General features: G+C 39.1%; 1 protein-coding gene across 5 annotated transcripts; it reads right to left on the bottom strand.

The window, feature by feature from the left end:
• Positions 1 to 11,407: 11,407 nt before the first annotated feature.
• On the bottom strand, positions 11,408 to 52,251 carry poc1bl (POC1 centriolar protein homolog B (Chlamydomonas), like). Of its 5 annotated transcripts, none has more exons than XM_052015849.1 (12): positions 49,691 to 50,053; positions 44,483 to 44,587; positions 30,562 to 30,995; positions 29,175 to 29,344; positions 27,236 to 27,425; positions 26,523 to 26,708; positions 25,461 to 25,578; positions 22,213 to 22,389; positions 21,641 to 21,772; positions 19,903 to 20,013; positions 15,637 to 15,789; positions 11,408 to 12,174 (listed from the first exon to the last, which is right to left on the bottom strand). In XM_052015849.1, exons 3-12 carry the CDS (start codon positions 30,936 to 30,938, stop codon positions 12,046 to 12,048), a joined length of 1,743 nt encoding a protein of 580 aa, XP_051871809.1. In that variant the 5' UTR covers positions 30,939 to 30,995; positions 44,483 to 44,587; positions 49,691 to 50,053; the 3' UTR covers positions 11,408 to 12,045. The 5 variants fall into 5 exon arrangements, with proteins under 5 accessions (XP_051871809.1, XP_051871810.1, XP_051871807.1 ...); XM_052015850.1 differs by having other exon boundaries at positions 44,483 to 44,539; positions 49,691 to 49,992; XM_052015846.1 differs by lacking the exon at positions 49,691 to 50,053 and adding an exon at positions 52,175 to 52,251 and having other exon boundaries at positions 11,439 to 12,174.
• Between the last annotated feature and the right edge of the window lie 16,113 nt (positions 52,252 to 68,364).

Here is a 68,364-nt window from a genome sequence, read left to right as displayed (position 1 = left end):
CAAAGTAATTTACCAGGTTTCCTTACATAATGAGAAGAAATGGATAGAATGAACATTACAAAGCTTGGTCATAGTTTCTAATACACATATCCCATGAAAAGCAGAACTGCTAAAGTAATTCTAGCAGAGTTTGGAAGCAGTGTTAATTGGTTTATTATTGTCACACGTACCATGATGCAGTGAAAAGCTTTTTCTTGTAGCCATCCAGACAGATCATTCCATACACAGGTACAATGAGGTAGTACAAAAGGAAAAAAAAACGGAATGCAGAATATAGTGTTACAGTTACAGAGAAAGTGCAGTGCAGATAGACAAATAAAGTGCAAGGGCCATGATGATGTAGATTGGGAGATCAGTGACAGAGACAAAATAAGAGTATCTGAAAGAGGATAAGGTTACAACTTTATTTTTTAAATATTATGGTTGCCACATAATCACTCTACTATGACAGCTTTATACCATAAAAATAACTTGAAAAACATAAACATTTCAGCTTGCAATAAATTCTATCTTGGGAATATAATGATATTGTACATATCAGATTACGTATAGTTTACCTGGGTCAGTAACAGTTATAAATCTGAATCCAACATGGATACCCTTTTGTATTCAGTGGTATCTATCGAAAGCATATTTATATTCCAGAGCTCACTCGTGCACTAGCCCAATATCTACTTATTTCATAAAAGATGCCAGCATATGAAACAATGGATTCCCTTTGATAAGCAAACAATATGTGTTATTTGGTTCCACCATAATTAAAGCTTCTCCAATCCTTCTGAGCCAGAATGAAACATTAAGCTGTTTTATATTGTAGACAGCATATGAATAAATTGAGCAGTAGTCAGAATCACGCACATTTGATTTAATATAGAATATAGAACAATACAGCACAGAAACAGGCCCTTCAGCCCACGATGTCTGTACCAACCATGATGCCAATTTAAACTAATCCCATCTGCCTGTACGTGGTCTATATCCCTCCATATCCTGTCTGTTTGTGTGCCTGTCTAAAGGCTTCTTAAATCTTGCTATCATATTTGCTTCCACCACCTCCCCTGGCAGCACTTTCTGGGCACCTACCACTCTCTGTGTGGGGGGATAAAAACTTGCCTCACTCATCAGCTTTAAACTTTCCCCGTCTCACCTTGGCTCCCTAGTATTGATATTTCCGCCCTGGGAAAAAGGCTCTGACCTTCTATCCCATCTATGCCTCTCATAATTTTATGTACTTCTATCAGGTTGCTCCTCAGCTTCCAATGATCCATAGAAAAATGCAAATTTGTCCAACCTCTTCTTATAGCTAATACTGTCTAATTTAGACAATATCCTGGTGAACTTATTTTGCACCATCTCCTAAGACTCCACATCCTTCCTGTAACGCAGTGACCAGAACTGCACATAATACTCTAAGTATGGCCTAACCAAAGTTTTATGCAACTGCAACTTTTATATTCATTGTCCAAAATGATAAAGGCAAGTATGCTGTACGCCTTCTTTACCACCCTATATACTTGTGTTGTCACTTTCAGGGAACTATGGACTTGTACCCCAAGATCCCTTAGTACATCAGTGCTCCCAAAGGTCCTGCCATTTACTGGAAATGTTCTTCTTACATTTGACCTCCTGAAGTGCAACACCTCAGACTTGACCAGATTAAACTCCTTCTGCCATTTCTCCACCCATATTTCCAACTGGGCAATATCCTGCTGCATCCTTTGACAACCTTCCCCACTATCTACAACTCTACCAATTTTCATGTCATCTGCAAACTTACTAATCAGCTCACCTATATTTTTGTCCAAATCAGTTATATATATCACAAATAACAGAGGTCTCAGCACTGATCCCTGCTGAACATCACTGCTCACAGACCTCCAGTCAGAGAAACACCCCTCTACCACTGTCTTCTCTGGACACGCTGATTTTGAATCCAATCAATCAATTCTCTGTGGATCCCATGTGCCTTAATCTTGTGGATCAGCCTACCATGAGGGAGTATGTATAAAATACTTACATTACTTTATATCACTAAATAATAGTAATATAAAGTGTAGTCTGTTGTCTCATGTTAGTGGATTATCTAAATTGATTTAAACAAAACAACATCTAAATATCTTTCATCCTAAATCAAGCCTTGAAAAATGTTTCTATCTCTAGTATACCTTATCGATTTCATAACCAGAAAGTAGGACCTATTGCCACACAGCCCTTGACAAAGACTATGGATTTCTTAATATTGCAAATGTGAGGTGTTTATCAAATAAAACAAGCACATGTTTCTTTTTCAGACTTAAACAGGGGCTGATAGCTGATTGGTGGACCGAGAAGGGGTGAGGGATGATGGGCAGGTAGGGGATGGGGAGTGTGGGGTTGGGAGACAGAGGCTGGTGGGTGATAGGTGGAAGGAAACAGAAAGAAAAACAGATGGAACCAGGTGGATGAATAGGAGGGTGATAAGTAGGGATACAAAGGCTACAAGTGCTGGAGTCTGATAAGAAAGGTGATAATGGGAACCAATGAGGGAGATACAAAGGGCAGATGGAACCAGATTGGGGAGGGATCTGTTAGGTGGATGTCTCAGGGTAGTAGATGATTGGAACCAGAAGGGGTAGGTGGCCATCAATGGGTGATGGGAGGGAGGGAGAGTTAGTTAGTTAGTTAGTTAGTTAGTTATGGGACAGGGAATCCAAATTGGAGGACCTGAGGTGGATATGAGAGAGAATATGAGAGAATGAGAACTGAACACCAGAGAATAGATGGAATGGCCAGCAAATTCTCCAGTCACTTTTGGTGCATGGGGAAAATAAGATGTAGTCAGATTAATGTTTATAGGCTAAACTGTCTGGTCAGATTGAGTTACTGGTAGGCTTCATAAAAGCAGTAAGACCCCACAAGATACAAAAATAGTAAGTACTGAACTCAAAACAGGCAGAGAAAACAAGCAGTTAATAGAATCTCTTTTAAAAAAATATTTCTTGGAGTTTGATAAAGAAATTGAATGAAACAAGCAAGCTTTTCCTCATGAAACTATTCAAACATTCAAAGCTGTCATGAATTCCAATTCATCCAGAGTCCAGATCCTTTGCCAGAACAAACTAATTGAGAACTTCATAATTGTTAAACCATTTTAAGTGGTTCCAGAGGACAATGCTATCAATCATCCATGATTAAAATCTCAGTAAGTAGGGAACATTGCACAGAATGCTAAGAGTAATTTATCATCCGTCATCAAAATCGCAGGCACCTGGTGGGGTTTTGACAAGACACAATTCAATTTCCACCTAGAACTAGCTCCCTGTTGCCTGGCTCATTTCCATGAACAACCCATCTCCTTACCTCTATTTTGCAATCTAGTGAGAGATTTTCAATGTGCTATTTTAAACTAAGATAGACATTTTCCTATTGTCATTCCTTTCAGTGCCATTTAATCAATCTACAGTCTGGATGTTAAAGGACGTGCAAGATGTATGAAATATGTTGCACACCCTAATTGTGAATACTCACAAGAAAATTATGATTAAGCAATTCAGCCTCTCTTAGTTCATCTGATAATGAATATCTGAACCACATCCACCTCTTCACCCATTTCATTGTTGCACTGAATTATTTCATAAGTTTTCCAGGTGTTTTACTTACTCTACTCTGTCTGACTATTGATCCCATGGATTTGGCCCCTGTATGTGAAGCAGAGTTACACAGCACAGACATTGGCCCTTTGGCCCACCATGTACACATATACCATCAAGTATAATCCCCCATACTTGCACTTGGTCCATAGCCTATTATGCCTTAGTGATTCAAGTGCTCATCTAGATGCTCCTTAAATGTTGTAAGAGTACCTGCCTCCACATCTTCTCAGACCAATGCATCCAGATTGAAATCACCATCTGGGTGAAAAAATTCTTCGTCAGAGTCCCTCTAAACCTTTTCCTCCTCACCTTAAACCTATGCTCTCTGGTCTTAGACACTTCTGCATAGGGAAAAGATTATTATTATCTACCCCATCCTTACCTCTCATAACATTGTGTACCTCTATCAGGTTTCTCCTCAGCCTCCTCTGGTCCTAGGAAAACCAATCCAGCAGTATTTCCTGTTGCCTACTCTAATTTTACCTTTCTGAGGCAGTGTTTTGAGATTGAAGAATGCTTTGTGAGTTAAAATCCTGAGGTTTTCAGAAATATTCTCATTTCACTTTACAAAATATTCAAGCTAATCTTCAGGAATAATCTTAAAATAGCAACCCAGAGCAGGACTGGATAGGAAAGTATGCATTTCACAGCATTGATTTTGGAGAAGAACTGGAATGTATATTAGAAACATAGAAAAGTAGGAGCAGGAGTAGACTATTTGGCCATTTGAGCCTGCTCTGCCATCCAATCCAATCATAAGTGATCCTCCATCTGAGTACCATAGTCCTGCCCTCTTCCCAAAACTCTTGATGCCTATTATATCGAGAAATCGATCCTTCCCCTTCTTAAGTATTGTTAGCAACTCGGCCTCTGTAACTTCTATGATATAGATTTCAGCAGGTGCACCAAGCTCTGAGTCAGGAATTTCTCCTCATCTCAGTCTAAAAGTCTTACCTCATATCCTCTGACTGTTGCCTAGTTCTCGACCCCCTAGCCAGAGAAAATACCCTTCTTGCATCCAGGTTGTTGAACCCTATCAGAATTTTATAGATTTCAATGAGATTTTCAAACTCTATACCTCACAATCTACCTCGTTGTGACTTTGCACCTTACTGTCTACCTGCACTGCACTTTCTCTGTACTGTAGTACTTTATTCTGCACTCTGTTATTGTTTTACCTTGTCCTACCTCAATGCACTGTTGTAATGAATTGTTCTGTATGGACGGTATGCAAGTTTTTCACTGTACCTCGGTACATGTGACAATAATAAACCAATTTACCAATTTAGACAGGCCTGGTTGTCCAAATCTCTCCTCAACAGTCCTGCCATCCAAGGAACCAGACTGGTAAACTTTTGCTGCACTCCCCTCTATTATAAGTATATCCTTTCTTAGTTAAGACCAAACTACACACAATACTCCAGTTATGGTCTCATCAGGGTCCTGAAAAATCCTTTTGCAATTAAGGCCAAGTTATTTGCTTTCTTGCACCTAGGCAGCACAGTACTACAGCAGGTTGAACTGCTGCCTTACAGCTCCAGTGACACAGGTCCAATCCTGACTCCAGAGTTCTCTGTGCAGAGTTTGCACATCCACTCCCCCACCCCCACACCGTGACCATACAGGTTTCCTTGGGTGCTCCTGTTTCCTCCCGCATGCTAAAGACATGCTGGTTGATATGTCACTGGCTACTGTAAATTACCCTCAATGTACAAAAGAAAACAGGAGCGGCAGTAGGCCACCTGCCCCCTCAAGCGTACCCAGCCTTTCACTCTGATCTACCCTTGGCCCCAACTGCTCTGTAGCTGATCCCCATAGCCCTCAATCCTCTGACCTTTCAAAAATGTATCCAGTTTAGGTGAGCAACAGGAGAATCAGGAGGGAGTTCATCAGCATGTGACCAGCAGGTGAAAGAGAATAGGTTACAAGGAAGTGAAGAAATGGGATTGCTCCAAAAGCCAGCACAGATAATGGGCCAAAAGGCCTTCTATTTTGTGTGAAAATGTAGATTTGCTTTCAGTGACTGGTGTACAAGGACAACCTGATCCCTTTGTACATAAACATTTACCTATTATCATTTAATAATACCATCTTTCTGCTTTCTTATTGAAGTAGATAACTTCATATTTATCCACCGTGTACTACTTCTGCTACTTATTTACCCACTCTCAACTTGTCTGAATCGCCTTAAAGCTTCTTTGCATCCTCCTCACAATTCATAATCCTACCCAGTTTCATGTCATCAGCAAACTTAGAAATACGCCAAGGCTCCCTCATCCAAATCATTTATATACATTGTGAACATCTGTGCCTCATGCACCAGTCTCTGCAGTATCCGATACTCAGTGCCTGCCACCCCAAAAAAGACCCATTTGTTCCAACTCAGTTTCCTATATGCCGAACCAATTCTTAATCCACATCAGTATACTATGCTTAATACTGTGCTTTAATTTTATACACTAACCACTTAAGTGCAACTTTGTCAAAAGCCTTCTGAAAATCCAAATACACCATACCTACTGGTTTTCTCTTGCATATTTAGCCAGTCACAACTTCAAAACCTCCAGCTGGTTTGTTGCACACTATTTTCCTTTCATAAATCTACATTGACTTCATATAATCCTGTTGATATTTTCTAGGTATCCTGTTATCACATCCTCTATAATAAACTCTAACATTTTCCCTACTACTGTTCATGTGGGTTTAAGAACAAATCTTTATGGTCAGAGTTCAGAAACAATAGAGGTCTCATTACACCACAGGGTGTAGGTTCAGCAGAAGTTCTAAAGTTCATTGAGGAGAATGTTTATGTAACAAGTCCACTGAGGAAGTGCTGGATTTAGTTTTGGTGAAGGAGGTGCATCAGGTGAAGGAAATGTCTGTGTGGAACACTCACGGAATATCAATCATAGTTTCAAAAGTTTTACACTAGTTATAGGAAAGGCATAACGGCAATGAGTAAAAAAGAACTTCAGTGGAGAAGGGCCAGTGTCAATGCACTAAAAGTGGATTTGGCCATGGTAAATTAGATTAAAAGATTACCAGGCAAAACTGTATTTGAACAGTGGGTGGCCTTTAGAGCAGTGGTTTGACTGCAATCTGGGTACATTGACCCCAGGGAAATTAAAGCTCGAGCTCCCTACATAATTCAAGATAAATAAAATGCATTTTTTAAAAAATCTTAAATAAGAGGGAACCTTAAAGCCTGTTTTGCCATTTAACTAGTAAAAATGCACTAAAAGGATATGGCCAATTAAGAACCAAAAGGTATCTTTATCTTTTGAAAGGATTTGTGCACAGAGGCAGGAACATAATAGAGATATTATACAAGTATTTTGTATGAGTACCAAGGAAGATGGTGGAGATACTGAACAGGCTAGAATAAGGAGCTACAAGAAAAAATAACTGCAATTCAAGTAAGTAAGTCACATGGTCCAGAGAGAAGAAAAGGAAGAAAATTACAGAAAAAATACCCACAATCTTCCCGTTCTCCTTGGAAACGAGGGTGGAGCCAGAAGACTGTAGAAATGCAAACTTTACATCCTGATTTAAAACTGATACAAGGATAAATTCTACAAAGTCCCACCAGTTATTTTAAGTTGGGTGGTAATTAAACTGCTGGAAATAATAATGAGCACAAAATTAATAGTAATTTTAGACAGTGGAATACTAATGGAAGGCTGGCACAAATGTGTAAAGGAAACTTGTGCTTAACTAACTTGATTGTTTTTTTTGAAATGAGGTAACAGAGGATTGATGGATTTTCAGATGCTGAATAAATTGTGATATAATAAGCCTGTCAGCAAAATTGAAGCCCAAAGAACAATGTAGCATGGATGTGAAATTGGCTCAGGTACAGGACATAAAGTTATTTTTCACTCTGGAGGATGATATATAGTGTTCCCAAAGGTTCAGTGCTTGGATTATAGGACCTGGAGAAGGTCATTGAGCCCTCAAGCTTGTTCTAACATCAGTGACCCAAATCCATATACCTGTTTTACCCCATATTCATTTCTACTTTTGGTTATCAAAAATCTCTCAGTCATACAGTAAAATTAATAATTGATCTCTTTCAATTGCTCTTTGAAGGGAGTTCCAAATTTTCACTGCACTCTGTATTTCAGTGTTTCCTATCTTCATATTTAGGCTATGCCCTCCAGTATTAGACTGACCAACCAGCAGAAATAATTTATTTCAATCCATCCATAAGTGATCTTGAAATTTTAAATTAAAATCTCCTTTGCCCTTTTAAATTCCTAGGAATATAAGAACTTCTGGCATCTCTTCTTGGAACTTAACCATTGAGGCCTGTGACTAGTGGTGTGCCTCAGGGATCTGTGCTGGGACCATTGTTGTTTGTTGTCTAGATAACAATGATCTAGATGATAATGTGGTAAATTGGATCAGCAAGTTAGCTGATGACACTAAGATTGGAGGCGTTGTGGACAGCGAGGAAGGCTTTCAAAGCTTGCAGAGGGATCTGGACCAACTGGAAAAATGGACCAGAAAATGGCAGATGGAATTTAATGAAGGCAAGTGTGAGGTGTTGCATTTTGGAAGGACAAATCAAGGTAGGACATACACAGTAAATGGTAGGGCACTGAGGAGTGCAGAAGAACAAAGGGATCTGGGAGTTCAGATACATAATTCCCTGAAAGTGGCGTGACAGGTAGACAGGGTTGTAAAGAAGGCTTTTGACATCCTGGCAGTCATAAATCAAAGTATTGAGTATAGGAGTTGGGATGTTACGGTGAGGTTGTATAAGTCATTGGCGAGGCCAAATTTGGAGTATTCTGTGCAGTTCTGGTCACCTAACTATAGGAAGGATATCAGTAAGGTTGAAAGAGTGCAGAGAAGATTTACTAGAATGTTGCTGGGTCTTCAGGAGTTGAGTTACAGGGAAACATAAACATTGAACAGGTTAGGACTGTATTCATTGGAGCGTAGAAGAATGAGATTTGATAGAGGTTTACAAAATTATGAGGAGTATAGACAGAGTTAATGCGAGTAGGCTCTTTCCACCTAGATTAGGAGAGATAAGTACGAGAGGATATGGCTTTAGGGTGAAAGGGGAAAGGTTTAGGGGGAACATTAAGGGGATCTTCTTCACTCAGAGAGTGGTGGGAGTGTGGAATGAGCTGCCATCTGACATGGTAAATGCGGGCTCAGTCTTAAGTTTTAAGAATAAATTGGATAGATATATGGATGGGAGAGGTCTGGAGGGTTATGGACCGGGTGCAGGTCAATGGGACTAGTGGAATAAAGTTTCGGCACAGACTAGAAGGGCCAAATGGCCTGTTTTCTGTGCTGTAGTGTTCTATGGTTCTATGCCATTCTGGTATACGCTACAACACTTCAAGTTCAAATCACTTTATTGCTATTCGCCCATATGCTATAAAAACACATGGAGGAACAAAATGTCATTTCCCCAGATTCTCACAACAGAGGACATACATAAAACAGAAGACATACAATAAACGCAGACAAAAAAATTTTGCAAGTACAAATAGTGCAAAAAAACAGTATATACAGAACACAAATTTAGTGCAAAATTAGTGCAAAACTACGTTGAAGAAAATACAGAACTCAGTGTGTTGCACTAATTATATAAACATGTTCAGCAGCAGCCAAAGTTCTTATACGCCACTGTGCAAACCAGAGCTTTTGACACAGCATTTGCTGAAACTGTCCCCAGGGAATTCAGGAGCTTGACAGCCTGGGGGAAAAATACTGTTGTACGGTCTAGTAGTTCTGGCCCGGATGCCCCTGTGCCACTTGCCAGACGGCAGTGGGACAAATAGGTCGTGGGAGGGATGAGAGGGGTCACCTATGATTCTGCAGACCTTGCGTGTGCATCGTGTGTTGTGGATATCCAGGATGGAAGGAAGAGGTACTCCAATGATCTTTCCCGCTGTACTCGCAATTCTCTGCAAAGACTTACGGTCAGAGATGCAGCTGGTCAGGACACTCTCAATGGTACCCCTGGAGAATGTGGTGAGGGTGGAGGGCAGGTTTGCTCTCTTCAGCCGCCGTGAAAAGTGGAGACGCTGCTGTGCCTTCTTGGCAAGGGAGGAGATGTTGATTGACCAGGACAGGTCATCTGCTATATGTATTCCCAAGAATTTATAGCAGCTGACTCTGTGTACGATGATGCCATTGATGCACAGGGGTGAGTGGTTAGCCTGGGCCTTTCTAAAATCCACAATCATCTCCCTTGTTTTGTCCACGTTCAAGGAGAGATTGTTGACTAAGCACCAATCCGCCAGCCTCGCCACCTCCTCTCTGTAAGCTGTTTCATCGTTCCTGCTGATGAGGCCCACCACTGTTGTATCATCAGCAAGCTTGATGACATTGTTGGAGCGTGAGTTGGCAGAACAGTCATGGGTCAGCAACATGAACAGCCCCTAGGGGGCTCCAGTGCTCAGCCTGGTGATATTTGAGATGGTATACCCAATACGAACTGACTGTGGTCTTTCAGAGAGGAAGTCCAGAATCCCATTGCAGGTGGAGGTACTAAGGCCCAGCAGGTGTAGCTTCCTTATGAGGTTCTGTGGGATGATAGTATTAAAGGCAGAGCTGAAGTCTATGAAGGGCGTCCTAACGTAAGTGTCCTTTTGATCTAGGTGAGACAGGGCCAGGTGGAGGGCAGAGGACACTGCATCTTCGGTTGACCGACTGGGGCGGTATGCAAACTGAAGGGGGTCTAGTGAGGGAGGGAGAATGGATTTGATGTGTTGCAGGACTAACCCCTCAAAGCACTTCATGATGACTGATGTCAGTGCCACAGGGCGGTAGTCATTTAGGCAGGTTACAGGCGTCTTTTTAGGCACTGGTACAATGATGGTAGATTTGAAACATACGGGGACAACTGCTTGGCTCAAAGAGACGTTAGAGATGTCGGTGAATACATCTGCCAGCTGGTCTGCACAGTCCCTGAGCACATGGCCAGGTACATTATCAGGTCCTTTAAGGCCAATATATCCATCCCAAGATGTGGTAACCAGAAATGCTCACAGTACTGTGAGTGTGGTCTACCAAGGTGTTTGCTATAACTTCTATTCCTTTGTTGTCCAGTCTTTTTAATACAAAATAATCTGAAATGTTCCAAGTATATGGATCACCTAGTCTCTGAACCTTCACCACTTCCAGTTTATTACTGCTTAAAAATCTCCCATTCAATCCTCTAAACTAACATATTCAATGTGTTGGACCATTGGCAGGCCCAATCTTGCCAACATCTTAGATCCAAACATTCTCTATTCAATGGTGAAAAATAAAAAAAATAGGAACATAAACTTTCCTCTTGTTTTTTTTTCCATGAGCTTAGGGCCAGCTGTTGCACTCCTACAACCATCTAAAAGTTGTTAGATATTAGATAGCAAAATGATCAAACTTCCATTGTATTAGGGGAAAAAGGGAGGGAGATGGGGTGGGGGGGGCTGGTGGTAAGGGAGTAGGCAAAGCCTGAGAATAAGACAGTGATTACATTTGATGTGACTGCAAGCATGAATCCTACATATTAGTCACAATATGACACCAATTTAATTATTAACTATGTTCAACTGACAATAATCAGCAGATAAAAATAACGCAGATTTGTTCTAGATTCACACCCTCATCATGAAGGCTGGTGGGTCAAAAATATATCTTGATGCTATTTAGAAAACGTAGTTTTATGTAAGACCATCAAGTCTTTTGGATTTCTTGAAAAAAAACAAGGTCAGTTTCTCATTCTTTGAACTGATAATCAACACAGCAAAAGTTTGTTTTCTTTTAAAACAATGATAATTTATTCTTACACAAGAATTCTAATACAGTAGTTTATTTCATGCGTTTTTAATCTGCATTTGATATTCTGTCCCTTTGTTCCTGCATTGTAAGTGCTTATCAAACCACATAACCCTTTTTAGCATTTTCATAATTTGTACGCTAAACCACATTTTAGAAATTCAGTAGAAATTCAACCTAAAATTTCTCTTTACATTCTGAAACACTGAATTGTTTCATTAGCTCTTGATTGAAGCCTGCAATCTTTTTTCCCTTTTCAAAATAAAGCAAATCATGCCAGATTTTACAAATTACATAGCAACATAGACTCATTCATGCCCACAAAACAGTTTGATTACTCATGAGGGAAAGAGGAAAAAAAATAAAAACTCATACATTGAAGCCAAGAATCAGGCATAAAAATCAAACAGCACGCAGAATGACTAGCATTCAAAGTCAAACAATGTCTATATCCACCCAAACCTCGTCTACCACCATATCTTTCATGCACTTTAACAAAGGCACAGTGGTGATACAATTTGCATTTAGTTTGTGTGTGTTAAATATTAACTGTAGTACTAATATCACTTTGACTGGTGAAGTCAAAGCATCTTGAGTTTACTCTGTAAGATCGTAGCTAACATTTCTATTCAAAATGCCAGATTTGATTATTGTCTTGTGAATTGCAAAGTCTCATTTCAACATCCATCCGTCCTTCGGCTGTACGATAAGTACTAATGCATTTGTTAGACTTCGGGTGGAAGATCGTTCCATCCTGCAAATAAATGACACAGCTTTATTCACTACACATAAAAGCAGTAACAGTGCAAAAACAGACTCAGCATTATCTACTGAAGAATGAAGAGGAGGTTCAGTCCCCCCCCCCCCCCCCCAGTGGCTTATTGGAACACGTAGTGCTTTATCGCACAAAAAAAACATTGATAAAGAAGTGTTCACTAATTCCTTTTTATGGGATTCTATGTGAAAAGGAAGAATATATAAGTATAGAGTGATAGAGGAAAATAGCAATAGAGTGGAAGGTTTCAGTTTATGCTGACAAGTACAAATAGATTCCTTCAGCACTATAATTTCTGATTCCACACTCAAAGTTACTTTAGAAAGTCAGAAAGATACCATTTTTTAATTTAAATTTTCATTGTGGGTCAAAAGACCAAACACCATTGTCCAACAAAAAAAAGCTCAATTTTCAAAAGCCAGTTTGACCCTGAAATGCAACGTTGCCTTTCACTGTGCTTGCATTGTTGCTCAAACCATCTTTGCGAATCACCAGCTTAGAAAAAGATTACACCATACGGGTAGAATGTTTAGTTTTGGTTACATTTGTTGAGGGATATAAATACTGAGAAACCATCCCTTTTTCACTTTTAGCTACCAAATTCTCCCAGCTCAAATATAGCACAAAGTGAAGAAGAGACACAAGAGACTGCAGATGCTGGAATGTGGAGCAACAATCTGCTGGAGGAACTCAAGTGGGTTCAGCAGCATCTGTGGGGGGTGGTGGGGGAGCATAGTGAGGAATGGTTTATGTTTCGGATCAAAACTGCATCATGACTGAGAATGGTGAGGGGAGATGGCTAGTATAAAGAGGACAGGAAGTGGGTGAGACAGGAGACTGTGGTGATTGGTGGACTAAGGGGTGAAAGATGACAGGCAGGCAGTGCCAAGTAGGGGAGTGGATGGGGTGGGGGTGAAGTTGGCAGGTGAGAAATCGATGGAGGGACAAAAAGAAAAAAAAAATAAGAGGCAGATGGAGCGAGGTGGGAGGGAAGGGTGAAGGTTGAAGATTGAAGACAGCTGCTGGAGGGAGATAAGCAGGAACACAAAGAGCTACCAGTGCTGGAATCTGATAAGTAAAGGAAGAGGTGATAATGGGAACCATTAGGGGAGAGGTAAATGGCAGATAGAACCAGAACCAGGATTTGGCGGGGGGGGGGGGGGGGGGGGTGCAGGGAGCCTGTGGGTGAACTGTGTGTGGTGGGTGGATGGAACCAGGAGGTGAGGGGGGTGGATAAAAAGAGGTGGAGGGGGAGGAGAATAGGAAAGGGGTCAAAAATGGGAAGACCAGTGGAGGATCAGAAGGGGGGGGTGGGGTGGGGAGGAAAGAGCGAGGAGAAGGCTTACTCCCTTTTCCCCTATCTGGTTCTAACTGCCATTCACCTCTCCCCTTATCTCCTCTTTCACTTCTCGGATTCCAGCACTGGTAGCCCTGTGTGTTCCTGCTCATCACCCTCCAGCAGCTCCCTCCAACCTTCACCCACCCTTCCCAACTGGCTCCATCTGTGTCTCATTTTTTTTTCCTCTGCCTCCATCTATCATCCACCTGCCACTGTCCCCCAATTCAACCCCCTCCCCTACCTGGCGCAACCTGCCCATCATCTTTCATTCCTCAGTCGAATCACCTCGGGCTCCTGTCTCACCACTCCCCCTCTCTTCTTTATACCGGCCATCTCCCCTCTCCACTCTTAATCCTATGCAGGGTTTCGAACTGAAACATCAACTATTCCTTTCCTCCCACAGATGCCGCTCAACCCACTGAGTGCCTCCAGCAGATTGTTTGTTGCTTATAGCACAAAGCAAAGCTGCTTTACTGTGCCTGATTATTGCTAAAACAAATAGGAAGATGAGATGCACAAGGGTAATTAAATAAAAGTACTGCTCCATCCACGGAGGTCTGTTGACCCACTAAACCAATTAAATAACTCCCAGGTCTTGATCCATAGCCTTCTGAGGTCCAGCACATCAAACACTCATCCAGGTAATCTCTAAACACAAAATGGGTCTTTCTTTCTACCGACCTTAAAGAACATTGTTCCAAACTCCCACAACCGTTCTTTTATATTTGAGCTTGGCCACTTAAGAGTAAATTCAGGATGAGCTTTTTAAACACAAGCAGGAATGGAAATTTGAACTTGCATTCCCAAAATGCCCTGTGAATATTTGGAAAAATCGTAATTTTCAGCTCCTTTAATGATAGATTGTAATTCAGCAGGCAATGGAGTCAAGGTGGGTAAACAGAAGATACAGATTAACTGTGATGTAACTGAATAATGGAAATGGTTTGTGAGATGCAAATACCAAGAAACTTCCTATTTTTCACTTTTGGCTTCCAATCCCTGAATCAAGTTTTCGCTCTTCAAAAATAGCACAAAGTAAAACCCCTTTACTGTACCTTTTTCATGTTAGTAATCTTGTGCATCTAGTTTAAGGCCATTAGTTTCTAGTGCGAGCTTAGAAAATTGGAAAGGAGACATGGAAAGAGACATAAATGAGACATGGAAGGAGGGAAAACTGAGGACTTCAAAGCAGTAAAAAGGTTTTGACTTGATCCACACAGACCCCTCAAATTAAATAGATCAGAAGCACAACACTCCACACAATTAATTTTTCTAGTCTCCAGAGCAATATTCTGCCATCAACCTTTACTAATAACAGTTAATCATCAATTCTTTTTATTGATACTTTTAAGTTTGCATGCAGATGTGTACTGATTTTGACAAATGCATCTCTGTTTCATTTATCATCAGAAAGCTGATCTGCAATGAAAAGGCTGAAATTCAAAGAGCTCTACAATATACCATGCTAAAGTCTTATGCATTCTCCTACGACTTTCACTAATCATCATTTTGCTCAAATAACAAGCTATACACCAGTGACATGCAATTCCCCCACTAGGTTCATTTTAAAGATAAGAATCTTGACATTAAGAAGACTGAATTTGATGTAGAATCAAGAATTTCATTGATCTTATACTTTTCTGTCTGATGGACCACTCTTTCCTCTGACTCACTAAGCATACTGAGTTGGTTCAGTGTATTCACATTATATGGCAAAGTAATATATGCCACATGTGTGCTCATGCATGAAATTGACTAAGCCCAAACTCCTAGATCCATTACATTATGCTGGATCCAACTTTATTTTCAAACTCACAAAGGCAGCGACGGAACAAATCTTAAATAAACATCTACGTCTCTGTTGCGTAGACCTGTTGGAGGCCAAGTTAGGAAACAAAGGCATGGTGTTCTGTCCACATGTATGCTTCTCTGCCTAACAGTTTGGTCTACAGTGTACCATTATAGGAATACAAAATGCAAACAGTGAGAGGGGTGTACAGAGGTACAGTGAAGAGGAAAATAGTTAACTTGATTGCAGGATTCAGATTTAAATGGTAATTTTCTTCTATCTATTTTCGTTATTGTCAATCTTAATTACTTACAGGTTTAAATTCCCATATAATGGACTCTGGAACAGGGGAATCGTCAGCTGGACAATACTTCATTCCAATGGAACTTTGTCCTTCAATTACTTCCGCGCACAGTTCAGTCACAGAATTAAATCGAATTTCCTTCTTGGATGTATATTCAAAATACTGATTTTGTTAAAGAAAAATGTGTATGTGAAACATGACCTGAAAGTAGTAAAATCAACAACTCCTCTATTAAAAGAATTTGGACACATAGAACTAAAAAACACATTCTATTGAGGCTGTTTATAGTTATAATGATTTTATTTTCTGTAGTAGTTATTAATAATTAACATAACATAAAATATGCACTACTATTTCACCATTTTGTGTTGATCTCTAGAAACAACTTGATCTTTTGGAATCTAATGTACTGGAAATGAGATCCGAGGATCATCCAATGAGGTGACACTATTGTCCCTTTTACCTCCATTACACATGTAATATGATTATGTATATAATATGATTAAGTACAGCTGACAGATTCACCTACTGTGATTTGAGCATCTTAAAATCACATCAAAACAGCCCATTACTTGGCATATTTGATCACATTTCTCTTTTGACCTAAGAATATTAATAGTTTTCTAAATTTATAATAGTAATTTGATATCTAAATGAACCCATTACATCTGAGATTCAGTAAATATAATGAGAAAGATGCTGGCTCAGTCTTCCAGTAAATCCAGTGCTTGTAGATTAATCACATTTTTGGTTTGACAATTTCAAGACACATTGTTGTTTAGTTTAAGACTTTTAAAAACATGGAACCAAGCAACATCTGTAAATGGCCATAAACAAGAAAGGAGATATGTGACTTGAGTACCTTCATTTAATTATTGTGATATTTTACAAATTTATATTCTCTAAGTTTGCAGATGTAACGATAGTGTGTCAACTCAGAAACATGATCAGCATAACCCTTTTCCCTATCACGTAAAGGGTCTGCATTAAGAATACTTCTACAGAATGATAACAGTCTATGAAAATTGAAAACATTTTCATGGATTGTATCAACAGTGCCACAGTAAATTATCTGAACACATGACTGAAAACGATTATTCAGATAAAATGCAAGCATTAAAAGATGACAAAAAAAGAACTTAATAAGATATTCTACAATTTGTATTGTGTTACTTTAAAACAGATAAAGTAAAATTTGATCCAAAATTATATGTGTAGAATGGCATCTTCACTCTCTTCACGGTTCAATGGGTCTTTTTTCTCTCCTAAGTCAATCCAAAGTTTTCCCTTTCATTTCATTCTGCCGCCACTCACACCCATATTCCAGCATATCCCAGGACACTGAGTGAGATTATGGCATCCATGAGTTGTATAACAGGAATAAAGATCAGGAGAAGATCTTAGAATCCATAAGTGGTGGTCTTGTCCTTTTCAAATATTGGTAAGATCCTCAAAATAGGTGTCCAGGAAGAATTCCTGACACAGTATGTGGACAGGCTGACTAGAGCAGAGGCCATACTGGACCTGGGTCTAGGCAATGAGCCTGATCAGGTTTCAGATCTTTCAGTGGGAGAGCATTCTGGAGACAGTGACCATAACTCCTTGACCTTTACCATAGCTTTGAAAAGGGATAAGAGCAGACAATATGGTAAAGTATTTAAACGGGGGAGGGGGAATTATGATGCTATTAAGGAGGAACTTGGGAATGTAAATTGGGAACGGATGTTCTTGGGGAAATGCACAACAGAAATGTGGAGGTTGTTTAAGGAGTACTTGCGTGGGGTTCTGGATAGGTTTGTCCCATTGAGGCAGGGTAAGGATGGTAGAGTGAAGGAACCATAGTTGACAGGAGACAAAGAATATCTTGTCAAGAGGAAGAAAAAAGCTTACCTAAGGTTTAGAAAGCAAGGATCAGACAGGGCTCTGGAGAGTTACAAAGTAGCCAGGAGGGAGCTTAAGAATGGACTTAGGAGAGCTAGAAGGGGGCATGAGAAGTCCTTGGCGAGTAGGATCAAGGAAAACCTCAAGGTGTTCTACACATGCTGTATGTGAAGAATAGGAGGATGACTCAAGTGAGGGTAGGACCGATCAGAGATAAAAGAGGAAACATGTGCCTGGAGTCAGAAGAGGTAGGGGAGGTTCTTAGTGAAAACTTTGCTTCATGGGCTGAAGGGCCTGTATTGTGCTGTAATGTTAGATGTTCTAAAACACTTTTTCAAGCCTGCAATCCAATCTAATATTTCATTATGTTAGGCTCTTAAATGCATATTGTGCTGCTACTTGACATTGCCTTCACTTATGTTCAGCCCCTACATATGAATGAGTGTTTGGGAGACTGGCAGGATGGATTTCCTGGCTACTGCAGGGCTGCAGGCATCTTCTGCCATGTGGGAACTTGGTTAGTGGCAGCATTGCTGACTTGTGAACTATTCAGGTTACGAACAGTTCACAGGAACAGAACCCTGTCGTAACTTGGGGACAACCTGTATTCACTTTCTCCTCAATATGATGTATTTTGAGACTTCATCCAGAGACTTGAAATGTTAGAGAAATATCTCACAGTTGAAATTCTGATAACACATCCATAGCCAAGCAATGCTCTACCTTTAGAGTAACATATTCTCATAGAGTCATAGCGATACACAACATGGAAGCAGGCCCTTCAGCCCAACTCATCCATGCCGACCACGATATCTGTCTGAGCTAGTCACATTTGCCTTCGTTTGACCCACATCACTCCAAGAGTATTTCAGATGAACAACTCTTTTCAAATCAGAGCTTAAAAGTAAGTGTATGAGAACCAAGCTTGCCAAGTTCATAGATGACATCTCCGATTACAGCAAGCATGGTTCTTGTTGGCAAGATTCCCTCATGCTTCATAACTGATAATCAGCTACCAACCCACTTGAAAAATCATCACGATTGCCATGCTTTTAATGATGTGTAATACTTTGAATACAAAAATTCAATTAACTTTGTGGGTGGATCATTGGGAGAAACTCTCAATCAGCAGATGCAGAACAAACAAATCTTACCTGCTTTGCCTGCTGAAACCTGAGACACCACTGAAGAAAAAGTCTTAGATTATATTTCAAATCACCTCACGAAAAGCAATATACTACTCATTAAAAGCTATCAAAAAGATAATCTTCCACATTATGATCAGATGTAGACAGGATGCAGTTCTGACGAAACTAATTGATCTGAAACTCCAGTTTAATCCATTTATTTTCATGTTCCCTCTAATACTGGATTTGAGTGCAAGTGGTGATTCAGTTGGTAGCACTCTCACTCAAGTCACAAGGTTTTGGGTTCATCCCCTCTCAGATACTCAAGTACAAACATCATGGGTCACATGTCAGAGTGCCATTTTCAGTTAGGATGTTAAAACAAGGCTACATCTGCTCCCTCAGATAAAAGATCCCAAGTGACTATTTTGAAGAAAAGACAGAGTTGGGGTAGGTGTACTGGATGTAGCTATCAACAAGTCCTCTGTCCAATATTTCTCCTTCAATCAACATTAATAACAATATTCTTTGCTCATTATCATACTGCTGGCTGTGGGAGCTTGCTACATGAAAATTGTTGGTGTATTTATTACGTCACAAAAGCAGCTGCTCTTTAAATATATTACAAATATATTTAAAGATATACATTGGATGCAAAACACCTGAAACATCTTAGAGGGATGCGAAAGATGTTACATAAAATGCATATCGCTCTCTTGTCCTCTTCATGAGTGTCAAACCTTACAGAAGTATAGAAAGAATACTTGTCATAGTTTTTGAACTGAATGTGCCCATTAGGTTCAAAGCCTTACTCTGCAAAAACAGTTAAATTCATAAGTGATCAACCATCCCTGTAGAACATGTATGCAGCCATAACTACAAGAGAAATCTCAGCGAAAGTTATTACTATCTGTTCATAACACAAAACAGCAGTCCATGTTATTGATAATGAGGTTTTAAAGAGCTAACCTGAATACAGCCAACAGTTCATCAACAATTCCTCACTCCTCCTCCCCTTGTACTTTGAAACCCCATTTGTTATATTGAAGTTTTATTGGTCTTCTATACTTGGCAATATTACCTCTTAAATAACAGTTACTATATTTTCTTTTACATTGTGTATAGTGATATTTACTGGTACTACAAACCAAATTATCTTGAAAGACCACAAAGCTATGCATTTAAAATATGCAAGACTTTAAAAAAAATGTCATTACATTATGAGGAAGAACCAAAGTTTGAGTACTACAGAAGCCACAGCATCTACCTGATTACCTCCTTGACCATGGCATCCAAACAAAGACAGTTGAGCTCCTGTAGGACTATGATCCGGTGCATTGTAATCCAGGCATTCAGAACGAACCCCTTCTGAGCGGATCTGAAAGCAATGCCCCATTGTTAAAAATTATCAGGTAAAGAAATACATTGAAAGCATCCTGCACCAGATCTATTCACAAATCAGCATGATTAATATTTCCATCAGTTATCAAAGTAAATATTAAATGGTCAAATTAAGTAGCCTTTCCACATGCTAAAAATAAAACTGTTGTGGCATTTGCAGTTGTGGTTACTTGTGGTTATCAGAATGTCACTTTATGCTTAAAATCTACGCAATTGGATTGGATGCCACACAAATTGTTTTGTTTCACTGAAATTTGAGATTATGAAATTAAATAGAAGATCCATTTCTGCTCTGTGACCTTGAAGGTAGAAGAATGTTGCATTTTCATATTTCCTTATGACACAGGAGGAGACCATTTAGCCCATTGAGTCTATGTCACCTTTCAAGCAATTCCATCAACCCATTGTGTGAGAGAGAATTATATTTTGCAGCAGACACACTCTGAAAATATTTTTTTTTCCCCCAATACTTGCACCGCTCCTGAGTTACAGCCACTGAAACCTACGTCGTAGATATTGTGCCAAAAACACGTGCCAAAGTCTGGAAAACAAATTCCCTGGATTTGAACTGGTTACAAATAGGTGCAACTATAATCTTAAATATTTAGGAGTAGAAGGGCTGAATTGCTAAAGATATAAAAAGGGCTAAAGATATAAAAAGTTTAATAATTAATTTCAGGACTTAAATATTTCCAAGACCTGCACTAAGCTTAATAAAGGGGCTGTCTTGGAACAAAACTCTGAATCACTGATAAGGGTTTCTGCAGCGTATGAGTTGAGACATGGAGCGAGTTGGGCAACATTATGGAGATAGAAAGAGAAGTACTTTGTAATGGAGACAATTTGGGTCAGAACATCAGGCTGGACTCAAATAGATAGTTACTGAGCAGGTGGTGCAACTTGACATAATAGAGATGAATATTAAAAAGAGTATGGGAAGTGAATGGGAAAGTGAGATTAGACTCCGTGGCTCATGGGAGACAAACTATAGCACGAAATATGTTAGAATGCTCTGTTTCTGTGCAGCAGGTGATTTTATGATGTTGTGGCGACTCACCTTACCGGTATCGAACCGGCTCCCAAGATCACGAGCGTCGGAGGCCCCGACCCAAGATGGCACGGGGCCCTCCCTCTTCTCCATCGTTGGGCTAGGGAAGCCCACGCGCGGGAAGGTCAGGTGACCCGCGTGTGATGTCAGCGCGGGAACTGAAGTGCGGGAAGAGTTCAAGAATAAAAGGTGCACCGCGCCCCTGTCGAGCAATCGACTTCTGACTCCAAGCAACCGACTCCATGTCTTTATTTTATAGTAGTGTAGCTAGCCGCTACAATGTTTTGTTACAACTTAAAGATAAAATAACTTTCCGGGCAAAGCACACTCCTCCATGTCCCAATTATTTCACAAACCTGTGCTGCACCCTCCTTTTACAGTAGAAGAGGCTTTTCAGTTTTACATCAGTTCTCTGAATAAGTTATCCATTATGTTTAGTTCCTTGCCTTTTCCAACAGCTTTGAAAAATTATTCCACCTAAATTAGACAGGTGCTAAGCAGCTGTCTATCAAATGGTGTTAGAAATGGATTCAAGAGAAATTATAATTATGTTTACCGCTCCATGCCAGTTGGGACGATCCTCTGGTACGTGCAATTCCGGGTATATGGTCTTCAAGTACCAGCTGAAACTGTTGCACTGCAAACGATCTCGGAGTAGTTTCCTGTCAGAAATATCCCCATATTTTTCCTGCAATGAAAGAAAAACTTCTGTAGCAAACAGTTCGAAATCTCACACAGATTAACTGCTCCTGCTTCATTCTTTAGAAGTATCCAATGCTAAAGCTGGAGGAGTCGGATAATAATCAACAGACGAGAAACCAAATATAATTTAAATAGAAATTTGACCTTCATTTTGCATCCAAATTATCTGGCATTTGGTTTATATAGAACAAATCTCTGAACAGCACAGTGCTTTTGTTATTTGATTTTCACTTTTCTCGATGAATGAAATCACCTTTGTTTTGTTACACATTTTGCATGGGTCTCCATTCCCCTGTTGGTTGTACTAGTTATCATCTAACAGGCTCCATGATCCATTGAGGGAAATGATTCCACTGTGGCAGATAATGGTGTTCCACTGTAAATTAATAAGATGACCACAAAGACTGGCACCTCGCAGTTGATTACCTTTCTGGCAGGAGGATTTCGGTAGTAAAAATGTACTTTGTATTCATCCATCCACACCTCAGCTGCTCGAACGGTGTTCTGGAGGAAATTTGGTCGAGCATATGGAGCACGCTTTGGATAAACATGGCCTACATGTGAACATGGATGGATTTCCAAGGAGCCTTTACATTGCCACACCTTTGAAGCAATTTAACAAATTAACAATAAAACAATAAAGCAATAGAACAACAAAGCAATAAAACAAATTAACACAAGATTTACCATTAGCAAAGCACTCACAATCATATTATGGGATGGAATGATAAAACTGTTCTATGCGACAGAAGACCATTCAGCCCATTGTGCTTGTCAGCTCTTTCATATTATTTATAGACTTTTAACAATTATAACACCATCTTAAGACCATTTCAGAACCTTTCATCAAAATATGATTTTAAAAAGGTAGCTAGGGGCAAAGGAATGGTTCAGTAAAAATTCCCGAACTAGGTAATCAAAGGTAAAACCACTAACCAAGTGGGGATGTTCAGAGGACCAGAGAGTCAGAAAAGGTGGAGTTGAATTATGTCATGTTGTCAATACTGTGCCATTAACATTCTGCTTATGATCAAGCCTTGGTTACCAGAGTGCTACATAAAATCTAAGCAACCGATTAAGGATAGCACACAAATTGTTTGATTTCTCTGAATACTGGAATGATGAAAATAGTTACAAGATCTAATTCTCCCAGAGTCTAGAATTTCCTTGTGACTGTGACACAGTCAGAGCATGAAAGCAGGCCCTTCATCCCACCAAGTCCATGATAACCATCATGTGCCCGTTCACAGCAACCCTAAACTAATCCCACTTTTTTTATTCTCCCCTACAAAAGCAGTTAAAGAATGTATGAAAAGTATATCTGCTGTACAAGAGAATCTCTCAAAACAATTATTTTTCCAATCACTTGCACCACTCCCAAGTTACATTTGCTAAAAGCCAATTTAGTTAATTGGCACTTTGTCAAAAACCCGTGCCAAAGTGCAAAAAACAAATTCTCTGAACTTGCACTCATATAACCAGTTGATGTCTTAATATGTTCTTGCATTTTCTTCATAAGAGGCTTACATCTTAGTAACTGATTATCTTTTTGTAGTTTTACAATGGCAGCAGTCCAAGAACTTGGAGGGCACTCTTTATAAGTAGGAGATGAAGGGAACCCAAAGATGGGAAGAGGGGAAACTGAAGCATACGCAGGGAAAAACATTTGATCCCAATAACCCAATAAAACTGAACCAATAACAATAGTTGTACTGTGTCATTTATTCCCCTCAAACTGCACCACAACTCACTGATGACCTGGGTGTAGCCAGTCGTTGAACATGCAACAAATCTAAATGTATACAGAGTAAAGCCCAGATAGCAAACATTGAAAGGAAGTCAAAGGTTCACCAGATCAAAGCTGCAGAAATGTTGCAGCAAATGAAGGACCAAAGAGTAGATGTGGAATTTGTAAATGAAATTGTTCTGGGGGAAAGAACTTCTTCCAGAGGGAGATACAGAAAGAATTGGAACTATAAGTGTTAAAGGGTGCGAATGGTGAGAGATAAACAAAGAGAGATGGCCTTAGCTGTGAGTAAGGCCACAGGAGAGCTCACAGAATAAAGAAAGAGGGTGCCCATATATCTGGGTAGAATTTCAGCACTGTTGCAGCAAATGAGGCCATTAACCCCATCAAGATTATGCAAGCTCCTGGTACAGCATTCCCATAAATTGTGAGGACGAAGTACAGGAAATTCAGAAGAGAGAGAGCTCAAGCAACCAGGAAATTACTAAGGACCTGCTCAGAAACATGGGGAGCACATCCTGTTGGGACGCTGTAGGGAAAAGGAAGAAGTATGGACAGTGGGACAAAATGAGGTGTTTGCAATAGCAGAAGGCATCAGCACAGCAACAAGGTACACTATCACAGTGAAAATCAAAAAAAACTGAAGATGCTGGAAACCTAAGATAAAAAACAGAAAATGCTGAAAAATACTCAGCAAGTATGGCCTTATCTCATTGAGTCATAGAGTTATACTGCATAGATGAGATGATAAACAGGGTTAACGTTTCAGGTCGAAGACATCTTACGCTGTCACAGTGATGATTTGCACTGTGCCAGTGGTGGAAAGTACATTCGAGAAGGAAAGCTTCAGTCACCAACAACACAAAAGCAAAAGGCCAAGTTTCCGTCCTCATTGTTATTCATCCACAATAAAGCTGTGGATTACAAGGATCTTGTTCACAAGTGAACAAAAGCGAAGGTAAATGCAAATGTATGTAAATCTGCTGATAGAGGCCAATGGGTTGGCAGTAGGAGGAGTGAACAGGACACTGAAAGGTCAGCCAAAAGGGCCTGTTCCTGTGCTTTATGATTCTATGACATGAGGATAGTCACTAAGACAAGATATTGATTATCCTCATGTGTGCTATACAAATACATAGTTCCCTCAAAGTGGTGTCACAAGTAGACAGGGTGGCGAAGGAGGCATTTGGCATGCTGGCCTTCATCAGTCAGGGCACTGAGTATAGGAGTTGGGATGTTATGTTGCAGTTGTACAAGACATTGGTGAGGCTGCACTTGGAGTATTGTGTACAGTTTTGGTCACCCTGTTTATAGGAAAGATGTCATTAAGCTGGAGAGAGTGCAAAGAAGATTTACAAGAATGTTGCCAGGACTCAAGGCCCCGAGTTATTGGGCAAACTAGAACTATTACTTGCAATGTAGGAAGCTGAGGGGCGATCTTATAGAGGTGTATAAAATCATGAGGGGCATAGATTAGGCAAATACACACAGTCGTTTTCACAAGAAAAGGGAACCAAATACTAAAAGGTTTAAGGTGAGAGGGGAAAAATTTAAAAGAGATCCCTGAGGGGCACCTTCTTCATGCAGAGGGAAATATACATGGAATGAGCTGTGAAGGAAGTGGTTGAGACAGGTACAATAACAACATTTAAAAGACACTTGGACAGATATATGGAAAGATTTAGAGGGATATGGGCCAAACGCAGACAAATGGGTCTAGCTTAGGTGGGCTGAAGGGCCTGTTTCCATGCTGTATTGCTCTATGACTCTAAGAACAGCTCTCAGTCAGTTATTAGTTTGCTGCTTATAAGGAACCAACAATGCACCTTCATATGCACATCTATAGCAAAGGTAAAAACAGGCCTAGGATGTAAATGTTAGGTCAAATAAGTGCAACTTCAATTAAATTGTATGGCTTAATACTTACCCTAAAAGACAGTTCTAAATTCTCACCTCCCCATACTTCCATGCCTGTGTCATAGGTGCCCAGGTATTCAAAGTACTTTTTACTGACTGCAAACAGTCCCCCAGCCATAGTTGGAGACCTGAAAGAGATTAATTTTTAGACAGTGCATATTTATCTTTGTTTTTAAAAAATGAAGCAGCTGAGAAAGATAGAGGAAGTAAATTGCTTTTAATTATTTTGAAGTTTTAGGATTCAGGGTCACTCAATGGTTCATCTGTAGCTGCAACACAAGAGACCAAAGAGCCTCAATTGAATCGCTTGGTGTTGAGTAAGCAAGCTGATCTTAACTAGAGCAGCAACTAGGGAACCACAATTAGTTTCAAATTCACTGGGCTGAGATGAGTGGAATTAATCATTCTGCTCCTTATCTAGTAATTCTGATGGTGACGGAGATGGACTTTGGCCCAGTGACATTATTCACAGCCAAAAAGCTTGTCAACACTCATAATCTAATCTCACCCAACAGCAGTCACTTAGACAATGTAATGGAGTATGAATAATGACTATGATAAAGTAACCAATGTGTCTCAATAATAAAGACAGCACATTATATACATCCTTACATGAAATTAGGTCATAGATTTTATGCCAAGATAAAATACAAAAGGAAGTTTACTTCTTTAATATGTTCTCTCAAATTCCAATTACTTGTTCCCACTGGCTTACTTTGCATCACTGATGACAACTTCCACATGCAGCTGCTGCTGGAATGGGATACAAATAGGCTCTTTATTTCCATCCTATTTCACATGCAATATCTACAGTTTAAATTATATGTTGTTAATTACTTCATTTATTTTTCAAAATAAAAACAGATCAACAAAAATTTATAGATTTTATTCCACTTACAACTGACTTTTGTCAATGGAATGAAATCTATAAATTAGAGCTGCTTATAAAATTCAAAGCCGCTGCTTTCTAAATTCAAACAGGTTATTGCATTTCATTTGCTTCAATCCACCTTTCATTTAAAATATGTTTTAAGAATATGTTCTATTATAGTCTTGACCAAAACATATCTACCTAATTGGGTCTATTCTCGACTTTCTTCGATTCCTTTCATGTTCAGGAACACTGTGCCACTGGAAAGTAAGGCGCCAGTCAAATCCACCAATCATTGGTTCGCCCGTCTGCATGTAAAATGCAAAAGTGTTCCAATCGATGGTATCAATAACTGGGCATACAATTGCAGTCTCGTTCTCTCTAATTCTAAAAATAAAAAGAGTTCCAGAAATAAATACAGCCACAGATTTAAATCCATCAACACAATCCTGCAATGTGTGTCAAGTCGAGTTTATTATCATGTGCACAAGTACAATGAGGTGCAGGCACCATGAAAAAACTTGCATCACAGGCATGTAGGTACAGACAAAACACAGTATATGAATTATACATAAAATTAGACCATACAGTGGACAAAAAAGACCGTGCAAAAGCAAGACCTTAGTACAAACAAAAAACAAAGACATTTAAAGACAAGCCCATGGTAGTGCAAGAGGTGGTCTAAAGTGTTTCACTGCTGAAGGAGGGTTAGGGTTGTGCAGGTAGGTTCAAGAACCTAATGGTCAAGGGAAAGTTGCTGTTCCTGGACCTGGTGTGTGCATGTTTAATTGATTTGGAAAGTTAACTGACAGCATCACCAAACTATTTGCAAAAATTAGGTGCGACATGGGCCCTGATCAATAGGTAACAACCTCAGATGTATAACATTCATATACATAAATGCATAAACGTACCTCTCCAGCAGTGGTTCCAACCAGCCAGTGACACACTCGCAGTGACAATCCAGAAACGTGAGCACGTCTCCAGTAGAGAAAGTAGCACCAATCAAACGAGCACGGACCAGTCCCTCCCTCTTATTGGTTCGAATGAGACGTACTCGCTGAAGATTACTGATATACTCCTCCAGTTGGGACTTCAGATAAACTAAAATATTTGACAATGAGTGAATTTAACATGAATAAATTTTGTTCAGGTCAGTATAGTTTCATATGAGGGCGCAGCAATACAGCAATTTTCCTATATACAAGCATTAGCCTCAGAGGCATTGACGTAATGACTTCCTAGGATGTCTATGCATGAATTTATCAACTTTCAATTCAGGTTGTCACTACATCGAAGAGTAAAATCAAAGTCTATCAGTGAAACTCTGATAATCCAACATCCTTGTAACTTTGGTGATGCCGGACTGACAGGTTTTCCAGATCATTCAATGTTATTTCTATTAATGCTCCAACGTGTTTTTAAGTCACTTTTTTTTTCCCAAATATATTACCATAAAGTAATATATTTTCCAGTAAATTTAGTGAGAAATGGGGTCCTGGTGAGTTTAAAAGGGAGCATGGGAAACAGGATCCCAATGAGCCAGATGCTGAACCACACGGATTTCCAAACAATGGGATAGTGGATTATTGGAGTTTTACTGCATAAGGTAGCCATCTAAAAATCAAATACAGAATTCAGATGAAACTTATTTATCTAGGGAGTGGCAAAAATGTTAAAACTACTGCTGATTAATAACAGAGATGCATTTAAAAAGGAATAGGGAATTACGATAGTTAAATTTAGAAAGGTAACTGTAATATTCTACATAATTCATGTAAACAATGTTAATGCATTGCTACAAGCTACACTTTACATCTGAGAGGCCTACACATACATGCCCACCCACACCGATCCCCAATGCTGGAAATGCTATTTCCACAGCAGGTGAGAGCTGGGTTAGAATCAATTATCACCACCACTACATTAACATCTCTGTTTAAGCTTGCATATGAACAGCCAACCTGGGAATCACAAGGGCAGATGGGGATTTTTGCTCAGCACCAGTCATTACTTTTGGAAAAACTCATCAGGGGGCTAAACAAGGGATTTAGAACTGGAAAATTCAGACGGGAATGTACAGACAAAAAGGGGGAAATTATCAATATACTGTATGTTTTCCTATTTCTTTAACCATGTTCTCCCTCAGTTCTTAATTTTTTTAATAAAAGTAAATATTGTTTTTCCATTTACAAATATACCTCTTTGGCCCTATGCCCTCCACTACCACCCACCCACCTGACAACTCTCCTTTTTCTCTTTGTGACATAGGTCACCTTCTATTCTTCTCACCCTGAAGGGATTGACACTGAATGGTCTTCTCTACCAATCAAACCAAGGAACAAATCAGCAAACTAAACTGTTCACTCAGCTTACCTATCCTGACCAATTTATCCTCTTCAAAGCAGTGACACAAAAATCCCTGCAGTTTTAGCAAATATCAAAAACCGAAACTTAGTGAATCTAGAGCCTTGGATGTGGAGATTGTCACATTATCCTCATTTAATCAGATACTTTTGAATCATGAGTCATTGGACATCAAACAACATTCAAAACTTGGTCTGTATGGACCTAATCAAGGCTGCTCTGGCTATTGCTGCATTTACTGTAGACATTTACATCAGTACAGACCTTCCTAGCTAAAACTCTTCAGTACTGATGTATGGAGTAGAATTTTACACTGATGTATTAAGAAAACACATTTTGAAAGGGAATAGAAATGAGTTACTCAAAATGTGGAAGAGGCAATAACTTACAATTTGAGATTCAATATGTTTGTCCTTGCCATGTGATATTTCTTGGTATGAAAATATTATGAAGAATCAATAGAGAAAAAATGATCAAGTTCCTTACTTCGATCACTGTAGTCATCTACCAGTATGAGCTCTTTCAGCACAACAGCAGGAGATGTTTCCAACACACTATGAATTGTGCGGAGAAGGGTGGACCAAGCCTCATTGTAAAATGCAATAATTACAGAAGTTGTAGGAAGTTTCCTGTAGTTGTATTTTTTGGCTTTGCATCTGAAATGAAGCAGGTCATAAAGATATCAAGAGCAATATATTCTTAAAGACCTTAATACTATGTTCTTATAAAACTGAATGTTCAAATAGTTTTGGTTTTAGTTTATGGAACATACAACAGAACAAGGGTACAGTTTGCGAACTACCGTATTTTGCAAGAAGGTCAGAAAATTCCTTCTTTGTGAATGTTGATTAGCTGTACTGTAATGAAACTGTCAACGAACCCACTTTTGAACTGTCAATAGGAAGGGACTAGAGCAGAGATATCTTTCTTTGACAGCCAAAATACGGAAAGAGTGGATGAATCACGAAAGGACTGACTGATCTCTAGAACTGCCTGATCCCTCCAACCAAACTCTACAACTCTTGGAAAGAAATCAGGGTACATCATATCACTTTTCATGTTTATATTTCCACTATAAAAAGGACAACAAGTTCTTACAAAAAATGTTATTCCATTTAATCACAGAGAATTGAGATCTTATTGGCAAACTGTGTATAAAACTTCTCTATTTCCATAAACTATTTCATTAACTGCAATATCAAAGACAACTGAGAGCCAAAAAAGTCTTCCCTGTGGAAGGCCATTGTGGAAAATCGTTTGAAATGTTCTCGTTCAGGAACGAGCAATGGAAAGTATAGGGTACATATCCAAAATTCCAAAGCTCTTTACTCTTCAGGTGCTGGCTGACTTGCTGTGCATGTTATGTTTTTATTTGAAGTCTCCTGCATTTAAAGTTACACTGTTACATTTTAATGATTTGCCTTTTCATTGGCTGTACTAAATTTACAAAAGCATTCTCATAAACCTACTTTACCATTTTCTAATACATTGAACAGAGATGAATCTTCTCCTGCTAATACTTGCACACAGCTTAACGCAAGTAAGAAATGAGATTGTACCAACAGTACTGTAAACAGGCACCAAGTGACTTGAGTGCAGAATGAAGGAAAAGAACTATCAATACAGGATTGCACCCAAGGTAAACAAAGTCTGGTAAAACCCACTGGTTTCTGTATCAGTGAAGAATAGTAGTCAACAATATCATTGTATTTTTACAATTCCATCCATTTTTACAAACATGTATTCCATTCACAGTAGTAGAACAGAGAAAGCATTTAACCAGCAGTGCTATGTCTAATAGATCTAAACACAATCCCAACATTTACTTTGGCAAATTAATCATACAGCACCACAAGTTTAAAGACAAACTTACTCATGCATTCGGTCATCCTGGATATGGCGATGCAGTGATATTTTGTCACTTAAGTAAACATTAATAGCATATCTCTCAATACTCTCCTCTTCTTGTTTTTTCTCCTCTGCATTTAAATTCAGATGTGCAGCTTTACCCAACTCCCCGGGACTGTTCATATCAACAGCAGACTTTTCATACAGTGGGCGTGACAGGTCCTCACTTTCCTCATCATTAACGTAGGCTCTGTTCTTCCTTTCCTTACTATTGCTCTGTCCAGCAGAGTTAGGAAAACTGGAGACTGTCAGTTGAATGATAACATAAGTAATCCACAATAAACTGATTAGAATACAACTCTTCCCTAGCCAGGTCCATTTTAGTTTCATGGAGATCTTCATGATGCTTCAATAATGTTGTCCTTGTGGACATCTGGACATAGAATATAGCTGGAATTTCTGTAAGGGAGACATTCACAGAAATCAGATTAGTGGGCTCCTGAAATGTCATTTAAAAAAAATGGAATTGGAACTTTACAATTGAACAAAATACGTAGTGACCTAAGAATGTCCGAACACGGTAAATTCCCATAATATTTTAGTTTGTGTTTTCTGGTCAAATGAGGCAATCTATTCACTTCAAAACCATTGACATTGCTGAGCTTCATCAAGTTGAAGAACAATCTGAATAATTAAAAAGCCGATTTACCCTTCATGCCAGTGCGTGCGTATGTATATGTGTGTGCGTAATATATGTAATACACACACACACATACACACATATATGTTATGTATGTATGTATGTAATATATACACACACATATATATTATGGGATTAAACAAGGATCACCAGCCTACTAGGAAAAATGTTGTGACCACAATGTTCCATCGGTATCAGTAAACTGCCTTGAGCTTAATTAAGGTATGATAACTGGAAAACATCAAATGAGATTGATTTTTAAATTAAAGCTCAATACTGAATTTCCTTTGTTTCTGCTAAAACATTTTTATCTTGTCCACACCCAGCAATGCTTTCTACTCTGTAGTATTAACAGTTTCCATCTCCATTTCATCCTCACCTACACTTCTCTAGGCATGACTTCTCCAATGTTTCTGTCTAATCTGTCAAGCTGTTTTACTACACTCCAAATGATCTCATGTCTGCACCCTCTCACACCACATCTGATTGTCTCTGTCCTCCTTTCTGACACTTTAACCCCAATGGATTGATTTCCAAATCATTTTTCCTTACAAAATTGCTCCATCAGCTACTTCATTTTCCCCTGCGTTGTACCAGCTTGCACACTCAATACTTTTGCCTTTGATCTACTGTACCTCAATTTACTTCACATAACTTGCACATTGCCCCATCATTATTCAGCACTACACTTTGGTGGGTTTGTCCCAATCTGCCTCGTCGTACTGGTTTCTTTCAGCTAAGCTTTCATATCAGTTCTCTTCAGCTTTCATCCAGTTCCAAATCTAATTTCCTTCATTCCTGTTTGTGAAATGCTTTATGACAATTTGCTTTTGGAAAACACCATACCACCACAAATTGAGTTGTTCTACTTCATTAGGTCACAGAAATTAAAATTATGCAGCATAAACTTCAGAAGTGCAACCAGTTTCTCCACAGACATGCAGAATGGGGCTATTATAAAAATACCCAAGTAAGCACCTCATCCTCCTCATACCTCAGGTTACTCAGACAAGAAATGCAAGTGGCAACAGGGCAAAGTTAATGTGAATTGATATTCTCTTAAATTCCTCAATCCTTCAGCAACACAAGGCCACTCTGGCGAGGAAGGAAAGCAAAAGCATTCCAACAAATAGCTGCATATCCACAAGCACCAACAATTGCAGATTTGTGCAAGGTAAATCTATATATGATGATTTCAATCATAATTGTATAACAGGAGGCTTGTAAGTCTCAGACACCAGTATCTTAAAAAAAAAGCAGAATTAAACCTGGTAAGTGCAGGATAGTCAACTCACTGCAAGTGGTAGGTTTTTTTTAAAAAAAACAATAATCTAAAACTAAATTAAATGAAATTTGGAAAAGTATTGTTTATTAAATAAAAACCAGAAGAGATTTATTAAAGGCTTGTTTGACTCATGATCAAGTGTTTTCTGAAGCACCATAGGGTAGATGAGACTAGTCCAGTGGGCAGGTATCCGACAAAGTACCACTAGTTAATTAGTCAGCAAAATTAAAGGCCATGGGTTTAAAAGGGCAGCTGCAGTGGGGGGGGGGGGGGGGGGGGGGGGGGGGGGGGGGGGGGGGGGGGGGGGGGGGGGGGGGGGGGGGGGGGGGGGGGGGGGGCAGAAAGAGCAATAGTAAATGGCTGTTTGTCAGACTGTAGAGAGATGCTCCCCAAGTCTCAGTTTTACAACCCCACTTGAGCAAAGTTTCAAAGCCTGCAAATAAAAATACGTGGAAAATGTTGCAAGCAACTAGGATGACAACGTCGGACTTCAGGAGTCACTACATGCTGTAGCCATTGGAGTTACACTACACAGGAATATCAGGATAGGGAAAGATGCTAAAAGACAGGCACCAAGAGCAATGCACCACATCTTAGAGGGAGTTTGCAGTTGATCCAAATCACACAAAACACAATGAAACACCAGCTTCCTGAAGTTCTTCAGTTTGATCAGGAATTTGGTCTCAAAAACTGCATCAGAGTCGACAAGGCACAACTTGAATAGCTCCATTAATTTCAATTGACAAGAATGTCTCCAAGGTGATAGGCAAGTTTCAGGTAGCTTGCATATCTTCAATTGAATTAACTTATATTTACTAATAACTTGCTTTATCTGTTAAGTGTTTTAATATGTCAATTATTGAAATAATTTGCATAACTAACTATTCATCTTTTTAGTTAGCTGTCAAAGCATTTCTGGGGGCAAGCTTTCACATTGCAGAAATCAAGGCCATGTGCTCCACAGGGCTTTGCTGACCAGGAACCAACTTCAGGACCAAACTGTCAGTGCAGTTATTATATAGCAAAGGAAGTGGCAATGCAGCAGCTTGCCACTCACTGAGGCGGCCCAGACAGAAACATCCTGCAGGCTCTGCGTTGTACACCACTGTACCAGGGAAGTTAATTTCTGACTGTATGCAATATGGCATGGTTTAATTTAGAAATTTTGTTTGTAATATTCATTTTGGAATGGCTTTTATTTTTGTACTGTTGCCAATGGTTGCAGTGGTAGGATATCACAGTGGGAATGAAAGGTAAACTGTGGGACTATTAGTGTTATAGTCACTGGTATTGCATTCAAATTTGTTGTCCATGAAAAATTAAGCAGAAGGAACTATTTAGATGCCTCCTTTCCTCTTATAATTTCCTGCAACGTTCCTCCTCAGCTCACTGCAATATAGTTGGTGACAAGAGCTGTCTGTCATTTGATGTGCCTCTGCTGCGTGCAACAAATCACCAAAAATCTCCATGCTGATCTGTCAGATGCTGCCTAATTTCTTCCCCAGAGTAATCCAAGCAAAGGGAGGTTGCTTCAGCATACCAAAGATCTGTTCTATCTCATCTTATGTAGAGACATCCTCTTCTTGTATGAATGCAGCATATGTGCAGGCTTTGCACACCATTTTCAGCATAAAGATAAATCAAACATTGCAGATTCTGGAAATCTGAAATAAAAATAGAAAATACTGGAAGCACTCAGCAGGACAGGCAGCATCTTTGGAAAAAGAAATAGTTAATGTTTCAGGCAAAAGATCCTTTGTCAGAACATGACCCTCAACCTGAAATGTTAGCTCTGCATCTCATTCCATAATGCTGCTTGCTCTGCTGAGTGCTTCCAGCAATTCCCATTGTTTTAGTCTGCAGATAGCATGCCTTTGGTTGGTCAGATGGCACAGATAGGTACCTCAGAACAGAGTTATCACAACTAATTCTGGTATATTAGCACTGGTCTGCCAGATTCACTGTTTTTCATCACACACCTGCTGGACACTTTCAGCTCCATACACAGGAGAATTGACATGAGACACACACGAACTATTGCACATACAGTCAATGACAATCTGCACAGACCATGGAAAATCCTACAATTCTAGCAAACCCGAATGCACTCTCCACCAGTTATCTCAACAGGAAAGATTTAAATTTGGTTCTCACTCTTTGAAGAAGAGTATGTCCGTGATCACCCTTGTGCAACTGAAGGGCAATTGCAAGATGTTGCAAATTTATCCAGCCTGGAAGAAGCATCTACACAAATGTTCATTGCCACTATCACTTGGACACCCAGTGAAAGCGTTCTTTGCTCTTGTCAGTTGTTTCACTTGTGGCTGTAGCAGGAGGTATATTTCAGTAAGACACCTTTTCTAAGTGCTGTTATGTCATACATTTTCCTAACTGAGCTTCAGGTACAAGTACTGCTTCATAAACAGTTCTGATGTGGTTTCTAGCTGAGAACTTCTCCCCCTCTCTTTGGCAGTTTGCCCTGCTCTGCATGGTCTCTGTTCATTCTCAGTCATCCGAAGAGAATGCAAACAAATACACCATGTCTGGCAGCAAGTGGTTTTTGCAGAAGCCTTGAAATCAGCAGACAATTCTTCAGGACTTGCCAGACTTCTTGTAGATTTTAGCCAAGTGAAACAAGAAGCAAAGACATAGAACTGCAGCAACATGCAGTCCTATCTTCTCCTCTTCTTGGACAGCCCCAGGATCGAGGATGGTTTACTTCCACTCCAGTCCTGTCGGCTCAGAGGTGGTTGATAGGATCTGCAGACTCTGCCACAGATGGGGCAGGGTAGTGGGTAGTTTGAAATGGTGTGCTCCTTCTGCCATTAATGCTGGTCTTCTATGTTCTCCCACCAAACAGACTTGAGATTCTCAATGCCATCAGAAATGCTCCATCTCCATTGATGGTCATGGGCCAGGGATTTCCATGTGTCAGTGGAGATGTTACACTTTTTCCAAGGAGGACAGAAGGTCTTTCTATCTTTTTCTCTGTCTGCCAAGTAATCTCTTCCACAACAGGGCTCACCACCGAGTATCTGTCTTGGGAGTCTGGTGTCGGACAAGCAATCAATGTTGCCTGTCCAACAGAGCCAACTGAGTGTAATTAGAGCTTCAATGCTGGGGACGTGGCCTGGCAGAAGATGCCAACATTGGCTTGTTTATCCTGCCAGTGGATTTGGAATAGCATTGGCCATACTTCTTTGGTGCCTTCACAAGGCTAATGTAGGCATCCATATCTCTAAAGTGTACAGGAAGGCAAGGATCACTATTTCCCTGCAGACGTCAGGGAAATCTTGAGCTTTGTACTGGATTTGTAGCCTTGACCATGAAACACTTTTCTCTTAAACAGCCAAAGCTTGTGCTGGTGCTCTGCAGGAACTGGTCGGTTTCATCACTGACATCTACCTTCATTGAAAGGTGGCTCCCTGAGAAGCGAGTGGGTCCACATTTTTCAGGGTCTCATTATAGACTTTTGTCAGGGTATGGTGTTGTATAACAGGGGCAGTTGGTATTGGACCGTTATTTTGCAGATTTTAAGAAAAATGCCCATTCTCTTGTATGCTTGGCCTCTGAACATGAGTGTATGCAAGTGTCATCGCTATGCTGCAAGTTGAGGTGACCTTGATTCTGGAATAGAGATGATATAGGTTACATGGAGACACAAGAGACTGTAGGTGATATAGGTTAAACAGCTTTACATTTGTCCTGTGGATTAGTTCCCACTGTTGGGGTGAGGTACAGCACTGCAGCAGGATTGAGAAAGTCTTGACCCAAACTTGCCTGACACCAGTCTACACTGAGATTTAGTTAAAATCATGATTACATGTCCTCACACGTAGCAGACACATGATGAAGACAGATTTCTCCAGGCAGCCATACTTCAGACAGATGTTCCAGAGCAGTGGGCTCAAGTGAGCGCTGCACACCCATTGACATCACAAATTCACCTCTTCGGTAGATGTTAACGATGCCAGTATGGCTCCTGGTACTGTTAGCAAGAAAGGTATTCACATGTGGTCCACAAGTTTTGGTCCTCTAGTAATAGCCAAGCATTCATTAAGGATGACACCTCTTTACAGCCATCTTTATAAATATGGATGAAAGTTAAAGGACTGCAGATTCTGGAAATCTGAAATAAAAGCAGAAAATGCTGGAAACACTCAGCAGATAAGGCAGCATCTGTGGAAAGTGAAATAGAGTTAACATTTCAGGCTGAAGACCCTTCACCAGAACAAATGATGGAGGGTCTTCAGACTGAAACATTAACTGCTTCTCTTTCCACAGATGCTAACTGATTGCTGAGTGTTTCTAGCATTTTCTGCTTTTATTTATAAATATGGATCCTTGTGCTAGCTACCAAGTTAATCTCAGTACTTTATGGCTTGTAAATGGCTGCTAAATACTAAAGATATTACAGTACTGCTCACATCAATGTTTACACAGTACTTACTATTCAAACATTAGAATTATAAATGACAAAGTGGAGAATGTCATGTGAATAATTAATATTAATGAAACTCCCAATATTTCTGCCTCGCCTTGTATCAACCTCAAGAGAAAAACACAGAGATAGGAGTTCAAAGTTCTGTATGCAACTTGCAATGGAATCACTTCAAAACAAGTAATGCTATGTTGTATTTTCAATAAAAATCAACATGTGTACACTAATCAAGAGAATTAAAAGTATATTGTTAACTCAAAGCAGAAAGATGCACAATTATGTATGTAAAACTGCTTGATGCTTCTCCATGGATATTCAATGAAAGTGGAGTGATGAGAAAGCAGATGATATTATTTTGAGGAAGAAAACACCTTCATTTATAAAGTGGGTTATCATATCTCAGATATCACAAAGCAATTCTGAAATGTTATCAATCTCGTGATGTAGGCACAGCGTACAAGGCCTCCAGCAATGAAGCACCTCCCCAACACTGGCATGAAATCTAAACCAAGGCTGTGTTCTCAGGTCCTGAAGTTCAACTTAAATTCACAACCATCAAGTCCAGCTGACTTCAAAACAACAGGAAAGACAACTGAATTTTGTACCAACTAGTGCAAAACCTTTTAGTCTAACTACCTTAAGGTCCTAATTCAGACATTACTTTCATCTCTTCCTTCTTCAATGTCAACTGGGCATTTCTCTTCATGTCCTGCTGAAGCGTTTTCTTTGGTAATGAAAACAGATTCAGTCCCCTTATCATTTCTTCATGCATTAATTCTCCTGACTGCCTCAGAAACCTTTTCAGACACGACCAAGTAATCCAGCACTGAGTTACTCAGGGATTTTACAGACCTGCCCCAATAATTGGCCTGCTCTTCCATTGCAGAGAAACTAATTACAGCAAAATACTTGCCCAGTTTCTCTTTCTTTTTCAATCTTTTATTAGTTTTCAAATTAATACAGATTATATTCAATGTTCATACATGTAATACAAAGAGATCAGGGGAACAATCATGACATGGATAATCATAAAGAACAATGAAGTATAAAAAAAACTGTGGATCCAACAATCTGTTAGTGAATGAATATAATATAAAAGAAAAAGATTTATTATAAAATATAAAAGAAAGAAACAAAAAACCCAAAACAATAAGAAAAATTGTAAACAATATATCAAACCAAACTAAGAAAAGAAAAAAATTAAAAATAAACAGAAAAAAAAACTGGACTAAAATTTCTCAATAGAAACAGACCAATATTATGTCATCAACTCCGTTCCTCTAAATTAAAAGGTTATTATAAGGGATCTATATCATGTGAAAATATTGAATAAGTGGACTCCAAACTTCCTCAAATTTAAGCGAAGGATCAACAGTACCACTCCTAATTTTTTCCAAGTTTAAACATGATATAGTTTGAGATAACCATTGAAAAGTAGTAGGGGGTATTGGATCCTTCCACTTAAGCAAAATGGATCGTTCAGCCATTAATGTAACAAAGGCAATCATACGGTTAGCAGAGGCAGATAGATGGCCAGATTCTATCCTTGGTAAACCAAAAATTGCAGTGATAGGATGAGGTTGTAAATCAATCTTCAATACATTTGAAATAATGTTAAAAATATCTTTCCAATATTTTTCCAAAAGAGGACAGGACCAAAACATATGTGTCAAAGAAGCCACATTCGATTTACATCTGTCACATATAGGATTTATATGTTGATAAAAACGAGCTAGCTTATCTTTTGACATATGGGTCCTGTGAACTACCTTAAACTGTATCAAAGAATGTCTGGCACACATTGAAGATGTATTAACTAAATGAAGAATTTTCTTCCAAGTCTCTGTAGGTATAGATGTCTGGAGTTCACTTTCCCATTCATTCTTAATTTTGTCCAGTGGTTCTGAATGAATTTTCATAATTAAATCATAAATATTGCTATCAAGCCCTTCTGACAAGGATTAAAACCAAAAATTTTTTCCGTAGTTTCAGTTTTGTAAGGTGTGGGAAAAGAGGGTATAGTAGCTTTTAAAAAATTTCTAATTTGCAAATATCGAAAAAAGCGTGATCTAGGCAAATCGTATTTGTTAGACAATTGTTCAAAAGATGAAAAAACAGTTATCAATGAATAAATCACAAATACATACTATTCCCTTCCTTTTCCATATGGAAAAGCTGAGTCAACTCTGGATGGATGAAAAAAAAATTAGATTGAATGGGACTTGATAGATTAAATTTATTCAATCCAAAAAATTTACAATACGAATACGGTTTCAATTTCGTATGTTTAACAATTGGATTAATCATATGTTTACTTAACTTGGTAAGTGCAAAAGGGAGTGGAGCTCCTAAAATAGAAACTAATGAAAATTCAAGTACTGATTGGGACTCAAGGTGTACCCATTTGGGGCGTTGAATTACGTCTGAATCTTGTATCCAAAAAATTAAATATCTAATATGGATTGCCCAATAATATAATATAAAATTAGGCAAGGCCATACCACCATCCTTTTTTAGTTTTTGTAACTATTTCTTACTTAGCCTTGGGTTTTTATTCTGCCAAATATGAAAGAATTTTAGAATCAATAGTGTCAAAAAAGATTTCAGAACAAAAGTTGGAATCGCTTGAAATAAATATAAACATTTTGGTAAATATTCATCTTAACCGCATTAATTCGGCCTACCAATAATAGAGATAATGGGGAACCATTTAGTAAATAATTGTTTAACATGGTCAATTAAAGGCAGTAGATTAGCTTTAAATAAGTCCTTATGTCTCTTAGTAATTTTAACACCTAAATACATAAAATAGTCAGTTACCAATCTAAAAGGTAATTGGCTATAAATTGGAATTTGCATATTTAATGGAAAAAGTTCACTCTTATTAAAATTTAATCTATAGCCAGAAAAAACACTAAACTGATCTAATTGTGATAGTACTGCGGGGATAGATTCCTCCGGATTAGAAAAATAAAGTAACAGGTCGTCTGCGTAGAGAGATATCTTATGAATCTCCTGTCCGCAAGTAATGCCACATATATTTGAAGAATCCCGAAGTGCAATAGCCTAAGGTTCTAAAGCAATATCAAATAATAAAGGGCTTAACGGGCAGCCTTGTCTAGTACCTCAAAAAAGCCTAAACAAAGGAGATCCTTTGATTATTAGTAAGTATTGAAGCCATAAGTGCATCATAAATCATTTTAATCGCAGATATAAATTTAGGACTAAAATTGAATTTTTGAAGTGTAGTGAATAGATATTCCCATTCGACTCTGTCAAACGCCTTTTCAGCATCTAGTGAAACACATTCTGGAATTTGGGATGAAGGGGTATATATAATATTCATTAATCTCTTAATGTTAAAATGTAGATAACGATTCTGAATAAATCCTGTCTGGTCTTCAGAGATAATTTGTGGAAGAACCTTTTCCAATCTAAAGGCCAATATTTTGGAAAATATTTTGGAATCTACATTTAATAAAGAAATAGGTCTATAAGATGCACAATCAGTGGGATCTTTATCCTTTTTAAGAATTAAAGTAATAGTTGCTTCATAGAAAGATTGTGGTAGTTTACCCACTGATAGGGCACCTTTAAAAATTTTGGCTAACCAGGGAACAAGAATATCAGAAAAGGATTTTAAAAATTCAGCTGTGTATCCGTCAGGGCCGGGTGCTTTACACAAATTCACTGAAAATATTACTTTCTTTATTTCTTCCTCCAAAATGGAAGCATCTAATGTAGAGCATTCATTTAAAGATAATTGGGGAATCTTCAGATCTCTTAAAAATTCACGTCTTAAAGTAGGATCCTCAGGGGATTCTGATTGGTATAAAGAAGAATAAAATTCTTAAAGGATTTGTTAATTTGAACTTGATCTATCGTGTAGGTACCATCTGGTTTAAGAATTTTATTAATCTGACGTTTAGATGTAGTAGCTTTCAATTGGTTGGCCAATAATTTACCAGATTCGTCACCATGTATATAAAATTGACTTTTGTTTTTAAGTAGTAGATTTCAATTGAAGATGTTAATAATAAACTATGTTGTAGTTGCAGTTCTGTTCTCTTTTTAAGAAGCTCCAGATTAGGAGTAACAGAATATATTTTTTGATTTCTTTAATCTTGTCAGCTAATGTACGTATTTCATTATTAGGTTGGATTTTCAATCCAGCGGAATATGAAAAATTTGACCATGGATGTATGCTTTAAACGTATCCCATATTATCCCACTGGAGATTTCTTCAGTAAAATTAGTTAAAGGAAAATGAAATCTGTTCTTTAACAAATTGGACGAAATCTAAGTCTTGTAATAGCGAAGGGTTAAGTCGCCATTGTCTGACATCAAAGGATACATCTGGTAATTTAATTGATAATCTCAATGGTGCATGATCAGAAATGGCAATTGCATCATATTTGCAGTCCGTAGTAAGTGGAGCTAATCTAGCATCAATAAAAAAGTAGTCAATCCTCGAGTAATTATGGTAGACATAAGAAATGAATGAAAATTCTTTATCAAATGGGTGTAGAAATCTCCAAACATCTAAGATTCCGGATTCAACTAAAAAGGAATTAATAAAGACAGCGGATTTGTTTGAAGTGTAGGATTTGACACAGATCTATCCATTGAAGGGTTTAGACAGCAGGTAAAATCTCACCCATAGTCACAGTGTATTCATTTAAATTAGGAAATAATGCAAACAAATGTTTAAAAAATTCAGGGTTATCTACATTGGGTGTATGAACATTAACCATAACAACTTTTTTTATTATGAAGTAGACCAGTAATTAATAAAAATCTACCATTTGGGTCTAATATTGTCTCATGATGGACAAACGAAATTGAGGAGTCTATAAAAATAGAAACTCTTTTCACTTTTGCTTGTGAATTTGAATGGAACTGTTGATGCCTCCAAAATCTAAAAAAAAGTTGATTATCTTTCTTCCTGATGTGAGTCTCCTGAACAAAAATGATCTGAGCATTTAATCTATGAAAAATTTAAAGATCTTCTTGCGCTTAAGCAAATTGTTTACGCCGTTAACCTTCCATGAAATAAAATTAATAGTCTTATCCATTTTAACGGATTAAAAACATATGGTATGTAAAGGGTTAATCTTGTTATAAACGGATCTTACCAACAAGAAGAAGTAAAACCAAGTTCAAAGAGGAAACAGATATGACGACAATTTAGGAAAATTTGTAGTTTAGCCCAGAAGAAAAAACCTAGAAACAGCCCCATCCCCCTCCCCAACAGCCCGAAAACTGGCCAATAGACAGCCAGAAAGCTACCCTCCAATTGAATTAACCCCAATTCTATTGGTGGTGGTAGTCCAAATTAACAAATATATAAACCACTCATCTTTAGACTGAGAATGAACAAGATAACCCAAACAGAGATATCGAAATAACAACAAAATTATGGAATTAAAACAGAGCCAAAGGGCATTAACAGTCAACATTTAAAGAATACAGTTTAATAATTATTTCAGAAAGAAAGCAAAAGATCAGTCATTTGGTTAAATTCTTAATTATAATAAAAACATTTAAAATATTAAAAAGAAGAAAAAAAGAGGTTTAAATCTAAAAATTTTAGATAATAAAGCGAGTAAGTAGTAAATCAAAGGAAAAACACTGTATCTCTTCCACACTTCTTAGCTTTTAAAATTAAAAGCTAGTTCAAAAGAAACTGCTTGGCCTCTTGAACAGATTTAAACCATTTATGAGATTTGTCAGGTTGTGTAATTCTGAGCCTTGCTGGGAATAATAATGCAGGATGATAATTGCTTTGATAGAGACAAGCCATAATTGGTTTATAGGTCAGCCTTTCTTTCATAACTTCTGGGGCGTAATCTTCAACTATTCGAAACTTCCATTTTTTAAATTGAATCATTCCACGACGACGGGCAGTACGAATCAAGAGCTCCTTAACGCTGACAAAATGAAATCTCAAAATTACTGGCCGAGGTTTTTGATCCGGAACAGGTTTGAATCTTAATGCTCTATGAGCTCTGTCCAGAATGGGGTCAGCAGGGAACATAATCGGAGCCGAACACATCGACCAAAAGTTTAGAAAAGAATTCCGTGGGGTTACCAATCTCGGTGTCTTTTGGAAAGTTGATGATTCTTAAATTTTTCCTCCTGCTGCGTCCTTCCAGGTCGATGATCCTCTGTTGTTGCTTTTCCAGGTTTTGCTTGGTCGTAATTAAAGCTTTTTTCAAGTGAATTAAGTTTGGAATCTCTCTCTTTACCAGCTTGGTCGAGTTTAACAATTAGTTGCCTTTGTTTGGCATTCTCCTGGATAAGAGTATTTTGTTTTTCTTCAAAGTCCTGTAAAATGGACTTCAATTCAGCAAAGCTCCGGTCAAACTTTCTATCCAGATTAGAAATAGCTTCCAAAGTAGGTTGATCTCCATTACCTTTACCATTAACTGACGCTTTAGATCTGGTATTCATTTTAGCAGTTAAAAATCAAGATTAAACTTGTGCTAGTATTGTAAAAGACTTAAAGAGTGGTAAATAATAGATTGAAAAGTACTTGGATCAAAGCCAAGTTATGACTTAGTCTATCGAGCACCACCAACAGACTCCCCTGCCCAGTTTCTCTAACCCATTTTGCAAATATCAATTGCCATATTGCTAGCCTTCTGATCACCTTCACTATCTCACTACAATTAGGTAAGCAAAGTTGTGACTGCAGTTGTGAAAATAGCAACACTGTTACAACATTAGTATTCTAGTTGCTATATTGCGTCTCATAATGTCAACAATGGGCCAAAGTAAGCAACAATGTCTGTCAACCATTCATGCAATCAAAGTTCAATATGAAATATTAAACCTATCCATCCAATAAAAGCATTCACTCAACAGCACTGCAACATTGCAGTTCCTGTCTTCAGCTCAAATATTGACCCTAAATTTCAATACCACCTTCAAAGCCTTTGGCCAAGGATGGAAAAATGTGTTTGAGGATCAAGGCCTCAAACCTCTCCACCACCATGGGCACTAAATGCTGGTTTTGCTGATGAAGCCCAAATCCCTAAAGTACAAAACCCGTGGTACACAAGGCAGCAGTGATCCCTGCTTTCCTGCACACTACACTGGGCACGTCAAAGCAATGGAGAGGCAAGGCCAACACTGACTTTGCAAAATCTTCCAAATCCACTGGAAGAGTAAGCAAACCGACATTAACATCCTCTCCCAGGCCAACATCCCAAATACTGAAGCTCTAATTACACTCAATCAGCTCTGTTGGACAGGCCACATCATTCACGTGTCTGGCACTAGACTTCTGAAATGAACACTCTATTCCAATAGATTACTAGCTGAACAGAGTAAAAGATTCAAATAACATTCTCAAAAACGCTCTTAAAAAAGAACACCACTCCGATTGATGTGGTAAACACTAGCTCATGACCATTCAAAGGTGAAAAAGCATTCTGAATGGCACCAAGAACTTAAGAGTTGTGAGACACAGAAGCCTGGTGCAGAAGGTAGAAGCAGCACCCACTTTATACACTAACCTTTTGCTCCATCTGTGGTTACAGTTCCCACACTGGCTTTATTAGTCACATCGGAACCTAGACAATCAGAGCGGAAACAAGTTATCCTCAAGTCCAAGGGAGTACCTAAGAAAGGAAGACAGATTTTCTTAGTAACTGGCCTGGCTTTTAGATGGGAGACTGCATTCTCCTAGGTGGATAGAAAGCACAAGTGATGCAGAAGACATTTGTTGCCTCGCTGCATGTTCCAGTAGGTATTTTCCTGCCTGTTATTAATTTTTGTAAGCAGTTAAATCAGGATACTTTTCTAAAGAATATTTTGCATTACAGGAATAGAAATCTCACAGTAAAGTTGGATTATTTGAAAGGTATTGCACATTATATCCACTAAAGAATTAAATTTGAAGAAACAACTGGACACAACTGTGTGCAAAATTGTATTAGTAGATAGCTGTGGACATACTTGAATCATCACAACAGTATATGTACTTAATGCAAAGTTAAAAGCAAGTATACAATATCTATGATTAAATCAGCTTGACTCAGCGGTTGAACTGTTACCTCAGAGTCCAACACTATTGGTTCAAAACTTATTTCAAATCCCAACTGTATATTCTCAGCTGATGGCACAGTGCAACATTGACTAGATGTTGAACTGTCAGAGGTACCATCTTTTGGCTGAAATATTGCAAGAGGCCCCCAGCTTTTCAGATCAAAAAAAAGATCCTACAACACTATTTAAGTCAGTATTCAAGTCAGTTAGAATCCATATAATATTCATTCTTCAATTTCCAAAAAAAAATCATGCATTGGTCACAAGAAACCCTACGAAACACAAATTGGCTGCTACAGTTATTTATAATGTATCAGTGACATTGACTCAAAACATATTCATTGGCTATAATGGGCTTTGGGACATCCCGAGGACATGAAAGAGCATTATATGTATTATTTCTGCCTTTGTCCTTGAGTGCTGATCATGACTACTTCAATGGCCCAGAACTTCCTGACAGCCAGGAAACACACATGCTCACAACTGATTTATAGTCACAGAGCATCATACAACCATACAACATGGAAACAGGCCCTTTAGCCCAATCGGTCAATGCCATCCAAGATGCCCATCTCAGCTAATCCCATTTAAAATAAGATCTCTTTATTAGTCATGTACATCAAAATACACAGTGAAATGCACCTTTTGCATAGAGTGCTCTGGGGGCAGCCCGCAAGTGTTGCCACGCTTCCAGCGCCAACATAGCATGCCCACAACTTCCTTACTCGTACGTCTTTTGGAATGTGGGAGGAAACCAGAGCACTCGGAGGAAACCCACGCAGACACGGGAAGAACACACAAAGTCCTTACAGACAGTGGCCAGAATTGAACCCGGGATACTGGCGCTGTAATAGCGTTACGCTAACCGCTACACTACTGTGCCTGTGCAGTTTGTCTACATTTGGCCCATATCCCTCTAAACCTTCCTTATCCATGTACCTGTCCAAGTACCTTTTAATGTACTTGCCCCAACCACTTCCTCTGGCAGCTCATTCCATACACTGACACCTTTTGGATGAAAAAGTTGCCCCTCAGGTTCCTTTTACATTTTTCCTCTATCTATGCTCTCTAGTTCTTGATTCCCCAGCCCTGGGAAAAGGCTGTGCACATTCACCCTATCTATGCCCCTCATGCTTTTATACACCTCTATCAGATCACCCCTTATTCTCCTATGCTCCAATGAAAATATTCCCAACCTGCTTAACCTCTCTCTATAACTCAGTCCCAGCAACATCCTCATAAATCTCCTCCACACTCTTTCCAGCTTAACAGCATCTTTCCTATAGCAGTGCGACCAAAACTGAACACAATATTCCAAATATGATTTGTGGCCAAAGACATCCTGATTCTTCTCAATAGATCCCTGTGCAGGAGGGCCTTGTGAGCAGAAATTCCACTGTATGGGAGGTGCAGCCATCAAGCCTCGCAAGCATAATTGCTTTTATATCAGTGGGCAGAATCAGCCAAACTACGAAACAAAGTAAAATGACAGTTTTGACAGCCAGTTAAGCTAATATTACCAGCTTAGCTAACTGTCAAACCTGTCAAAACTCAAGTTTCTAAATATAAGGGGTGTTCAGCAAGATTTTTGAGAAAGCATTCAAAATCTATTAAAGAAAAGACAATGAAAAGATGAATGTAAAAATTGAAAACACTACGAAATGACTGATATTATTTAAGTAAATTTAAAAAATGTAAAATAACCTTGGTCCCTTCCTCTCCAATTGAACTGTGATACCATACCCTAGGGAACTGTCACAACTTAGCTCCCTGCCACCAAACTCCAAGAGGAGTTCAACATCAGAAAAGGCTGGGGAAACAAAAACAGAAAATGCTGGAAAAACTTCTCTGTGACTTAAAACTAGTATTTTTCTCTCTTTCCCAGTTCTGACAAAAGATACATGACCTGGAACGTTAACAGTTTCTCTTTCCTGCTGAAGTTTTCAGCACTTTGCTTTTGTTTCAGATTTTTGTTTTGGACAGGTACATGGATAGGAAAGGTCTAGAGGAATATTGGTCAAACACAGGCAGATGGGACTTGCTCAGATGGGCATCTTGGTCGGAGTGGACTGTTTCCATGCTGTATGACTCTAGATCCAGTATTTGCAGTACTTTGATTTTTAAAAGTTATAGAATATCAGTCAACAAGAACAGGCTTCCAGTTTCACATTCATCCATACACTGATGTTATTGGTGGCTTTCTGAACTTCAGGGCATTTCATGTGACACCTAACAATTTATGATAATCCAGTGGTTTGATGGTCACTGTTACTGACATCAGATCACCCCCCCCCCCCCCCCCCCCCCCCCGCCATTTAATGACTTGACTATAATTTCCACAGCTGCTATCCTGGGATTTTAACTCATATCCCCAGATCACATATCTGAATGCTAATCCAGTAACTTAACTTTGACGGTGCCATATCCTATTTAATGGGTAGAATTATACATACTATGGCAAATTAAAAACTACAGCATTTCCTAAGAAGTGAAAACTTATGAAATCACAAAAACAAAACTTTTAAAAAGTTCTAAAGAGTTAGAAAACGAATGAATTTACGTAAAATTTAACCACACATCTGAAAACTGTGGATATCTTATTATACTCATATATGAATAAACAAAAACACATCTTTCTAATGCCAATAGTATTCCTATTATTATGAATGTCCTGTTTTGAAATTCCACTGGTATTACTGGTAAATCTTGTGCAAATTTTGATAAGTAAACAATTCACATCTACTACTACGGAAAATACTTTGCAAAGTACACAGATGTAAATTTTTGCATTAGGCCATTGAGCCTCAAAAATAAATCAGCTGATCACATGGCATTCTCCTTGCAACTGCTTCCTCCAAACTATTTTGATTAATGTTACATAGCCAATCTTCAGAAACTTGAACACCCAAAACCTGTCATAGCTAATTCTGTACCCTCCCCTCCAAAGCAGAATCATTACCTCAGGATGAATTCAACACTTGCTCAAACCTGAATCATTTTAACTAGCAGGCAGACCATAACACTGAGGTCTTTATCAGTGATCCAAAACAAATTTTGTTGAAGCATTCCAGTTACTTTTAAACTACCTTTTAAACTCCTAATATTGTAGTTCTTCATCGATTTGAGAAATGCACTTGATAATCCTATACACAAAAAGCTGTATAATATGACACTGTAACCTTTATTAAAAAAAACAAATTCTGATTCCTCTCTCAAGGTTCAATCTCTTAAGTTGCAGTCATTAATTTCCCATCCTCCCATCCATACAGGAGTAACTAGTGTTAGAATGGATGGTGTTGTTTTACATTTTTGCAGTGCCTGCTTATGACGACAGAGTGAAAGTAAACATGAAAAATGCGGGGCATAAAAAAGTTGGGGGGAGCTGGATAAAGTTTGACAAAAGGTAGAATTATATAAAAAAAAGTTTCTGCAAATGAGAGACAGGAGAAAAGAGGTTTAAGGAGAGTTGAATTAACCAGCTAGCTATTTCTATCACAAGTGTACTATTCGATATTCTAAGTTGTGAGTGGTAGAAAGAGAGAAGGCAAATAGGCTTGAGCAGACTTTACAGATTAGTTATCGTGAGGCTCTAAAGTGATCTAAGGCGTGGACGAATAACCTTGAATCCAGTGGATTTGAGGTTAGGATGCCAGTGTTGATTTACTGATAATGGGTGAAAGGTAATTACAAAAGAGCAGAATATGAGCAATTTTATACCAAAGTTAAAATAAGGAACAAGAACAGAAGGCCAGCAAAGAGGTTAATGAGTTGTAAACTTCCACTGGCTACTGAGTCTGCAATGAGATATAGAATTCAACTTGTAACCATTATCCATGGGTATCAGCTCAATTCTTAACACTTTTACAGTTCACATTTAGGAACCTGCAGTGCAACTGTGGTTTATGACAATTGAAAAATATGCAAATCCTAGAATAAAGAACAAAACACATTTCGGTTTTACTTCAGTAACACGCAGAACAAACTTTTCCAACGAGTTGGGGAAACTGTTGAAGGAGGCCGGTACGAGGGCTGCAGTTCATTCTGACCCAGCAGGCAGGTCTCACAACTTCGGTGACAAATCCTCAGTTGTAAATCCAAATCATCAATCTTTCTAGAATAATTGTTGCCACAGGAAACCTGAACACTGACAGACTGTCTACTCCTCAAAGAACTACAACAGCCTCAAGAAATGACATCGAATTGCTGGCAGTAGTTTAGGAGCTCTTGCTGTGTCAAAGTCACCCCTGAGACCACTCTGCTGAGGGCGAGATCCTGCAAGGACTCGGGTCCAGCCCCCAGCACCATGGACCATAAGCTGGAGAACTGCGCAGGTTCCCAACGGGCGCCCAGCGCACACGTTACCCGGTTCGCCGCGTGTCGTCGGCCGAGCAGTGCAACTCAAACTTTGGTCCGAGAGGCGTGCCGGCGGAAACCTGCCACGCCTTCGGTCCTACAACCGCCCGGAGTGGCAACTGGCTGTAAAAGGGCAGCGCCGATGGAGAATGTTGCTTTCTCCGCAATGTGCGCGGCCTGGGCTCCCCGCAACTCGCAAACTTTTCTTCACCTGCGCCTGAGGGTCGGTTGGGGGAAAAGAAGAGGCAAGTTGTGGGGAGGACGACGAGAGTTACAGAGAGAGAGAGAGAAGGGGGCGGGATGATGGCTGCAGCCTCACTCACCACGGCCGCGCTCGGGACGCCGAGCCACCGCATTCCGGCCAAGAGATCTAAGCAAGCAGGCTGGCTGGCTGGTTGGGGCAGGGCGGCGCCCTCAGCTCCTTCTGCTGGCCAGCGGCGGTGTCCTTCAAGCCCAGGCGCAACTGGTGGTTGTAGACGGAAGGCTCCCGGGCTCTTTCTGTTGTCTTACTGTGTCTGTGCCAGGAAGTCCCCGTCCTTCGCACTCGGAGCCCGAACCTCAGCACAGCGCATTGTGGGACAGGCGACTGGTGGAAGCGGGCGAACGTGATGGCTCCCCAGTTGTTGTCGCCCTCCTTTGTGGGGTTAATAAATAAATGTCCTGATCCTCTCCGCCAGCCCCTACCCCCTCCTTCACGTTCCGCTTTTAACTTTGCCCCCTGTCTTCCCTTCATAGTCTTTATAAGTTTTTTTTAAACAGGAATTGCCCTGAGTGAGGGGCAAGGCCACATTTGTTGGCCATCTGAGTTGTCCTGGGAAGGTGCTGGGGGGTGTGGAGGTCTATTTAAGCCGGGCGCAGTCCTGGCAGCGATTGTGGGGAATTCTGATCACTAGTGCGGGGATGGGATTAAGGATGGCGTGTGATTCTTCTCACAGCATTGTTGTTGTAGAAGCTAAATGGGCAGACCAGGTGAGCAACCCGGTCCCTGACTTGCAGTCACGGGGACTGCAGACAGGAATCTGAAGCAACGCACACAACGCTGGAGGAACTCCGTGGGTCAGCCTGCTTCTGTGGAGGGAAATGGACAGTCGACCTGCGGAGCTCCTCCAGCGTTTCGTGGGTTGCTCCAGGTGAGCAGCCTTGTCTGTGACCTGGAGACACAAGAGACCGCAGATGCTGGAATATGAAGCCAAAAAAAACCAAATTGCTGGAGGAAGTCAGTGGGTCAGGCAGCATCTGTGGAAGGAAATGGGCAGTCAACGTTTCGAGTCAAGACCCTGCATCCAGACGAGATCAAGGGTCTCGCTCCGAAACGTTGACTGCCCATCTCCCTCCACTAATACTGCCTGGCCCGCCTGAGTTCCTCCAGCAGTTTTGTTCCCCCACCCCCCGATCCCTGACTCCATGGCGATGTTAACGACGTAGCAGCAGAAGATAGGAGAACGGAGAGGTTTCTGGTCCATCTCATTAACCCCAGTATTCCTTAGTATTTACTCAATTGCACCACGGTTAAGCTGCTTTTAAATTTGTATCGTGGTGTTATTAGACTTCGGTTACTGCAAGGTTATAAGCTGCTTTATTTCCACTGTGTTTCCCCCCCACTCCTGAACCATGTCATGACCAGAAAGCAGCTTAGACAAACTGCTGCTATCCCCTGCATCGTGGCATTTGAAAATGCACTCAAACCAGCACTTAGCTCATTCCGTTTCTTCATGGTCCCTGTGAGGGAATCGGGGGGCGACCAACATTTTCCCTGGAGCTAAAATAGGGAAAGTGCATTCCCTAACCTTGTTCTGTCCCAATGTGTGCCATACATTAGTTTATTGTCTATTGTCCACTGAAAAGGAAAAAAAATCAATGAATTTTGTCTCTTTGGCAAAGATGTCAGATGGCTCCTGAAAGGTCTTCAAACTGGCCTGATCCTGCAGTCAAATTCATATCATTATCCAATTTTTATTTCTCTGCACAGTTCATTATAATGTCAGACAATTGTGGTTGCTTTTGGGACCATTTGGGAAAAGATCATTTTAAAAAATTTATGAGAGAAAGACTGGCAACTTATATTGCCGTTGGAGGGGAAATATTGGAGCTTCCTCTCCATTAGAATGGTTTATGTGCCAAAAGCAGTGCCCTGTGTGTTTTAAAGATTACAAATAGATTGTAATTACCTCATTTGAATATGCAGATTTGGATTAAATTGACGCCCTAGAAATACTGTATCCCAAGTAAATTAGCAGATCTTTGAAAGGCTAATATAATGATATGGTGAATTATGTAAGGCAATCAGAGATTATTTGGGTTGTAGATAAGACTTATAGTGTGTGAAGCAACAAATTTAATGAACGTTGAACCATAATTAGATACTTGGATATTAACAGGATTTCAAACAATAGCTATGATATGAAATAAATCTAAAATAGAGATCATAATACAAATTTGGATACACAAGAGATTGCAAATGCTGGGATCTGGAGCAAAATATAAACTGCTGGAGGAACTCAAATCAGCATCTGAGGAGGCAGTGGAATGGTCGATATTTCAGGTAAGCTCCCTTTATAACATTTATAAATGTAATTCAACTAACCACTTTAAATTCAAGATGATTGATTTTTCACTGTAAAGCTCAGTAGATGAGATTTTTTTCCCTAACAGACCCATCAAGCCATTTGCTAAGTTCCATCTTCCTTTTATAGGTCCCATGCTCCCACCACCTCCGCTTATTGTGCAATATTTGGAGTAATAGCAACTCATATCATCGTCTGTCATTCTCACACAACTATCAAGATAAAAACCTCTGAGAAAATTACCTTGAAATTTCTGTTTATATGGAGAGGTGCATGCTCTCCTCCACACAGGATTGCAGTCGATCTTGAATGCATTCAGGTAATATATTAAAATCTCCCTTCACTTCTTGTGATCCACCACCTGTTGGCTCCACTATAAAAAGCACGGAAATGTTTGCATTTGTGTACTGCAATTAGCTCCAGTCTCAAAATGAAACTGATTGCTGTTACTTGGTTTCATTTACTCCAATCCTACACAATTGACTGTTGTGCTAGAATAAAATACCATTTTTCTAAGTACTGGATTTTTAGTAATTATGGCCAAAATATTAATTGAAGCATAGCTTATCTTGGATATGAGTAATAGATGATAGTTTCAAAAAACAAACTGCTGGAGGAACTCAGCGGGTCAAGCAAAGGGAATGTTTGATATTTTGGGTCAGGTCCCTGCCCATTGATGATTCACCTTTTCAATTCAAGCGACTTCAGTTCCCTGTTCAACTTAGTTTTGCTATGTGCATTAAAAAGGTGACAAGGGCAATCACTAAAAGTTGATTGTCTTGATCACAAAACACAATGCTTTTCCCATTGCTAAGCTATATGTCAGTTGCTTCAGAGTTAGAGATAAAAAATTTTGCTTTGAATTCAAAAGAAATATAATGTTTTCTGAAGCATTTCAACATTGAAATAAAATGTTTATACATTGTGCATTGGTTCATGCCGAATTAAAGAGAATTATATTAAATGTAATTTTTGTATACAATTTATTTTCAGTGTGTATGTTTTTATTGGTAACTTTAGTTAAACTGTATAATTTTAACCATATAATTACATTATTCATGAATAATTATATATTTAAGTTAGATTTTATTTGACTTATGAGGAATGTTATTAAACCAAATTGCATGGAAATAAATGCAAATATGATTATCCAGCATAATAACCTGAGCAATGCTGGGTGTTGTAGTTAGTTATTATTATGAGTAAACATAAAATTTACATACTCAGTATTTGCGTCTCTAAACCCTCAACAACCAAAATGTAGCTGGTTTCATTTGTATATAAATATGCACTTGTTTGTCACTAAGTTTTTCTTGGTGTTTTCAGTACCTTAAGTACTTCAAACTCAATCAATTTACTGTCTTGTAGATTGCTGATGGCATCCGTTAGGATTTCAAAGATATCCATGCCACACATATATTTTCAATAATGATTTAGTTCGCCTTAAAAGCTTCATTCACCATATTAAATACATTGTCAATAAAGAAAGGGGAACAAGATTTAAAATCATTTGAGGGTGTTTCCAACAACTGGCCAATAAGAACATAAAAATAGAAGCAGGAGTAGGCCAGTCAACCCCTGCACATGCCTCTGCAATTTAGCTGATCTCTAACATCCACATTATTTTCCTGTAACAACCCTGCATTCCTTGATTCCCCAAATATCTAAAAACCTATTAACAGATGTTGTGAATATATTCAATGGCTGTGTCTCCACAGTCTCTTAGTTGATTAATTTCACTGGGTTTACAATCCTCATGGTAAACTAATTCCTTTTAATATCTGGCCTGAATGGACAAACATTTTGTAATCATTGCCCCTGGTTCTAGATATCCCAGCCAGTATCCTTTCCTCTACCCTGTCAAGCTGTGTAAGAATTTTGTATGTTTCAATGAGTACACCTCTCACTCTTCTAAACTTTAAAGAGTATAGACTAATACACTGTAGATACAGAGGTTTCTTTAAAAGGTTTAAAACTATCATACATCATACATCGTTATATATGACACTTCGCAGTTTGCTCAAAAGGAAAGGAGAATTTTGTATCCAAAATGGCACTTTGCACTTGTGGACTAATGCCAATATCATACTTTGTCACAGAAAATTTTGCTTCATTTATAATAAAGTATCTGTCTTTGGAGGTAATTGTATTGCGCTTGTTTCAGGATCCATTTTGGAAGTTTTACATTGTTATTATATTGAGTGAATAGTATGATTTTAGTGACCAAGTAACAATTTTTTGATACATAAGAATAAATATGTTACACGTATATACATTGTGCACATTACTTCCTTTTCCCTCAATGTGCTATTGTGGTTAAATGCACAGACCAAGATGGTTCAAAGTTGGCGACTGGAGCTGAAACTTATGGCCTGTATGGCCCTGTGACACCCTGCGTTTATCAATACACCACTGAAGAAGCTCATTGGCAGAAATCTGATCACATTTATAAGTTGAATATTTGGAATTGCAAACTTTTCCCCGGTTTTCTGACCCTTCTGTGGTCTGGAATGTAGATCACATTAATGTTACGATTGTGCAAAGGAATTTCAGTATTTCAGTCCAAGTATAGTACAGCTTAAACCACAAGCATAAAAACAGGGTGCTTTGGGGCTATCCTGAAAGATATCTGAATTTTGCTATCCATTCCATTTTTAATGAAGCAGGATATTAGTAAATTTTTCACACACATGAACATTAGAAATTCATCCCCTTGTGTGTCTACTCCCCCTTCTCAGTTAGATTACAGTTGACCTTGACCAACTCAGTTTACTTGCTTTAGCTCCAGAGCTAACGAAAGGCTCTCTATCTCAATCTTAAGATTTAAATCTACCAACATCCATTTCTTTTTGGCGAAGAGAGTTTCATCATTTCTCTTTGAATGATATAGTCTTTTCTGATACCATGCCTGAATACACTAGTTACAATGTTAAGATTATGTTGTTGTGTTCTTGAAATTACAAAAGAAATAGTTCTTAATTCTACCCTATCCAATTCTGTTAACATTTTGAGCATCTCGATCGAATCACTCATAAGTAAGTTCAAGTGAGTACATACCATCTCTATGCAGAATCAGGTTTATTATCACTGACATATGTTGTGAAATTTGTTGTTTTGTGGCAGCAGTAAAGTGCAAGACATAAAGACATAAAAATCACTATAAGTTACAAAAATAAATAGATTGCAAAAGAGGAATAACAAAGTAGTGTTCATGGGTTCTTGGACCATTCAGAATCTGATGGTGGAGGGGAAGGAGCTGCCTGAAACATTGAGTGTGGGTCTTCAGGCTCCTGTACCTCCTCCCTGATGGTAGTAACGTGAAGAGGGCATGATCCAGGTGGAGAGGGTCCTTAATGATGGATGCTGCCTTTTTGAGGCACTGCCTCTTGAAGATGTCCTCGATGGTGGAGAGGGTTGTGTCCATGATGGAATTGGCTGAGTTTACAACCTTCTGCAGCCTCTTTCAATCCTGCATATTGGAGCCTCCATACCAGACAGTGATGTAACCAGTCAGAATGCTCTCCACCATCTATAGAAATTTGCAAGAATCTTTGGTGACATACCAAATGTTCTCAAACTCCTAACGAAGTAGAGACGCTGGTATGCGTTCTTCATGATTACATCAATGTTGTTGGGCTCAAGATAGAACCTCTGAGATATTGACACCAGGAACTTGAAGCTGCTCACCCTTTCCACCACTGACCCATCAATGAAGACTGTGTGTTCTCCCAACTTCCCCTTCCTGAAGTCCACAATCAATTCCTTGGTCTTACTGACCTTGAGTGTGAGGTTATTGTTGCGACACCTCTCAACCAGCCAATTTATCTCACTCCTGCACACCTCCTCATCGCCATCTGAGATTCTGCCAACAGTGGTGTCATCAGCGAATTTATAGATGGTGTTTGAGCTGTGCCTAGCCACACAGTCACAAGTGTAGAGAGAGAGTAGAGCAGTGTGCTAAACACACATCCTTGAGGTGTGCCTGTATTGATTGTCAGCGAGGAGGAGATGCTACTACTGATTCGCACTGACTGTGGTCTCCTGATAAGGAAGTCGAGGATCCATTTGCAGAGGGAGGTACAGAGGCCCAGGTTTCGAAGCTTGTTGATTAGTACTGAGGGGATGATGGTGTTGAATGCTGAGCTGTAATCGATAAACAGCAGCCTGACATGCAGTATGTTTTGCTGTTGTCTAGGTGCTTCAAAGCCGAGTGGAGAGCCAATGAGATTGCATCTGCTGTAGATCTGTTGTGGTGGTAGGCAAATTGCAGCGGGTCCAGATCCTTGCTCAGGCAAGCAGTTAATTCTATCCATGACCAACTTCTCAAAGCACTTCATCACAGTAGATGTGAGTGTTACTGGCGATAGTCGTTGAGGCAGCTCACCCTGCTCTTCTTGGGCACTGGTATGATTGATGCCCTTTTCAAGCAAGTGGGAACCTGTGACTGCAGTGGTGAGAGATTGAAGAGGTCCTTGAACACTCCAGTCAGTTGGTCAGCACAAATTTTCAGTACCCTGCCAGGTACACCATCGGACCCTGACGCCTTGCGAGGTTTGACCTTCTTGAAAAATATTCTGACATCAGCCTCCCAAACAGAGATCACAGAGTCGACAGATGCTGCAGATGCAACTGGTCCTCCAAGCTTCAAAGACATAATGTAAAATCTGCGCTACATCTTCCAAGGCCAATGCATCCTTCCTAAAATAAGGCACCCTGGACAGAATGCATTATCCAGTTGAGGTCCACATAATGCTCAACATAACTGAAGTATACTTTTATCCATTTGGACAAGCTCTCCTGGGAAAAGAATGACATTCTATTAGTAGGTAGTGTTTTTTTTTAACTTTAATTTTATACCCACTAACTTATAATGATTGAAGAAGCAAAAAAAAAAGCCGCAGATGTTGGAAATCTGAAATAAAAGCAGAACATGCTGAACTTAAGCAGGATCTTTATAGAGGGAAGCAGAATTACCATTTAAGTTCAATAATCTTTCTTTGGAACTGGGGAAAGAGAGGGTGAAAAAAACAAACGTTTAATATTGCTGAGGGAGGATAAAGGGAATGTGTGTGATAGGGTATAGTCCAAGAGAATCCAAGTGACGCAGATGGTGTTGGTGCCAGCTGGGAGATGAAAGTAAAGGCTTGTTGACTACAGCTGATCTATCTGGAGAAGCTGTAAATAGAGGGAGATGGATGGGAACAAAGGAAACAAAGAAAAATAAACAATGCTGGACCTGTAAATGCAGAACACAACCTTTTATGACTTGTTTATTTGGATCGCCAGATTTTTCTGTTCCTTTATTCTTTCTAGTTTCTCATCTCTTAGAAAACAGTTCAATATTTCTTGGGTTCAATGTGGATGACCTCACATTGAACCCAAGAATCGAGTTCAACAAGTGAACTCTACTTGATGAGTCTGGATTTTGCTTACATAATCTGCATAATTCACTTTGCAGATTTGTGCTTCCATCTGTGGAAAGTACTGTCCCTGACTATTCAATGTCTCCTACAAAGGTGGTTTTACAAACTCTCTAATCTTTCATGCAAATAATTAGAAAATATGTTAAAATTTAAAGCCCCAGGCAGACCTCTGAGGGAACAGCATATGTCATGCCCCACCTATCAGATTATATTCCCTTATACTCCATTCACTGTAACTAACCTGCCAACCAAATTCCAACCAAATTTAAAAATAAACTCTAATTCCATGCACTTCCATTTACGTTAACAATCAGAATCAGGTTTATTATCGATGTCTTATATGGCGTGAAATTAGTTGTTTTGCAGCAGCAGTACAGTGCAAAGACACAAAGTTACTATAAATTAAAAGATAAATAAATAGTACAATAAAAAGAATAATGAGGTAGGGTTCATGGTCTGTTCAGAAATCTGATGACAGAGGGGAAGAAGCTGTTTCTGAATTATTGAGTGTGAGTCTTCAGACTCCTGTATCTTCTCCCTGATGGTAGTAACAAGAAGAGGGCATGTCCTGGACGGTGAGGGTCCTTCTTGAGGCACTTCCTCTTGATGATGTCCTCAATGGTGGGGAGGGTTGTGCCCATGATGGAGCTGGCTGAGTCTACAACCTTCTGCAGTCTCTTGCGATCCTGTGATACCAGACTGTGATGCAACCAGTCAGAATGCTCTCCACTGTACATCTACAGAAATTTACAACTGTCTTTGGTGACATACCAAATCTTATCAAATTCCTAATGAAATAGAGCCACTGGCATGCCTTCTTCGTGATTGCATCAATGTGTTGGGCCCAGGAAGTCAACAGCAAAGTTCACAACTTGAGTTCTTGAAAGTTTTCCCCAAAGTTTGCTGATCAATTAAACACAACTACAGTAAAGCTCTGATATGGCAGGCTCAGGACTTTGGTGGTGCCAGACTGGTAGGTTTTCCAGACTATTGGATGTTACTTACATTAATATCACAACACGCTTTAGTTCACTTTTTTTTTTAGATCTTATTATACGTTTTCCAGCAAGTTTATAGGGAGAGTGAGAAATGGCACCCTGTTAAGTTTAAAGAGAGCCTGGGAACTGGAGCCCCTGTGAGTTGTAAAGGGAGCATGGGAACCAGGGCTCCAGTGAGTTGAAATGGAATGTGGGAACTGGAACTCCCATGAGTTCAAACTGAATGCAACAAACACCATCAAGTGAGCCAGATGCCAAACCATCGGGATTTTCAAGTAGTTGGATAGCAGATTATTAGAGTTTTATTGTACTGTGCAGAAAGCCATTGCTTGCCGCGGTGATGGAGGTAGGTTCCATGGTGGTTTCAAGGTAAAGCTGAATAAATATATGGTGAAAATACACTTGCATAGCAATGAAGAAAGGGCACGGTGGTAAAACAAATGAGAATTGACAAAAACTGTAGATGCTGGAAATCTAAAAATAAAACCAGAAAAAGCTGGAAAAACTCAGCAGATCAGGCAGCATCTGTGGAAAGAGAAACAGCCAAAGTTTAGGTCTATGACCCTTCGTCAGAGCTAGTGAGTTGCTCTGGTGGTGAGCTGACACACACACGATGCACCAAGTGACTCCTTTCTGTGCTGTAACCATTTCATGATTCTTTCATCAGGTCACTCAAGAAAGGACAGATGTGAGGCTACACTATATCTTGGCTGTTAATTCATCAGCATTATCCAACATGACCATGCCTTGTCTTGGTTTCATGTTGAGGAAACACGTGCCTGCTGTTAACCTCCGTAAACCTCTGCCAACATCATTTCTGGTGAGCGATTACTGTAATGAAATTGCCATCTCACTCCCCCAAGGAGTTTCCCACACATAGCCTAGCACGGACAAGTTTAACACAGAAGTTAACATGTTGGTGCAGTCATTTTAGGACCACCTCACAAACTACCCCCCATCCCCGCTCAGGAGTTTAAAATTACTCACCCATAATCTGAAGCTTCGACAATCTGCACTTTATTCACATCTCCCTAAAGATTTAGTCTTCTTTAAGTCTCTCCTCACTCTGTTCTACTTCAGCAGCCTCCACCAGCCTGTTGCACATGTGCTCAAAACAATTCGTTCTTGGGATTTGGTTATTGTTGGTTAGGCTGTCATTTATTGCTCATCCTTTCTCACTCACTAAGAAAGTGCTGGTGAACTTTTCTTCCAGTAATTTGATAAATGAGTGGTGTCCTAACCACTTCAGAGGGATGTAAAGTATGAGCCATTTGGTATGGAATTGAAGTCATTGGCTAGATCAGTGAAGAATGGTAGATTCATTTCCCTAAAGGGTATTGGTGAACCATTTGGTATTTTATGACAACCCAACCACTATGTGATCATTTTTACCAATGGTGGTTTTGTTATTTACACAAGTTAGGAATATAATGGATATTCTCCACTTGCCTGGATGTGTACAATTGCAACAACTGTACACCTTCCAGGACAAAGCAACCTGTTGACTGGCATCTTATCAAAAACTCAAAATATTAATTTCCTCCACTATCAGGAACAGTGGCTGCAGTGTGTACCATCTATAAAATGCGTAATGTTCTAATGCAACCTCCCAAACACATGGCCTCTACCACCAAGAAAGACAAGGGCAACTGCAGCATGGTAACATCACCTCCAAGCTCCACACTCCCCCTCCCCCACCCCACAAGTCTCACTCCATCCTGACTTTGAAATTAGTTGCCAAACTTTCATTGTTGTTGGTCCAAATCCTGGAACTCCCTTTCCGGCAGCACGCTGAGAGTGCCTTTATTAGCGGGCCTGCAGCAGTTCTACAAGGAACCCAACAGCACCGCCACAGGGACAGTTAGAGATGGGCATAAATGCTGGCTGTGCTGGTGATGGCAAGATCCTGAAAATTTAATTAAAAATTTAAATAAAATTGAATTTAATTCTTAACTTATCACAGTGGAATTTGAACTGACATTGCTGTGTTATTATTCCAAACCTTTGCATCACTTTACATTGCTCTCTTATTCACTCTTCCTTTATCTCAATGTCAATGGTAGAGGTATCAGTCACTTTGCATCTACTGTCATTGAAATCCATCTAATGCCTTCCTTTATACTTCTCTGTGCTCAAAGGCCATCCTTTTAGGTAACCCCCAGCCATTCCTACTGAACTCTCCTGGCTCTGTATTCCCTTCCTCCTTTGCCTACTTTGTACATTGGGACATTTTGTACATTAAACATGCCAAGATGCATGATGGTGTAGTTGCTATTTTACTTACGTAAAGAACGTGCAAACTCTCTCAATATTCCTTCTTGCTGGCATGTGGTTTGGCTAACTGAGCATGTTTGCCTCTGAGTCAGAAATTACGTGTTCAGGAAGTGCACCAGGATGTAATTATGTAATTTAGGTTGCCACAACATTCCTGTGCAGCATTGTGTAGCTGAAGGTGCAGTCCCTTGGATTGTATGCCACACTGCAACCCCCATTCACTCAAGTGTTTGAATTAGCATCAAAGATCCAGGTTCAGTTTGAAAGATTTTAAGGGCATATACGTTTCGAAAAAATGATCAATTGCAGATGATGATATAGCAAATTGACAATACATTCCTATCTCTGATAACACATTCATAAGTCTGATAACACCATGCAGGCTTATAATTATTTTTAATAGCTTTTCCAATTGTTAAGTGATTTGGGTGTATTCACTGCCTGTAGTTTGCAAGTGTTATCTTCATCCTGTAAGGTGAAGAGGTTTGTCCTTTCGTTATGAAACAGGAATTCCTTTCTCTCTAAAATCACTCCATCTATACTGACAAAGTTGCTTAAATATCACTGCTTGCTGACGTGTCTGTAGAAACAAGCACCATGGCTTTGCACCCCACCTCCATTCAATTCAGTGAATCACAATATCATTGTGTTTGCAATAACTGGAAGAACCTGTTAGTTTAAAGAAAATACAAATTAGTATCATTCTCAGATTTAGGCAATTTGAAATTGCCGATATCTGGTGGATCTGAACTAAAAGTACAAATAATAGTTTTAAATAAAGAATATTTTAATTTATTTTGTATGTCAGTTTCAGATGAAATCAACTATTATAAATCTCAACATTCATTTTTGCTGTTTTTACAAATCATCTTGTACAACATGGCATCACCCTGCAATACAGTAAATTTCATGGAAGTGGCAAATAGTTCTTCATCTGATAAGTGCTAGGGTAAGAATGAATGGAAACATTGCTGAAAAATGGCAAGAATCAATTCAATTTCAGGCCTGCATGCCTCAGCTCAAGCAACACAATTCAATAACAAAGGGAAGGAGTAAAATGGAAATCAAAAAACTGCCAATGCTGGAAATCTCAAATAAAAACAGAAAAAAATTGGAAATACTCAACAGGTAAGGTTACATCTGTGGAGAGTTAACATTTCAGAACTGGGAAAGGAAGAAAACAAGCTTAAATAGAGTCATAGATTGATACAGCACTGAAACAGGCCCTTTGGCCCAATTGGTCCATGCTGACCAAGATGCCCCATCCAAGCCAGTCCCATTTGCCAGCATTTGGCCCATGACTTTCTAAACCTTTCCAATCCAGCTGTCTTTTCAATATTGTTATTGTATCTGCCTCAACCACTTCCTCTGGCAGCTCATTCCACATAGATACCACTCTTTGTGTAAAAACATTGCCCTTCAAGTTCCTATTAAATCTTTCCCCCTCTCACCTTAAATCTATGCCCTCTAGTTCTTGATTCCTCAACCCTGGGAAAAAGACTAAGTGCATTCACCCTATCTATCCCCCTCATGACTTTATACACCTATGTGTATGTAATATCACAGTCTCCTACACTCTAAGGAATAAAGTCCTAGCTTGTCCAACCTCTCCCAATAACTCAGTCCCTCAAGTCCTGACAATATCCTTGTAAATCTTTTCTGCACTTTTTCCAGTTTAATAACATCTTTCCTATAGTGGGGTGACCAAAACTGAACACAATACTACAAGTGCGGCCTCACGAGCATCCTGTACAACTGCACCATGACTTTTATACTCAATGCCCTGACATATGAAGTGCCAAAAGTGTGCCAAAACCTTTCTTCACCACCCTGTCTACCTGTGACTCCATTTTCAGTGAACCATGTACTTGTACTCCAAGGTCCCTCTTCTACAACACTCTCCAGGGCCCTGCTTTTCATTGTGAAGTCCTACCTGGATTTGACTTTCCAAAATGCGACACCTCATACTTATCTGAACTAATCTCCATTTGCTATTCCTCGGCCCACTTACTATGCTGATCAAGATCCCCCTGTAATTTTTGATAACCTTCTTCACTGTCCACTATACCACCTATTTTCGTGTCATCTCCAAGCTTACAAATCATGTCCTGTACATTCTTATCCAAATCGTTGATATAGATGACAAACAACAATGGGCCCAGCACTGACCCCTAAGGCACATCACTGATCACAGGCCTCCAGTTCAAGAAACAACCTTCCACCATTACCCCCTGCTTTCGACCATCAAGCCAATTGTGTATCCAATTAGCCAACTCTCCCTGGATTCCATGTGATCTGACCTTCCAGAGCAGCCTACCATAGGGAACCTTATCAAAGGCCTTACTGAAGTCCATATAAACCACATCTACTGCCCTACCCTCATCAACTTTCTTGGTCACCACATCAAAAAACTCAATTAGGTTCATAAGACATGATCTCCCATGCACAAAGCCTTACTGACTACCCCTAATCAGCACCTGTCTTTCCAGATGTACGTATATCTTATCCCTCAGAATCCTCTCCAGTCACTTACCTAACTCATATGTTAGACTTACTGGCCCTTAGTTCCCTAGTTTGTCTTTGCCGCCCTTCTTAAATAAAGGCACAACATTTGCTACCCTCCAGTCTACCGGCACCTCACACATGGCTAACGATGATGCAAATGTCTCCGCTAGAGCTCCAACAATTTTTTCTCTAGCCTTCCACAGTGTTCTTGGATATATCTGGTCAGGCCCTGGAAATTTATCTACCTTCATACATTTTAAGACATCCAGCACCTCCTCCACTGTAATATGGACTATCCCCAAGACCTCCCCATTTACTTTTCCTAGTTCCGAAGCCTTCATGTCTTTCTCCACAGTAAAAACAAGAGAAATATTCACTAAGGACCTTGCCCATCTCCTTTTCTTTTTCAATCTTTTTATTAGTTTTCAAATTAATACAGATTAATATATCAATATTTATACATGTAATACAAAGAGATCAGGAGAACAATCATGACATGGACAATAATAAAGTATTAAAAAAATCTGTAGATCCAATGATCTCTTAGTGAATGAATATAATATAAAAGAAAAAGATTTATTATAAAATATAAAAAAAACCCAAAACAATAAGAAAAATTATAAACAATATATCAAACCAAACTAAGCTAAAAAACAATTTAAAAAAAACAAAAAAAACTGGACTAAAATTTCTCAATAGAAACAGACCAGTATTATGTCGTCAACTCTGTTCCTCTAAATTGAAAGGTTATTATAAGGGGATCTATATCACGTGAAAATATTGAATAAGTGGACTCCAAACTTCCTCAAATTGAAGCAAAGGATCAACAGTACCACTCCTAATTTTTTCCGAGTTTAAACATGATATAGTATGAGATAACCATTGAAAAGTAGTAGGGGGTATTGGATCCTTCCATTTAAGCAAAATGGATCGTTCAGCCATTAATGTAACAAAGGCAATCATACGGTTAGCGGGGGCAGATAGATGGCCAGATTCGTACCTTGGTAAACCAAAAATTGCAGTGATAGGATGAGGTTTTAAATCAATCTTCAATACAATTGAAATAATGTTAAAAATAGGTTTCCAATATTTTTCCAAAAGAGGACAGGACCAAAACATATGTGTCAAAGAAACCACATTCGATTTACATCTGTCATATATACGATTTATATGTTGATAAAAACGAGCTCGCTTATCTTTTGATTTATGGGTCCTGTGAACTATTTTAAACTCTATCAAAGGATGTCTGGCACATATTGAAGATATGTTAACTAAATGAAGAATTTTCTTGCAAGTCTCTGTAGGTATAGATGTCTGGAGTTCACTTTCCCGTTCATTCTTAATTTTGTCCAGTGGTTCTGAACGAATTTTCATAATTAAATCATAAATTATTGCTATCAAGCCCTTCTGACAAGGATTAAAACCAAAAATTTTTTCCCTGGTTTCATTTTTGTAAGGTGTGGGAAAAGAGGGTTTTAAAATTTTTAAATTTAAATTTAAAATAAAATTTAAAAGTAGCTTTTAAAAAACTTCTAATTTGCAAATATCAAAAAAAGCGTGATCTAGGCAAATTGTATTTGTTAAACAATTGTTCAAAAGATGAAAAACAGTTATCAATGAATAAATCAGGAAAACATACCATTTCCTTCCATTTCCATATGGAAAAAGCTGAGTTAACTCTAGATGGATAAAAGAAAAAATTAGATTGAATGGGACTTGATAGATTAAATTTATTCAATCCCAAAAATTTACTAAATTGAAACCGTATTGGTATTGTATGTTTAACTATTGGGTTAGTCGTATGTTTACTTAACTTGGTCAGTGCAAAAGGGAGTGGAGCTCTTCAAATAGAAACTAATGAAAATCCAAGTACTGATTGGGACTCAAGGTGTACGCATTTGGGGCGTTGAATTGCATCTGAATCTTGTGTCCAAAACATTAAATATCTAATATTGATTGCCCAATAATATAATCTAAAGTCAGGCAAGGCCATACCACCGTCCTTTTTTAGTTTTTGTAAATATTTCTTACTTAGCCTTGGGTTTTTATTCTGCCAAACAGATGAAAGAATTTTCGAATCAATAGTGTCAAAGAAAGATTTCGGGACGAAAGTTGGAATCGCTTGAAATAAATATAAAAATTTTGGTAAAATAGTCATCTTAACCGCATTAATTCGGCCTACCAATAATAGACAGTGGGGACCATTTAGTAAATAATTGTTTAACATGGTCAATTAAAGGCAGTAGATTAGCTTTAAATAAGTCTTTATGTCTCTTAGTAATTTTAACACCTAAATACATAAAATAGTCAGTTACCAATCTAAAAGGTAATTGGCTATAAATTGGAATTTGCATATTTAATGGAAAAAGTTCACTCTTATTAAAATTTAATCTATAGCCAGAAAAAACACTAAACTGATCTAATTGTGATAGTACTGCGGGGATAGATTCCTCCGGATTAGAAATATAAAGTAACAGGTCGTCTGCGTAGAGAGATATCTTATGAATCTCCTGTCCGCAAGTAATGCCACATATATTTGAAGAATCCCGAAATGCAATAGCCAAAGGTTCTAAAGCAATATCAAATAATAAAGGGCTTAACGGGCAGCCTTGTCTAGTACTTTGAAAAAGCCTAAACAAAGGAGATCTTTGATTATTAGTAAGTATTGAAGCCATAAGTGCATCATAAATCATTTTAATTGCAGATATAAATTTAGGACTAAAATTGAATTTTTGAAGTGTAGTGAATAGATATTCCCATTCGACTCTGTCAAACGCCTTTTCAGCATCTAGTTCTGGAATTTGGGATGAAGGGGTATATATAATATTCATTAATCTCTTAATGTTAAAATGTAGATAACGATTCTGAATAAATCCTGTCTGGTCTTCAGAGATAATTTGTGGAAGAACCTTTTCCAATCTAAAGGCCAATATTTTGGAAAATATTTTGGAATCTACATTTAATAAAGAAATAGGTCTATAAGATGCACAATCAGTGGGATCTTTATCCTTTTTAAGAATTAAAGTAATAGTTGCTTCATAGAAAGATTGTGGTAGTTTACCCACTGATAGGGCACCTTTAAAAATTTTGGCTAACCAGGGAACAAGCTTATCAGAAAAGGATTTTAAAAATTCAGCTGTGTATCCGTCAGGGCCAGGTGCTTTACCTGAATTCATTGAAAATATTACTTTCTTTATTTCTTCTTCCGAAATGGGAGCATCTAATATAGAGCGTTCACTTAAAGATAACTGGGGAATCTTCAGGTCTCTTAAAAATTCATGTATTAAAGTAGGATCCTCAGGGGATTCTGATTGGTATAAGGAGGAATACAATTCTTGAAAGGATTTGTTAATTTGAACTTGATCTATCGTGTAGGTACCATCCAGTTTACAAATTTTATTAATCTGACGTTTAGATATGGTAGCTTTCAATTGGTTGGCCAATAATTTACCAGATTTGTCACCATGTATATAAAATTGACTTCTGTTTTTAAGTAGTAGATTTTCAAGTGAAGATGTTAATAATAAACTATGTTGTAGTTGCAGTTCTGTTCTCTTTTTAAAAAGCTCCAGATTAGGAGTAACAGAATATATTTTATTGATTTCTTTAATCATGTCAGCTCATGTACGTATTTCATTATTAGTTCGGTTTTTCAATCCAGCGGAATATGAAATAATTTGACCATGGATGTATGCTTTAAACATATCCTATATTATCCCACTGGAGATTTCTTCAGTAAAATTAGTTAAAAAGAAAAATGAAATCTGTTCTTTAATAAATTGGATGAAATCTAAGTCTTGTAATAGCAAAGGGTTAAATCGCCATTGTCTGACATCAAAAGATACATCTGCTAATTTAATTGATAATCTCAATGGTGCATGATCAGAAATGGCAATTGCATCGTATTTGCAGTCCGTAGTAAGTGGAGCTAATCTAGCAAGGACCTTGCCCATCTCCTGCGGCTCCACACAAAGATGTCCCCTTTGGTCTTTGAGGGGCCGTATTCTCTCTCTAATTACTCTTTTTTCCTTTACTATACATAAAAACTCTTTGGATTTTCCTTAATCTTCTCTGCCAATTTATCTCATGTCCCCTTTTTGCCCTCCTGAAATCCTTCTTGAGTACACTCCTGCATCCCTTATACTCCACCAGGGATTCCCCTGATCTCAGCTGCCTGTACCTGACCCGTGCCTCCTTCTTTTTCCTGGCCAGGGCCTCAATATCCCTTGTCATCCAGGGTTCCCTACTCCTGCCAGCCTTGCCCTTCATGCTAGTAGAAATATGCAGACCTTGAGCTCTCACTATCTCATCTTTAAAAGCATCCCACTGCCTGTGGTCCCTTTGCCTGCAAACGACCTACACCAGTCAACCTTTGCAAGCTCCTGTCCCATACCATCAAAGTTTGCCTTGCCCCAATTTAGAACTTGAACCAGTGGACCAGTTCTGTCCCTTTCCATAACTATTTGAAAACTAATAGAACTATGGTCACTGGTCCCAAAGTGCTCCCTCACTGTCACCCCAGTCACCTGCCCCAACCTATTACCCAAGAGTAGGTTGAGCTTTGCCCTCTCCCTAGTGGGGCCCTCTATATATTTCCCAAGGAAAGTTTCCTGAATGCACTTAACAAATTCCACCCCACCTAAGCCCTTAACATTATGGCAGTCCCAGTCTATGTTAGGAAAGTTAAAATCCCCTACTATGTCAACCCAACTCTGCACGAACTCTCTGCTTATTTGTTCTTCTAATTCCCGTTGACTATTTGGGGGCCTATAGTACAATCCCAACAATGTGATCATCCTCTTCTCATTTCTCAGCTCCACCCATAAAGTCTCACTGGATGATCCTTCAGTAATTTCATCTCCGAATACTGCTGTGACATTCCCCTTGATCAAAAATGCAACTCCCCCTCCTCTCTTTCCTCCGCCTCTATCCCGCCTGAAGCACCTGTACCCCGGAACATTAAGCTGCCAGTCCTGTACCTCCCTTAGCCACATTTCCGTAATGGCTATAATGTCCCAGTCCCACGTAGCTATCCAAGCCCTAAATTCATCCACCTTATCTGTCAGACCTCTTGCATTGAAATAAATGGAATTTAATCCAATAGGCTTTTCTCGCTCCCTGCCATTCTCCTGCCTATCATGTCTGTTCAACTTGCTGTCACTGACTTCTGCATCACTTTCCAGCCATTCATTTGCCCCCCTGACGCTTGGGATCCCACCCCTGCCAATCTAAT

Source organism: Pristis pectinata, chromosome 5, assembly GCF_009764475.1.
Source record: "Pristis pectinata isolate sPriPec2 chromosome 5, sPriPec2.1.pri, whole genome shotgun sequence".
NCBI lineage: Eukaryota > Metazoa > Chordata > Chondrichthyes > Rhinopristiformes > Pristidae > Pristis > Pristis pectinata.
Note: the sequence above shows the minus strand (reverse complement) of the source record. Positions and strands in the feature narration are given on the sequence as shown.

What these genes read in the sequence shown, in the direction of transcription:
- poc1bl (XM_052015846.1), bottom strand. Translation starts at nt 30,938, where the DNA reads ATGAAGATCTCCATGAAACTAAAATGGACCTGGCTAGGGAAGAGTTGT. An exon ending in ATTTAGAACTGTCTTTTAGG is followed by an intron (nt 22,390 to 25,460) that starts GTAAGTATTAAG and finishes ATTGCTTCAAAG; the next exon opens with GTGTGGCAATGTAAAGGCTC. An exon ending in GTCCCAACTGGCATGGAGCG is followed by an intron (nt 20,014 to 21,640) that starts GTAAACATAATT and finishes CATTGCTTTCAG; the next exon opens with ATCCGCTCAGAAGGGGTTCG.